At 39.5% G+C, this 72,089-nt stretch overlaps 1 protein-coding gene across 1 annotated transcript; it reads right to left on the bottom strand.

Moving 5' to 3' along the window:
• Positions 1–23,176: 23,176 nt before the first annotated feature.
• On the bottom strand, positions 23,177–45,505 carry LOC136205899 (regulatory-associated protein of TOR 1). The gene is made up of 23 exons (XM_065996747.1): positions 44,802–45,505; positions 37,547–37,649; positions 37,016–37,098; positions 36,565–36,723; positions 36,355–36,471; positions 36,070–36,227; positions 34,219–34,373; positions 33,971–34,115; positions 33,803–33,881; positions 31,760–31,861; positions 31,374–31,457; positions 31,149–31,259; positions 30,154–30,507; positions 29,879–30,068; positions 28,814–29,431; positions 28,313–28,645; positions 28,096–28,219; positions 25,233–25,357; positions 24,984–25,129; positions 24,782–24,883; positions 24,465–24,550; positions 24,181–24,262; positions 23,177–24,092 (listed from the first exon to the last, which is right to left on the bottom strand). The coding sequence occupies exons 1-23, from the start codon at positions 45,099–45,101 to the stop codon at positions 23,754–23,756; spliced, it is 4,095 nt and encodes a 1,364-aa protein (XP_065852819.1). The 5' UTR covers positions 45,102–45,505; the 3' UTR covers positions 23,177–23,753.
• Positions 45,506–72,089: the final 26,584 nt, after the last annotated feature.

Genomic DNA, 72,089 nt, shown 5'->3' on the forward strand with positions numbered 1-72,089 from the left:
AATCGATGTAAAATCTATTACGAAAATATTTCACAAATAGGAATTGAGTTCGTAACAAGATTATCTGACATATGAATTACTCAGTTTATTTTACACAGTTTATTTTATTTTATTGTTTTTATGATTTTGTTTATTTTATTTTATTTTATTTTATTTTATTTTATTTCAAAATGCTATTTTTATGATTAGATGACTTTATGTTGTGATTTAAATACATAAAATATTTATATTTCATGATTTTAGATTTAATTTTTAGGAAATTAGGATGATTTTGTAGTTTAAGGCAATTCTCTGCCGAGAATTGGAAATTCCCTGCCGAGAATACTCTTTTTCAGAATTGTCTAAGTAGATTCGGATTTCTCTGTTCATGCCGAGAATTTTTAAATTCTCTACCGTGAATCAGAAGGTTGCTCTAATGCCTGATTTTCGCAAGAAAATCAGCGTGTCGCGACCGCGGCTTTGCCATTCGCGGTCGCGACACGCGTATTTCCTGCACTATCAGGCCTGAAACACTCTCACCCTTTCGACGAACCTCTTGGCAATTGAAACATTAAGTTTCTTCATTACCCGAAAGGTACAATTTATACCTTTTCATAATTAAAACAACACCTCTTTCAATCCTAAACTCTTATAAATTAACCCTAAAGGTCTCAGGTTCTGGTACAATTCTTTTTCATCTTTGTCAGAACTCTGATTTTTCTTCACAAAACACCGTTCTTTGCTAAAGTTACACTAACTTTGCACCATGCCTATCAAATACAAATCACATAGGCACAATGCTGCCTCAATCAACAAACGCCCAGACTTATCCAAGCGATATGGGGCGCCTTTTCCTATCTTCAACCACGATGAAGGTAGGCGTTATTGGAGTCTCCGTTACACATTCTTCACCGGAATGTTGTATATGGATGAATTCCTTAACAACCAATTAGGCATTACTGATGACATGAGTCGCTATATGGAGCGCCTAGGGTGGACAAAATTCTCCCAAATGCGATTTCCAATAATAGGCGACTGGATACTCGAATTCTTCTGTACCGTGCATTTTACTAATAAACGACGAGTACGTCTCAGTTTTCGTCGAGAAGGCGAAATCTTCACTTTCGGCTATCTCGAGTTACATGCTTGGTTTGGTTTTCCCCCGAGGGATACAATCAAACGTCATCCTGGACGAGACATGACATCCTCGGACATTTGGAGAATGCTTATAGGATTCTGGCGATTCAATCCAAAACTCGCCTATAATCACTCTTTTCGCTCCAACTCCATGCTGTATTTACATAAATTTCTGTGTCATAGTTTATTCGGGCGCACATTCAGTAGTGTGGTCCGTGACACAGATTTGTATGTTTTGGGAGATATATTTCAGGGCATGTAGTGGATTCTTCCAAAATTCTGATGGAAGGTCTTGTCGCCGCTTCTCGATCCAAAGATAAGAAGATTGGGTTCGGCAATATAATCTGTGGAATAATTCTCGGTTCAAAGGGTACTATTGATGTTCCCTGGAGTGATGATGAATTCTTCCCGACAATTGACTATGAATTTCTCGAGCGCGAAGGACTTGTGAAACGTGTCTTTCGAGCAGGGCCTCAATTTTTGTCTGCACCGGAATGTGAAACTTTCGTGCAGTTTCAAGTTGATCGTATTAAGGCCAGAAATATCCCGTTAGATAGGGATGAATATGTAGAATAGTTTCTGTTTTTTTTGTATATATTTTGTTTTGTTTTGATTATTGGTTTGTTTTCATTATTTTGTACATATGTTTATATAATAAAAATCTTATTTAGTTTAATTCTTGATTTTTATCCATTTGATCCATTATCTATACTTAGCATATTTCATATGGGTACTTTCTAATTTTTCTTACTCAAATTAAGATAAAAAAAGATTCACTTGAACTAAATATGTTTTTTCTATTTTTCCACACATTTATCCACGTTTAATTTTATTTTGTAACTCAATTTATTTTTAATGAATTAAGTTTACATTTACTAAATTCAATTCATGTGTTACATATGTATTAACATGCACTTATTATGCATTTAATATGGTTCTCTTAACTTATATGCATAAATGAACATTTAAGTTTCATTAATTACTCATAAATCAATTTATTATACTTTAATTCAATTTATTAAGGTAAAAACTTTGGTTTTCCTTGCAATTAATGTCATTTATTTAAAGTTTTTAGTACAGGAACAATTAATATTAAGTTCAGGAACCATTTCAACAAAAACAATGCACAAACCAAGTCAAAAGGAACCAAAATTGGCCTTTCAACCAATTCTCTACCGAGAATTAAGAAATTCTCGGTATGAGCAGCAAGTTTGGACCGATTTCAGGGCAAAAAATTGCCTGAAAGTCGCGTGCCGCGGCTATGCCATTCGCGGTCGCGACACGCGTAAAAATTGCCCTATTCAATCCGATTTTGCCACCACTTTTGCCTATTCCTATTCCTATTCTACCTATTCACCTACCTATACAACCCTATATAAACATACCTCTTACACAAACCTCACATCACCTCTATTTTTACCCAATCCCTTACTCTAAACTCTTCCCCAAAATCTATTTTTTATCTTCCCAATTTATTCACTCCAATTTCTATCCTATTTCCTATTTCCAATCAATCCCATATTCCAAACCCCAAACTCATCTTCAAGTTTTGCTTTTTCTCTCAATTTCTTCTTCTTCTTCTTCTTTTTCTCATACCATAAGCCCCTAAACACCATCACCATGGTTCGGACAAAGCGTGTTGGTAACAAACCCGCCGTTACGGAAGCTAATCGCCTCCGGGTTCAATGCGGATCTTATTTTGACATCTATTCGGAGGAAGAAGCCGCTCGTTTCAAACATTTTTCACAAGCTGACCGCCAATTTGTAGATATGCACTTCTTAGACTTCCATTCGGTAAGAGTATTAAATTTCTCTACTCGAATTGATGCCTTTATTGAAGCTTTGGGTTGGCAAGAGTTCGTTAATATGCGTTTCCCGCGTATTAATGAGTATGTTGTGGAATTTTTGGTCACTTTGTCCATGAACAAGAAGAAAACTTCAATTTCTTTTAGGAATAATGGTATACCTTATACCATTGATTATGAAGCAATGGGAAACATGTTTGGCTTCCCTACTTCTGATTTTTACGATAAGCCTAAGGATTTTGATAATGATGATGTTTGGCAAACTATCTCGGATCAAGATTATTTTAATTCCAAAAACACTTCAAGCAAGTTGATTAAGGACAATTGTGTGTTCTTCTTTCATAAGTATTTGAGTTTCTCCTTGTTTGGTCGTGTTGAGAGTTCAAAGGTCCAAGTTCGGGATTTGTATGTTTTGGATAGTTTGCTTAAAGGTTTGAGGATTGATAGTATTGGTATCATGTTTGACAATTTGTTCCGTGCTTCGAGGGCTAGTACAATTCAAATCCCTCTTTGTAATTTTATCACCGGTGTTGTGTTGGGAGCACGGGGTGAATTGGCCGACTATGACATGTCCACCTACCATGGGTATGTTCCGCTTTTGGACATCTCGGCTCTTGAGCGAGCTCATTTATTGCTTCCCCAAGGACCTCCCGTCTTTATTTCCTATGCTACCCGTATTGCCCATCTTCGTGGCACTATGGGTGGTGGCGCTTCAAGTTCTCAATTTGTAGGTACCGAAGGCGGTGGAGATGCGGAAGGAGAGGAGGATGCACCACCGGCTCAGGCACAACCCCAAGCACCTCAAGCGGAGGATAATCCGGTAGATTTGAGGAGGATTTTGGACCAAATTAATTCCAACAATCGCTCCATGAATCTACGCATTGATGATTTGGTTGAAAACAATATGGTGATGAATGACAACCTCAACCTTTTGAGGCATGAACATCGATCGACTCGGCATCGGATGCTTTCCTTTTTCCGACGCCGCAATGTGGAGACGTCACCTACACCTCCCGATTCACCACCTCATGCTTAGGTTGTTTTCCTTTCATTTTATTTTTATCTTGTTATATGTTTGATACATTTTCCTTTTATTATGTTTGGTACAATTTTTACTTTTATGTTGAATGTTTCATTTGCTTAATTTAACTCTTTGTTTCGTATGCCTTATTTCGTATTCTATATTTTCTCCATTCTTTTTGCACCAATGAGGACATGGTCCAATTTAAGTGTGGGAGGAGACATACATATATCAATTTCTACATAAATACGAAATACGAATAAATTCAACAAAGATATTATTTTGCACAACAAATAATAAATGCAACGAATGATATTCATGCAAATGCAACACATATATATTGCAAAACATTTTTCACAATAACTTAACATTTTCATATATTTTTAGAAAATTAATCATAAGTTTTTATGATTATTTTTAGGTTATCATTATCGTTAGAAACAATATTTCTATACGGGTAATATTTTTTCAAATTTTTCACAAATCTCCGATACGATTTTAAGTAAAATTGTCTCGAGTGAATGATTTTAAGTAAAAATTCTTTATTCAATCTCTATTTTATATCATGCAATTCATGATACAATAAATCTTATTTTAAATTTTCAATTAGGTTTATAGGCATTAAATTGAACTAACAATTTTAGCTCGGTTTGATTTCGTCTTACATTAACACCAATTGAAGTTTTTAAGGAAACTTTAGCCATAATACATGTTGAAGTTTAAGTCAATATAGGATGAATGTGCTATTTTTCTTTTTCCCAAGTTATAATTTTATAATTCATGTTAATTAATCGATTAGTTGAATTCTTAACTTTTGGCCACGATTGAGACCAACCTTATCACAATCGAGGTATGAAAGGGAAGAAAATTAAGTACCGTTTACTTTTGGCCACGGTTGCGACTACCCTTATCACAATCGAGGTATGGAAGGAACGTTAGCAAAAAAAAAACAAGCGTGTATAAGTTTAAAGTAACGATTGCGTCCACCCATGGCATGGTCGGTACCTCTTAAGCAAACACAAAGCAATAAAATACGTATAAGGTTACGGTTGAAACCACCCTTATTTCGGGCGTAACCAAGCAAATAAAATCAAGTACTTATTCATTTTAATATATCTTATATATTAGTTTAGGTTTGGGAAAGGAAATTTTAGTGCTTTGAAATGCCTTGAGATGAAAAACTCAATAACATGCGTGCTTATTTCGTCCCGAATGCTTCAATTCAAAATTGGAAATACAAGACGAATGATATATCGTATTTATACTAAGTTAGTTTGATATTTTTCGTATAAATTTGCCATGCGAAGCTAGTCTTTTCGGCTTAACTAATTTAAAAGGTAATACAGAGATATATGTTTTATTTTCATAAAGAGATTAGTTAGAGAATAAATTCAGTGAAATTTTGCTCGGGACTAGCAAAAGATTAAGTGTGGAGATTTGTTAAGCCCAAAATACACCTAAAATATCATCAATAATTACATCAATATTGCTACGAATTTATGCTACTTATACCTATTTAGAAAGCTTTTACTTTTGAATATGTTTCTTTCATGCAAGGTACATAAATATTTGGTAAAATCCAAATAGGAGTAAAAAGAGCTCGAAAATAGAAGAAAAACCCTACAAAAGGAGTCGAAGACGACGAAAATTAATAACGCCAAGTCGAGGACACGAACGAGGGCTGAAAAACGAAAAATGCTCCGTGCCGCGACCGCGGCTTTCCCTTTTCACAGTCGCGACACGCGTCGTCAGTCACTTTTCCCCTTCGTCTGAAGTGCATTTGATGCTCCCCCATTCTCGGTAGTGAATTTGATAAATCTCGGTACGAGTAGGAGATTTTAGAAGCATGTTACACACTTTCATTTTCGACGAAACGCGTTCGTTTGCGTGGATAAATACGTCCTTTCACAACGGATACGTCCTTTCACAATGGATACGTCTCTTCACAATGGATACGTCTCTTCACAACGGACACGACACTTCGATCAAGACTCTTCAACATCTATAAATAAAGAGTTGATGGAGAGTTGAAGAAAGGATATAATGTTATATGTGTAGAAGAAAGAGATTAGTGTAGAATTTATGCAGAAATTCCGAATCAAGTGATTCAGAAGTTAGATTTAGATTCTGTTCAAAAGCAATATGATGTACACACATTGTTTACAAAATAATAACAAATTCAGTAGCGTTTAGACATTGTTCCAGTTTAGTTTTCATTTTGGTAGTAGACCGACCCAGTCTCTATTACGAAGATTCAGCGAGAAGATTGAGTAGAGGATTCGCCCCTGAGCCTGACAAACTCGAACGAAACCCAAGGAAAGGATTGACAACCCGTTCACTTGCACGCCGTCGAAGAATTCAATGCTCCATGTTCTCTGTAAACTTGTATCAATTTATATTTCATCTAATAAAGTCTGTTCTATTCGATAGATTTTTATGCAGCACTTTGGTAAATGAGCCGAAGTGGATTGATGCTGGTGTTTTCATTAAAACGTATTTAATTCAAATCTTTACAAGGAAACTTTGTTGAACACTTAGGCAAATTATTATCTCGGTAGAGTTTTAATTTGGTTAAGGGCAATTATCCCGGATAAGGGTTTTGTCGCGTTTAAAGCCTATTAATTAGAGGTTCCGTCATTTATTTCATCTTTATAATTCGTACAAAGTTTAAAGTTGTTTCTTTGCTTAATGCAAACAAATATACCTGTTTACTTTTCTAAAGTACTAAAACGTTCCTGTTTTGCAAATTCATTTTTAATCAGATATTTTCTAACATCTTCATATTCTAATCTAATTCTCATTCTAGCTATTTCAAAACCAAAACCGATTAAACGATTTTTCCATATCATAAACCTTAAAGTAAATTTAACCGATTATAAATAAGTTTTGTTTAAAAAAACGTTCCCTGTGGGATCGATATCTTTTATTACTACAAGCGTATACCGTGCACTTGCGGAAATCGCTCAACAGTAACTAAGCATAAAGAAACTTAACGTAACTTAGTGTAACGTAACATAACGCAACGTAACGTAAATTAGCGCAACTTAACGTAATATAACCTAAATTAGCGCAACTTATCATAATGTAACTTAACACAACGTAACATAATGTAACTTAACCAAACTTAACATAATACAACTTAGCCTAACTTAACATAACGTAACTAAGTTGTAAAGTAACTTAATGTAAGCTTAATTTATAAATCCTTAGGTTTTTTTATTTCTTTATAAACAATCGTTGAGTTTACAATCTCTGACGTAATGTAACGTAACATAACGTAATAAATATAAGCTTAATTTATAAATCCTTAGGATTGTAAGCTCAATTTATAAATCCTTAGGATTGAAAGTTCAATTTGTAAATTCATAGGTTTTTTTACTTCTTTAAGCTTTCATTTATTTATAAACAATCATTGAGCATACAATCCCTAAACATAACATAACGTAAGGTTACGTAACTTAACATTACATAACTTAACATAACGTAACGTAACGTGACGTGACGTAATGTAATAAATACAAAATCAATTTATAAATCCTTAGCATTGTAAGCTCAATCTATAAATCCTTAGGATTATAAGCTCAATTTAAAAATCCTTAGGATTTTTTTTCTTTAAGCTTTCATTTATCTATAAACAATAATTGAGCTTACAATCCATAACATAACGTAACTAACATAATGTAACATTACTTAAACAATCATTGAGCATACAATCCCTAACGTAACGTAACGTAACGTAACTTAACTTAACGTAACGTAACTAACCATAAAGTAACTTAACGTAACTTAGTGTAACGTAACATAACGTAACGTAACGTAAATTAGCGCAACTTAACATAACATAACCTAAATTACCGCAACTTATCATATCGAGATGTAACGTAACGTAAAGTAACGCAACGTAACGTAACGTAAGGTAACGCAACGTAACGTAATGTAATGTAACATAAAGTAAGGTAAGGTAACGTAACGTAACATAATGTAACGTAACGTAACGTAACGCAACGCAACGCAATGTAACATACCGTAACGCAACGTAACGCAACGCAACGTAACGCAACGCAACGTAACATAACGTAACATAACACAACGTAACGTAACGTAACACAAAATAACGTAACGCAATGTAACGTAACGCAACGTAACATAACGCAACGCAACGGAACTTAACATAACGTAATACAATGTAACATAAATTAACACAACTTAACGTAACATAACCTAAATTAACACAAGTTATCGTAACGTAACTTAACATAATCTAACGTAACATAATATAATTTATCATAACTTAACGTAATACAACTTAACATAACTTAACTTAATGTAACTAAGCGTAAAGTAACTTAGCGTAACTTAGTGTAACGTAACTTAACGTAAATTTGCACAACTTAACGTGACGTAACCTAAATTAGTGCAACTTATCATAACGTAACTTAAATTAGGGCAACTTATCTTAACGTAACTTAACACAACGTAATGTAACATAATGTAACTTAACCAAATTTAACATATTAGCGTAACTTAACATAACGTAACTAAGTTGTAAAGTAACTTAATGTAAGATCAATTTATAAATCTTTAAGATTCTAAGCTCAATTTGCAAATTCTTAGGTTTTTTCATTTTTTAAGCTTTCATTTATTTACAAACAATCATTTAGCTTACAAACCCTAACGTAACGTAACGTAATAAATATAAGCACAATTTATAAATCTTTAGGATTGTAAGCTCAATTTAAAAATTTGTTAATGTTAGGGGTGAAATTACTCGTCACTGCCAAGGTTAAGGGTAAAATTGCACTATTTTAGACGTTAGAGAAAAAATTGCTTCTAGCAATAAATTTTAGGTGTATTTAAGAAAATAAATTTTATTTGTATTATAATCTTTATTTTTTTTAGTTATTTTAATCTCTAGTGATTAGTCACAATCAATACTATTCAATGATCTCACACATTATCTAATATTTTATTTCCTTTACTATTAATCCATTAACGAATAAACATAATGCCTTATAATATACATAATTGAAAGAGTAATATTTGTCAATGATCAATCAATAAAATCGGTGGTTCCGAAACATTACTATATGGAAACAATATTTATTAAATGTAGCAAAAAAAAAGTTGGTTGTTTTTTTTGGGGTAAAGGAAGGCGTTTAAGCCCAGCAGAGAAAGAAAAAGCAAAAAGAGAAGACAGTTAAAACTAAGTTTATCCTAATGTTCAACCATTCAAATCGAAGTCCGGCCTTGCCGGTCTTCAAGGAGAATGTTCTGGAGACCTGCAGGAGGTGCACCACACTCGTGATGACCCAAGGCATAGGAGCCTGCGAAATTTACCATCAAGTCAGCAACTTTGTTACCTTCTCGATACACATGGGTGAATTGTACCTCCCAATCTTTTTTCGTTAGTCGTTTGCACTCGCGGATTAGCCAGCCCAGCGAGTGGTGCACTGTATCCTGACTCTATATTAGCTCTATAACTAATTCTGAATCCATCTCCAATAACTCGTCTAAATCCATTATCCCATCCCAAACTTAGTCTAAAATAAAGACCCCATAACTCTACCAGTAATGCCGAAAATATCCCCAAATTAACAAGGAAACCACCCTGCTAATTTCCCGTACAGTCACGAATCAGGCCGCCTATCGAAGTAGCACCTGGATTTCCTTTGCTCGCACCGTCCGTGTTGATTTTTTTCCAACCTGCTATAGGCGAATTCCAATGCACCAGTCTCACACTTTTCTGCCTCGGCTGCATCGAATTGGATTTATTATATGTGGCTGCACATTCACGGGCTCGGTACAAGATAACATCAGGCAATACTTCCGGTATCCTTTCTTCCGCAAACAACCGACCATTTTGCATCCTCCAAATCCATTATATCCCAACTGAAAATTTTTATCAGACCACTCCAAGAATGGCAAGGGGGGAAACACCATTTGCATTGACATATAGAGTTCAAGCAGTGATATCGGTTAAGATCGGATCCCCTAGTGATAAGCCCAAAATATACCTAAATTAACATGCATAAATGTATTCAATTTCATGTAAAATATATATTAATTATATCATTTTGGAAAGATTTTACGTTGGTATTTGTTACTTGTGTGCAAGGTGTTGATTATTTGGAAAAATCCAAATAGAAGCTAAAATGGAGTAAAAATGAGCAAGAAATCAAGTTTTCAGTGAAAGACGCGTACGAGAATCAAAAGCCGCGTCAGAGATTTTCAGCACACAAACAAGGAAGTGAAGAAAAGTCTCTGTCGCGACCGAGATTATGAAAATCTCGATCGCGACACGCTAAAGGGCAGCCATGCACGCGAAATTCCCTCCTTCCTTCCTCTTCCCCAAATCTCTGTTGAGATTCTTGAAATCTCTACGGGGACAGCAAGATGATAAGGCACATTTTACATGTTTTATTTTCCAAATGACGCGTCCTTTCATCCGGACAGAGGCAACTCTTCACCAACGGACATGACTCTTCAAGCACGCCTCTTAGGATATTATAAATAGAGGAAGAAATTCAGAATTCATGTTGGTTGTAGTTACACAAACTTGTTATAAAGTTACAAGTTGTGCAAATAGTTAGAGATACAATATGTAGATTTTATTATTTTCGCTAGAGTTTTCTTCGAAGACAAATTTATGCTCTATAGTGACCTAACAAGTGCTATTTCGAGGATTCAGCGAGAGAAACCAGTGTAGGAGGTGCCCCAGGGTCTGACAAACCTACGAAGTTGAGTAATGGATTGACAATCCGGAACTCAATTAGTTAAAATGCCATCCAAGCTCCTTCTTCTCTGTTAACTTGTGACGTTTCAATTCAAACTAATGAAATATCTTTTCAATACAATTCTATCTTTACGGTTGTTCATTTTGAATTTGATCTAAGTGATATTCTTAAGTAATCTAATTGGTGTTTTCATGCAAAAATATTCATAAACAAATTTAATATTTTCCATGCAAATTTTGTTGAACACTTAAGTAAATTCGGATTTGTACTCGGTCATTGCGGTAAGACCGAATAATCGGGTTTAGATTCCAAATTTGATTAAGGTTTTCAGTCTTAGACCGAATAGGAAAGATTGATTATAGTTCAATGTCTATTAAATTGAATTAATTGATAATTTGTTACATCATTCTAAACAAATCAAAGTTATAAGTTGTGTTCTTGCTTAGTATAAATAAGTCTTGGAAATTAACTTTAATCTAAACATAACTTCTATAAATTGTAATTAGGATACGCGGAACAGTGATCCGAGGTCTCTTCGGGAAAGGTGCTCGTGTTCTCCTAGGGTCGTCTCTGTGCTGGGAGTGGTCCCTTGGGTACACTCCGACGATCAAGACAGTTAGTCGCTCAAGAGAATTATATATTAGTTAGAAATGAGTTAGGAAATATGTTACCCGATCCCCATTGTCTTGGTAGTCTCCTTCCTATTTATAGCAAGTCCCCTTGGGCCATTGAGGTCTCGTGCCCCTTTAGTCCTAGGCCCTGTTGGGCCTATGGGCCAGCTGGGCCCAAGGCTGATATTCCGAATCAGGTAGTCCCCCCCAGTCATGGATACCGAGTATTGGATGCGAGGTTTAGTCGGGGAGCTAGTAGCCTTTTGCTTGCTTAGCGAGCATGAGGAAATTGTGAAAACGCTGCTCGCGTTGTAAGAGAAAAAGACCCTTCCAATTGCCGCATGCGCTTCTAGTTATTAATGCAAAATTAATTGCCTCTTCATTAATGCTTCTACATGCGCCGTAAAGTACCTTTGGATACCATGCTCTGACGGCGCCTCCGTTTGAGATATAAATAGGGGAAAGAAGCTTGTATTTCTTTTTGCAAAGTCTTACTTGGTGTGTATTCTTCGTTTAGAGCGTTCCTTGGGTTCCTTGTTCCTTTGCCGGTATTGCGATCTGTGTTTCGCTCTCTGTCGGAATTTGCTGAGCGTCGGGTTTCTCTGCTCGTGGCGGTCGTCTGAGAGTGGTTTCCCCTTGTTGTCAAGACGCCGTTTGAGGTCAGTCGTGCCTCTTTCTCATCTTTTCTCTTTCGTTGTTATTTTGTTAGTTTATCTTGGGAGGGAGAGTATGTCAGAGGGTTCTTCACGGGGAGCCTTAAAACGACTGCCGCTAGTGACACTGGGTGACTTTACGCTTCGTGACGCCTCTCGGATGCGATCTGCGAAACGAAAGAGACGAGTAGGGACGGCGGAGGAGGGTGGTGTCGCTGTTAGAAAGAAGAGAAAATATGTCGTGGTACGTGCGCCACCCAGTGTTGAGCGGCCGTTAGGAGGAGTTGCCGTCGGCGTTCTTGAAGTGACCGTGGTTGTACCGGAGGGCGTGATTACCGAAAACCGACCCTTAGCTTTGATTTACGAAGAGATGCATGAGAAAGTGTGGACGCGGTCGCCGGGTGTGACTAGTGTTGATGGTAAGCGTTATGAGGGGAGGCAACGTCCGAAGAGGCCAGGGTCCTTCTCGGTGGATGATGCGTATAGCATCATAGTGTCCATGGACTTGGCCGCCATCTCTGCAGTGTATCGATTGGGGAAGCCCTATGAGTTGGTTGCGCTTGAGGAAGATGATCGAGCTCATCATACGGGTGGAGCAAACGAGCTAGTTGTGTACGAAGAGCAGTTGGAGTCAGGGATGCGGCTACCTCTTCTCCCTTTCTTCGTGGAGGTACTGAAGGAGTATGACTTGTGTCCCGGGTAGATCCATCCAAATGGGTGGAGGATGATGGTGGCGTTCTACTCACTATGTCGATCGGCTGGATATCGAGCTACTGGGCTGGTTTTTCGCGAATTCTTTCGTCCAAACAAAGGACCCCGATCTCAGCATGTGACCTTTCCGGGTGACATGGAATGGGGACCCCATGGATTCTAGTCGGTGGCTAAAAACGCGACCTATGTGGCCATCGGAGGAGCACCTCGTAAAGTACCTAAAGGATCTTCCAACGGATAAGGAGCGCAAGAAAGATGTGGATGAGCTTGTTGGTCATTTCCTTGCCACAGGGTATTATATCTAGAACCAGTGGCGAATGGCTCAGCTGAAAGGCTGGTCGTCGGTGGATTTTGAGAAGTGGAAACGTGGGTATAACTTTTCAGCCGGAGAGCTAGCGGAGTTGGAGGCAATATCTGTAAATGTTGCTGTCGTAGGTGAGGGGTCTGGGTTGTGGGTTTTGTTTCTGCATGTGTTGCGTATGTTTGCTTGAAATATATTGATTGTGTTGTTACTAATGCAGGTCTAGGTGATCCTCGCGTGAGTATGGATTTCGACCCGAATGAGTTTGGTGTTGGCTTGGAGACTGCGGAGGAAGCATTTGCCGGTGCATCAGGTTCCTTGGCCTCCTTCTCTTCGCTTGAGGATGCGAATCAGGTGGTTCAGAGCATGGGCGGGGTGCTTGCTATGCACGAGGATACTGATGTGACTGACAACATACCGCAAGGTATGCCCGTGCTAGAAGGTGAGCCGAAGGAAGCTGCGGAGGTGATAGCTGCTGAACCGGAATAGGTCGAGACCCAGATTCAAGGAGTGCTTACCCGGAAGCGTAAGAAAGATAAAGCTAAGTCAGTTGCCGGAACTGAAGCCGAGAAAGTATGTGCGGGCGATGATACTGCTGGGGCAAGCGACGGCTCTAAGCGAGCGTGTACTGATGGCGGGGCCGAGCTTTCAGCGGAGATGATGGATCGGGTAGGTGATCACCCAGAGATGATGAAAAGAATGGATATCAAGATTGCCAAGTTTCGGGAATATGTGATGGGGTTGTCGGTGCACTCAGACATGGCGACGTCGGACCTTGCGCGGGCGATGGCTCGTGTTGCTAAGGTGCCCAAAGAAGTTCACCGAATGGATGGTGTATCCAAAATGAACCTCGGTGTGGAGACTTTATCGGCGCTTGGTGTGGTAAGTTCTCTTGACATGTTCGTTCAGGTTTGCTTCTAATGATCGTGTCCTGATTCGTGTATCTTGATGTAGGCCATTCAAAATGCTAACACGGTATTTGACATGTGTGTCAATGACGAGAACTTGTTTTGGGACATGGAGCAAGGTTTGCGGAATGCTGTGAAGGAGCTGGAAGCGGTGAATGGAAAGTTAGCTACCGTTGGAGAGTTGTTGGAGCGCCGTGAGGGCGAGATCGCAGTGCTGACCGAGAAGCTGAAAGTGGAGACAGGAGGCTGAGTGGAGCTGTCGAAGAAGTTGGCACATGATGCTGAGGAGCTCCGTTCTTATAAGGTTCTGCTTAAGTTGGCCACCTTATGGACCCGCCGAGTGAAAGAGAAGTTCGACGAGAGAGCCAGGCAAGCAGTCGCGTTGTCTGATGAGAACGAGAGACTCAAGCGAGAACTTGAGGTGGCTCGGAAAGAGGCTAGCGAGTTGCGTGCCTTTGCGGGACAACGCGAGGAGAACCTGATCAAAATGGATCGAATGATGCTTATTGCTGCTGCTCACTCTGCTGGGTATGAGGTTCCTCCGTAGGTCATATTCTCTCTGAACGTGTACGATAAAGCTGCCCAGGCAAAAGCCGTAGAGTTTTACGGCCGTTTTAAAAAGAAATAGTTCTAAATGAAGATAGCATGCTCTGTTGTTTCTTTTGATTTCAAAGATGTAATAATGTTTTGTACGGTTGGAATCTTTGAGGATCTTTTGGCAGCTAAATTTGAACATCACTTTGCATGTTGATTTGATTTGAGGTTCTTTGATGTGTTTGTCAAGTCTTGTCTATTCTTTCTATAAATAGGTGTTGGTTCTTGTTTGTGTTCGTCGTTCATGGGCCGTTCTTGCTTCATATGTATTCTTGTGCGTTTATTTATTCATGTCTTTGTGCGATGTCGCTTCGGGATGTTGTGGATTCCGCTAAGGTGCTTGAGGTGCAGAAAGCTATCTCGGCAATGCCTCATCCTTATGTATATTGTCCGCCAAGGGATGATCCTGATCTGGACAGAAAGGTGCGATATGCCTCTCCGGTGTGGATGAATCGGGGTGTTTCGCGGAGAAGCCGAAATGGGGAGAGTGAAAATTCCGCTCCCTATACTGGATCTGTGACGGATTCGTGCGACGTGGTCATCAGCGCCTTGTCTTCTACTAAGAAGAAAGCTTGGTCGCAGGATGGGATTGGTTTTCTGAATCCCGACGAGTCGGTTGTGCCCGTGACCAATCCTCACCCTGCCTGGGTAAGGAGGCTTCTTACCGATGAGCTTGACAGAGTCATGAATCTTCCTCCCGAAATGGAAAACCGTCGTGCTAGACGCCATGCTTTGCCGACTCGTCCCCCTGGACCGACGTTTGTCGATCCTTTGAAACCTCGTAGTGTGGTTTTTCTTGAATTCTCTAGACAGGGCTTTTTGGGGCCTATTCCGGTCGATCCGGTGCATCGAGTGACGCATGTTGGGAAAGCATATCTGTATCATAGGCAGAATGGGCACAATACTGATTAGTATACTGATTGGCGGGCAGTGTAACAGGCTTTAATGGATGCTGAGGCCATTCCTAATCCTGACTGTGCCAATGTATCGGTGTAGGAGATTGGATTATTCTGTGTTTTGGCGTTGTATTTGTTATTTCCTTTCAATCTTCTCAATCTTATGTAGTCTTGTTATTTTCAATGAAAAAGCTGTAAACTCGGATTTCCTTTGTTATTACTGCGAACAAAGTCGATTGGTGACCGAATTTGAGAGATGCGATCGCTGAGGCTTTCAAGATGCTCGAGAAGCCCTAGCATAATTTTTGCGCGATTTAAGAGGCGTTTCGAGCTGATCGAGAAGCCTGGGAATAACTTTTTTTGAGTTATTCAGTGCGAGGACCGTATTAGGTAGCTCGCTATCTTGACTAATCGGTAACAACATGGGGTTGTTTGTGAATATGGATTCTTATTCATGATTCAGATTACAAGAGCTTATTGATAGTACTTCTTCAGTGTTTGGACGTTCCAGCTATTGTCGAAGATCGCTCCGTCTAAGGAGGCGATTTTGTAGGCTCCATTGTGGAGGACAGTATTGATCTTGTATGGCCCTTCCCATGATTTTCTGAGCTTGTCCTAAGCTAGCGGCAGCGGCGTCTCAGAGCACAAGGTCCCCGACTTGGAAAGTGCGGGGCCGGACCCGTCTATTGTGGTATCGAGTTATGCTTTGCTTATGGGCCGTGATATGAAGCAAGGCCTCAAGGCGCTCTTCCTCTAATCGCTCACCTGCTTCGGCGAGTTCCACGTTCTTGTCGGCTTCTTCGAAGGTGATCTGTCGAGGAGAGCGCAGGATGACCTCGGATGGTGCCATGGCTTCTGCCCCATATGTGAGGAAGAAAGGAGTGCGCCCGGTGCCGGAGTGAGGGGTTGTGCGGTATGACCATAATATTGCTGGGATATGGTCAGGCCATGCTCGACCCTGGTCGGACAGGCGCGCTTTTATTCCTCGCAGGATTGTTCAGTTGCTTACTTCAGTGAGCCCGTTGCTCTGAGGGTGCGCTACTGAGGTGTAACACCCTTTGATACCCCATTCCGTGCAGAAATCACGGAATTGGCTGCAGTCGAATTGCCTCCCGTTATCTGTGATGAAAGAGTGAGGGACTCTGAATCGGTATATGACTGTTCGCTTAAGGAAACCGATTACGTTGTCGGCGGTTATTTTGGCGATTGCTTCTGCCTCGATCCATTTGGTAAAGTGGTCGACCGCTACTACTACAAAACGCTTCTGTGCTAAGGCCATGGGAAACGGGCCGAGCAGATCAATGCCCCATACTGCAAACGGCCAAGGTGTGACAATGCCTTTGAGCGGAGCCACCGGCGCGTGATGAGTATTGGCGTGTAGTTGACACGCCTGACAACTACGAACCAAACGCATTGTGTCAGAGTCCATGGTCTGCCAATAAAGTCCCTGTAGACGGGCTTTCTTCGCAATTGTCTGAGCGCCCTGATGCGAGCTGCATATGCCCTGGTGTATTTCCTTTAGACAGTGATCCCCTTCTTCCTCGGATATAGTAAGCCATCGTGCATGGCATATCGCCAGGAACGCCGAACCACGAGGGATGCATGCGTCCGATCCTCCGGCAGTGTCCCATCCTGTAGGTACCTGACTATCGGACTCCTCCACCCGCTTGCTGCTGCGTCCGCTGTGTCGATCTGTAATGAGCACTCTGTGCGAATGGCTGGGGCAACAGCAGTTTCTATAAAGGTATGCGGATCACTGGAATGCTCGCCTACTGCGAGAGCGGCAATGGCATCAGCCTCTTCATTCTCTTCTCGTGGTACAAGCGTGAGATCAAAGGTTACTCCTTTATCCTTGAGATCCTGGAGCAGGGATTTGGCGAGGGCCAAATATTGACACATCGTCGGGTCTTTTGCTTTGTAAGTACCGCTGATGTGGCTAACGACGAGCTTGGAGTCCGAGTACACTATCAGATGTCCGCTTACCATTGTTCTGGACAATCGAAGAGCTGCGATCAGGGCCTCATATTCAGCTTGATTGTTCGTGGTTGGGAAGTCGATCCGTATGGCGTACCGTAGCTGGAGATTATTAGGTCCCTGAATGGCAATGCCTGCGCCTGCCCGCCCTGGGCCGCAGGACCCGTCCACACTCATGGTCCACATGTCGCTGTTGCAAGCTTTTGTCGGCGTGAGGTTGCTGGTTGAGGATCGAGTAAATTCTACAATGAAATCGGACAGCACTTGAGCTTTGATCGCTGTGCGAGGTTCAAAATGTATGTCGAACTGGGATAGTCAAACCGACCAGTTGGTGATCCGACCGGAGACTTCTGGTTTCTGGACTGCCTTCTTGAGAGGGTAATTGGTCCTAACCACAACCATATGTGCTTGGAAATATGGTCTGAGACGCTCGGATACCTGTGTTATGGCGAACAGAGCCTTTTCAACTTCAGAGTACCGGATTTCAGCACCTTTCAGGACCTTGCTCAAAAAGTAAATTGGGTAGAGTTCCGTCTCCTCCTCTTGAGTTAAGACGACTGCCACCGCTTCATCGGCGATGGTGAAGTATAGTTGAATGTCCCGTCCTGGCTTTGGTACCGACAGTAGCGGGGGCGTGGCGAGGAAAGTTTTAATGGCTTGGAATGCCGCCTGGCAGTCCGTAGACCATTTGAAGGGATGCTCCTTCTTGATCGCTCTGTAAAAAGGTAAGCACCGCTGTGCCGAGCAGGAAATGAATCGGCCCAAGGCGATAATCCTTCCGTTGAGCCTCTGAACGCCCTGTAAATTACGCGGTGCATCCATCCCTAAGATTGCCTCAATCTTCGCGGGATTAGGCTCAATACCTTTCTCTGAAACTACGCAACCGAGGAACTTGCCACTGCGAATACCGAAGAAACATTTCTCCGGGTTCAGCTTGAGGTTGTAATCCCTGAAAATTTTTAACAACTCTGCCAAGTCACGCGGGTGGTCATGTTCGACAGTGCTTAGGACGACCATGTCGTCGATGTATACTTGTACCGTTTTGCCGATGAGGTGAGCAAACATCTTATCTATCAGTTGCTGGTATGTAGCTCCCGCATTCTTCAAACCGAAGGGCATTACGTTGTAGCAATAAGTGCCTTCATGCGTAATGAAGGAGGTTTTCTCGGCATCAGCTGGGTCCAGAGCGATTTGCTGAAAACTAGCAATGACATCAAACTGGGATAAGATTTTGTGACCAGCTGTCTGGTCGAGAAGCTGATCTATGTTAGGCAGCGGGTAGGAATCCTTGGGGCACGCTTTATTAACATTCGTAAAATCTACACATATGCGGTACTTTTCGCTGGCTTTCTTTACAAGTACAACGTTAGAAAGCCAATCCGGATAGTGGACCTCGCGAATAAATTTTACAGCTAGTAGCTTCTCGATCTCTGCCTTGACTGCAGCTTGCTTGTCCTTCGCTTGCACCCTCTTCTTCTGCTTCAGCGGTTCGATGGAGGGGTCGATGTTCAATCTGTGAGTTGCCTGTTCAGGTGAGACTCCTGTAATGTCTTCGGTGCACCAGGCGAATACGTCTGAATGCTCTGTTAGTACATCCTTTATCTCGCTGGCCAGAGGAGGCGGGAGCTTGGTCCCAATCTTCAGTGTCTTATTCTCCCCGATGGTACAGTCGCTGACCGGCTCAATTGGTGTGGGATTGTACCCCCTCATATCCATCAGACCGTCCTCCAGGTAAAGCGTTGTCCGAGGCTGAGTCGCCTCCCATTGCAATTTTTTGGCCAGGATGCGATCTCCTTGGATGGTGATCTCGTCGTGTTGAAGCGGCAAAGTCAATCATAAGTCGGCGATATCAATTGTAGCTTTTAGGCTAGCCAGTAGAGGCCTCCTGATAATGGCGTTGTAGGCCAAGGGGATATCGACCACCACCCACTCTGCGGTGTCTTCTACTTCTTTGTTGCTTTCGGCAAAGATTGTTGACAGAGAGATGACTCCCTTTACGGGGACTTCAATTTCTGAAAGGCCAACTAGGGGAAAAGTTCCGGCTCGGAGGGCCGTGTGAGTGTTTTTCATTGCGCGGAGCGCTCTCCAGGTGAGCAAGTTCACCGAGCTTCCTGTGTCCACCAACACTCGATGCGTTTTAAAGCCGGCGATGTTGATGGTGACAACGAGGGCCTCCGAATGGCTGGTCTGGAGTGGTGGCTGCAACGTCAGGGTCTGATCAATTGCTTTTCTTTTTCGGGAGCTCTCCGGACGTGGGCAGAGTGTCGGTGCTCCCTCCCTTATGATGTGGATTTCCCCGTGGTACCTTGGTCGCTTCGGTTCGTCTGCTCGGCCGGTGTCCCGTTGCTTCGGGCTCTGATCCCTCTGTCTAACTGCCTTCGGTGGCGCACCTTGCTCCGTGATCCGCTCGATTTCTTTCTGCAGCTGGTAGCAGTTCTCCGTGGAGTTCCCGGAGGATTTGTGATACTTGTAGTACTCCTTCTCGACACGTGTTTTTCCTTTGTCTGCCGACGGATTCAGGTGTGTGAATCAGCGAGGCTGGCTTTGAGCAGCATAATGCACTTCCTTTCCGCGGTTTCGGTCCCCCCTGCGCTCAAGGTTTGCTCGCTCAGCCCGAGCTGGAAAAGGCATCGGGGCCTCCTTGCGTGCCCGGCCCTCGTCTCGTGCCTCTGCGATTGGCTTGCTCTTTTCCTGTTTGTGTGAGTCTCCTCTAGCCTTGTCCCTTTCCGATTCCTCGTAACCTGCTGGCCGGTCGCAGTCATCATACCGGACGAAGGTCTGTGCCATGGTCATTAGCTCTTCGAAGGATCGCGGCATCTTTCTGAAGCACTTCTGCTTCAGGGGCTCACACGAGGTCCCTTTTGCTAGGGCATCATGAGCCACTTCGAGGTTGAGGCCTTTGACTTGAGAAGCCATATGGTGGAACCTAGAAAGAAAGTTGTGCAGTGGCTCGGTTACTCACTGCTTGAGCCCATTGAGGTCCGAGCTGATCTTCCTTACTTTTGCTGCCGCGGCGAAACGGGAGAGGAAAATGTCTTTTAGGAGATCGAATGAGTCAATCGACTCAGGAGCCAGTCCTCGATACCACTCTTGGGCACTAGATGAGAGAGTGGTGGGAAAGACTTTGCACATGATGTCCTCGTCTTTTGAATATAAGTTGATGGTGCTCATGAAAGATGCCACGTGGTCGTTTGGGTCTTCGGTTCCCGAATATGGTGATAGGCGAGGAGCCTTCCAGTCTCGTGGGAACCTTGTCTCAATGATCCTTTGCACCAGCGGTGTCTTACTGGATGTGATGCTTCCTCCCATGACGCCTCTGAGGGCTCTCTTGTCTAGAAAGCGCTGGATCTTTAGTTCCAACATGTCTTCGCTATTTGCGGCCGCCGTCTCCTCGCGTCGCGCTCCTCCTTCTCCGGCCGTGGCTGCACCGGCTCCTCTCCTTGCGGGTACCCCGGGTCCCAAGGACTCCCCCGGGGGCGCGCCTTCTCTTTGTATTTCCGCTGCTTCTTTGAGGTACTGCCAGATTTTGGCGTTTTCCTCCTGCAAGCTTCTCTGTTGGTCTATGATCTTCATCTGAGCCGCCGTATGAATAGCTTGAGTGGTCTGAAAGCCTTATATCGCACTGAGGAGCTGCGTGGTATTGTAAGTCTCTTCTTCTTCCGGGCTCACCTCTTCCATCAATGGTCCCAGGTTTCTAGGGGAAATTGGAATGGTCGGTCCGGAACGCTCGATGTTGTCATGGAGCTAGTTGCTCCCACTTACGGCGCTTGTGTTGGAGCGGACTCAGTTGGCGTTTGCATCTTGCTGGAGGCTCCGAAGTCACTTGTACTCCACGCTCACCGCACCAAATAATTAGGATACGCGGAACAGTGATCCGAGATCTCTTCGGGAAAGGTGCTCGTGTTCTCCTAGGGTCGTCTCTGTGTTGGGAGTGGTCCACTGGGTACACTCCGACGATCAAGACAGTTAGTCGCTCAAGAGAATTATATATTTGTTGGAAATGAGTTAGGAAATATGTTACCTGATCCCCCTTATCTTGGTAGTCTCCTTCCTATTTATAGCAAGTCCCCTTGGTCCATTGAGGTCTCTTGCCCCTTTAGTCCTGGGCCTGTGGGCCAGCTGGGCCCAAGGCTGATATTCCGAATCAAATTGTAATCTTAACTATAACCAAAATTAGAATTAGAAACCTTTTAAACCATTAATGATTTCTTATAAAGCTCGAGAAAACGAATTTAATCAAAACAATAATTTTTCATCAAATTATCAAACGTTCTCTGTGGGATCGATATCTGTTTATTACTACAAGCGAAATCGTACACTTGTGGAATTCGCCCAACACCTAGCGATAGAGTCATTTACTACTACGAATGGTAAAATGAAATGAATCTACGAAAATCCCTCAATAATCGAGAGGAAAAAAGGTAAAAGGCATATATTCAAATGGAAGCCTACAACCAGCGGATGCCCGCATATCACGACAAGCGGGTCAAGCAGGTTGCCTTAAATGACAAAGATATAAATCCTAGGGAGAGCTGAGAAAATGCAATCAACTAATGGAAAAGGAAAGTTGGACGTCACTTAATTGAGTCCTTATCAGATCTCCAAAAAGATTAGACCCACAACATTCAAAATAGCGGATAAAAAATGGAAAAAATTACCCCGAATCTAGAATACTTATAATCTCTGCAAATATTACCAAAAGAAATTTGTACACAACGAATATTGTGTACTCTTTTTCCTTACTCAAATTGGCACAATATGCAGACAATAATCATTTAAATATACTTCGATTACAACATTAATACAAGTTCAATTTTTTTATTCCAAGTTTGATTCGAAGTTCAGATAAATTTGGAAATAAAACATAAATATTTTCCACCCTTTCTAAAGGGGTGATACATATAAGCCTATAGTGGCGAATGGAATATAAAGTTTTTTTCAAAATAAACAAAGTAAAGATACTTTGAATCATTTGCTTAAACATATAAGGCGTATGCAAAGAGCAACGAATGTGGATATAGGATTGAACGCACAAGAGGATTCGAGAGGATTTGGAAATATCAACTTGAGAGGATTCGAGACATAGTACAGTTGAATCCAATCGAGAAGACTCAAGCTAGACAACTGTTTCTCCTTCAAGAAAAGCCACTTCATCCTCGGACTAGGCATCTTCCTTTGATGATCTAGTTTCACTTCTCCTAATCTTTTTGTTTGACACATTACACGTAACAATCCAATCAATCAGATCATAAAGGATCAAAGTGAAAAGGCTAAGGAATTGAAGTGTAGGTTTGGTGACAACATATTAGTACAACAATGTAGGCAAAATCCAATATTCTTACTTTAATATTAAATCTTATTAACTCATATTAGGGTTTTAATATCCACATCATGTAAAACATCCGCATTAGTATTGATACTCCCTCCGGTCCACAATAGAAGTCTTTCTAGAGATTTTTTTTGTTCCACAATACATGACATTTTGCTTAAATCAATGCACATTAATTTACTTTTACCAAATATACCCCTATTTAAGTTGACTTTTTTATCTTGGGAATAGATAAAGTTACTAGTAGATACAATTATTACAAGAGTAACAAAGTCTTTTACATATAATTAATTGTATTTCTTAATTAGTGTGCATTAACCTTAAAAGACTTCTATTGTGGACCGGAGGGAGTAGTTATTATAATTATCAATACCAATATTAATATTCTATAGATAATTGTCACTTGCATTAACACATCAAAATATTTGAACATCACTTGCTCGATAATCAACTGAAGATAAGAAACAAAACTAGGTCACGCATAAAAGCTGCTAGCTAGCGTTGTGGGTGTGTTAGAATGATATTAAAACACAAGAGGAGAGATGATAAACAAAACACTTTTAACATTTTGGATTTCCATTCCCGTTCCCCCTTCCTTTCCTTTCCTTTCAAGGGGATGGTAATGGTATCCTCCACATCATATCAACTAACTCTCTCTGCATCGCTTACATTACATTATAAGATGACATGACAAACTGTTGCTTTTACAATGAGCAAAGGGATGGATGGATGGATAGATGGATTAAAAGGATCAATTAACACACAAGATGAATAATAATAATTAAAAAAAAAAAAAAACTATTTACACACATTTACCCATAATAACAATAACAATTATTTCCCAAAGCCCCCACCCACGCATATGCACCACTTCCTTCCCATCTTGTATGGCTGCCCCGAATACACTACACTTGTCACTGGAGGCTAATGAATATGTAACATACAAATGCTGGACTCCATTCCCAACCCAAGCATGCATCTCGTCACCAAAACAACATCAATTACCTTAACAAGGGTGTTCTTCCATTTCCCTTTTACTGCCACCCGACAATACAGGACGATTCGCAACATGGGCATGGCAGTAAAGAATCTGATTGCATTCACCTGGCTTGTGAGTTGTCATCAGTATATATTGAAACACATGCATCTGCAGCACCAGCAGCAAGCAGTACTTGGTACGGATGGAAGGTTAGACAGCTAACCGGGCCAATCTTCTGGGCCATAAAGGTTGAGTAATACCTAATCGTTCCAAGTACTTCTCCCTCGAGACTGAACACTTTAATGATTTGTTTTGCGGAGCCACTCGCAATTATAGGGGCGTGCCTATGAACAGCTAATGCAGTAAGTGAGCCCCTATGAGCATTAATTGTTATGTAAGTGTCCCTAGGATTCCTTACATCTAGGAACTCAATGTCACCAGCCTGAGAAGCACTCACAAACTGAAATACAATTCAACAACACAAACAAACTTAATACATAAACATAAAATTAGACCCCATCTAAACATGATAATTTTGCTCTCCTTACCTTTCCAGGATCAAGACCAGGTTGAAATCCAATACCAACAACTCTTTCTACCTTTGTATGTGGCCGTTTAGCACAAACAAGCCTAAGAAAGATGCAGAATATCACAGAAATTAGAAAGGAAAAGATCAATTTAGTCATGAAAGATTCTCAATATTCAACCTCACTTATCATACAAACCCCAGTAAACAGATAGCACTTAAAAATTTTAGAGCACAAAGAAGTATTAATAGCACATAACATTAACTCATGCATCATGCCAGAAGGACCTCCAGTAAAATGCTTACATTTCAGGTGTCCGGACATCATACAGTCTGACAGAACCGTCCACAAAACCAGCAGCAAATTGACCCCCGTGAACTTGAGAAGCAGCCTGCACATGAAGATGCAATAAAAGTTCTATCAACAAGATGCTCGGAATTAAGGTCTAATGTCAAGACATTATTACAATGTTGAGCAACAGATTGATAGAAGTTCTTTGTTGAGGTCTAAAGCTATACATGATAAAATCACATATTATGATGAGGTTGGTTGAGAAGGAGAAGAATGAAAGGCTAATATTTTACGCACGGATTGATACACATCCCTAAAAAAATTCACTCACCAAAGCTGAGATGCTGCAATCAGATGATGATGGAATAGAATTGACAAGTTGCTCTTTATCCAGGTCCCAAAGCATGATGGAGGATAGCTCGCCCGAAGCATACTGGAGAGGAACAGCCCAAAAAACAAATGTTAAGCCATAATTCTCAAATGTCAGGATGAGAGTTTGGAAACAATTAGAAAATCTTGAAGTAAGCAATTACCAGATACCCAGATTGTTGTTGCCAATCCACAACAGCATTCAAACTGCGAACACCAGGCTTATGACCCTGGACTGAAGAAAATGCAGTAACAAGCTTTTGTTTACCCTTCATAGTATAGTCCTTCCAAATCCGAATATTTCCATCACCTACATCAAATTAAACAGGGAAAAGATTTTTATGGTTACAATATAATCAGTCAAATTAATATCACGAGCTAGAAACAATCCTCACAAAAGAAATTAATATTACCTGAAGCTACAAGAAGCAAACTTTCATCAAGCTCATTTACAAGACACAGCTTAGAAATCCCTTTGTCGGGAAAATCATGATTGTCAAATCCATTAAGAAGAGTTGCATCCTCATAATTCCAAACCCTGAGAAGAATGAAGTAAAAAATAAGCACAAATCAACAGCGGAAATGACATGACAAAAGGGAACAGGGTCTAATATAACCAGATCATCTGCAATGTAAGATATGAGCAGAAAAGTGTCATTCCTTCATCATACATACTAATTCAACAATTAAAAGTAGTAAACTGTAATTCAACAATTACAAGCATTAAAAAGTTAAAAACCATCTATTCAAATAGAAATCTCTCATCTTACTTAATTGTGCAGACAATCTCCATTATTAATCAACTCCTTAGCATCACAAACATTTATAAAAATGGCTTGTGTGTATTTTATTTCAATTACCCGTATAATTTGAACAAAAATGATAGGGTTGAAAAGTTCATAGATGCCAGGAAACACATAGAACATATGATCATCCTTTTTATCTTCATATCTGAAATTCACTCAGAAGTCCAAGCTGAAGAAACTATTTGCATAAAGCAAAATAAGCACCAAGCATTCAGCTATGACCTCTGAAGGATAGAGGAAAAAAAGATTGGAACAGATGTGCACAAAATTTTAACAAAGGAATGCAAGAAACAAATATACTACAGAGGTATCCAAGTTGAAGAAACTATTTGCATGCAGCAAAATAAGCACCATCCATTCAGCTATGAAACTCCAAAGGAAGGAACAAACAAGATATGAGCCAATGTGCAAACAATTCAGAAGTCGTCAATGAAGGAATGCAAGAAACAAGTATACTACCCGGAAGTGTCCAAGTTGAAGAAACTACTTGCATGCAGCAAAATAAACAACAATCATTCAGTTAAAACAACCAGAAGAAACAAACAAGATTTGAACCAATGTGCACAAAATTTGCTGCTGCTTGGAAACAGATAATTTTACAAAATATAAAACAGGATCAAGAACCAAATCAATGTATGATTGCCATAGTTACTAAAGGCACATGGCGCACTTAGGCGCTAGGGGTCTTGGAGCCTTGGCGCATGGCCATGGAACGTGCCATAGCGACACAAGGCGCACTTACAAAAATAAAAATTATAAAACTATAAAGCTAAAATAAAAATCCAATGAATACTAAACCATGACATTCTTAATTATAAATAAATTCTAACATGCTATAAACCTCATATTATAAAGCTAAAGTTCAATTGTTCAACTAATAGTAAATCCTAAGTTGACTAATAGCTGCTCCTCATCAAAACTCTCCAAATCCATCACTCCTCATCTAAAGCATCATCAAACTCTTGTTCATGAAACTGATCCTCTTCATCCTCATCAACAAAATCAGTTTCTTCTTCCTCCTCATCTCGAACAACTGCAGGAGCTTTTCCACAAACACTAGAAGATGATACTTTACCCCTTTTTCCTACTCTAGTGTTATATGCACTTTCTTCAACAGTTTATTTGTTTCTGAGAGGTCACGGGTTCGAGTCTTAGGAGCGACCTCTTGCCAAAATATTGGCAGGGGAAGGCTTGCGCTTAAGCGGGAACGCGTAATGCACCGGCCCCTCCGCCCCTTTTTGGGACCCTCAGATCACATCTAATCCAAGGGTGAATTTAAACCTACAGTAAAAAGTTTAAGAAACCCTAAGCACCTATATCACCGAGGCACGCCTTTGGCAACTGCATCTTTGCACACAATGGCGCCCCTGGCGAGCCAGGGCGACTGCGCCCACCATTCAGTATGTTAAGGCACTAAGCACTGCGCCTGGTGCACCTTAGGCACGCCATTAATAGCTATGGTGATTACATAAAAGTAATGCACTTCTAAAGCTAGCATGTCAATCTATCAGCAATCATTTGAGACACAAAAACAAAAGATAAGACTAAATAACATCTTTAAATTGAATATCCAAAGTTATGAACTCCATTTAAAGAATCTCCTAAACATTATGAAACACAATTCAACAACCAGCAAATTTATTCAAATGTAAGGGGGTTAAAATTAGAGGGCGAGCCTTGGCGCAACGGTAAACGTTGTTGTCGTGTGACCAATAGGTCACGGGTTCGAGTCTTAGGAGCGGCCTCTTGCCAAATAAATTGGCAGGGGAAGGCTTGCCCCCAGTACAGCCTTGTGGTGGGACCCCTCCCCGGACCCTCGCTCAGCGGGGACGCGTAGTGCGACCGAGCCGCCCTTTTTTTTGTAAGGGGGTTAAAATTGGCTCACTTCTAATTATTTAATAACACCAGCAAAGCTGACAATTTGAAATAGATGATGTTTTTCTATCATGAGATTCAGAGCTTGTAACAACAGCCAAAATTGTAATTAGCTCTCTAGAAAAATTGTCTGATTTTGAAACTATTAAAAGGAATGTATAAACCAATGCTTCCATAATATCGCGGTTGGTTTCGCTATTCCTTTCTATTGAAAAGGAATCAGGACCCAATTCAGAATTCTTAAATTGCCAGACTCCTCCAAGCAATTACAAGCCAAAGTATCATAGGCAAATAACAAAATCTGAAGAGAAACTTTTCGTGTTATCGTGTTTCAATCCCACTTTTCTTTTATGTTTACCCCTATAAAATTGCACATGAAATGACAAATCCCATTATTTTACAATAAGCATAGGCCAACCTGTAGAAAGCAAATGCTAGACATGAAACATATGGAAATTCAAGCTAGCAAGCACCAGTATCATTAATAGTTAAATGTCACCCATCCATGTGATAATTTTTCCAAAAGTCAATTCAAAATAGGCCACCAAATAAAGAGATGGGGATGAAAAAAAAAGCCTGGTTATAGTTAGCATACCTTATCCGTTCATTTTCATCCGCGGCAATTACTATAGGAGAAAAAGGCTGAAACAAGGCCGCCTTTGTGCCTGTTTCAAACTTTGTATCCCAGCCAGCTATTTGATTATTTAACTTGCTAACAGCTAGGACCAAAGAAAAACAGAAAAGAGAACTCATGAAATTAGAACAAATTTCAACCAACAATCATTAAAAGAAATTTTAAAAAATATATTTACATGAGTGCTGACACTTGGCAATGTGATCCAGGGAAAATTTTTCTCTCTCTTCTCTTTTTGCCAGCATTTCTTCAGTATCATCTGCTGCAGTAAGAAGTGGCTTTGAGAAGTGACCACAGCTCCAATTATAAATTGTTGATTGAGGAAGTAAACTGCGCTCCGAACTTCCAGAAGATCCAGCAGAACCTATAAGAGGATCAGCTAGTCCTGAATCTGGAGAATTCATAAGGTGAGGCCTGAATTCTAAAGAATAAACTCTACGCATTCCTGCTGTTAAGTAACTTGGTCGAGGAGGGCTGACAGGAGGGGTTCTGAATGTTAATGGTAGATGACCTGGCAAAAACAGCTCTGAAGTTAATTGACATGAAAGTAACAGGCTTGGAAGGCAAAGAAAAGATGGGGGAAATCATGGGAAGTCAGAAGTAATATAAACATTATCTGAACACTTCAAATCTTATTGAAATTATAGGGGACAGAAATAAAAAATAAAAAAATAAGTACCTGCATTCATGTCAAACCATGAAGATGAGCGAGCTAGTCCTGCAAGGCTAGGAGTTGGAGAAGTTGTAAGTTCACCAGACCGACCACTACTAGCAGTGGAGTTCACAGGTTTTGCCACCACTTGTTCAATTCCAATAATGGAAAGTACTCGCCGACCAAGGCTTGCAATACGTGGAGAAGGATCCTTAGCCAAAGTACACATAGCCAGTACACATTGTGAATACATTGCATTATCCAATGGTTTTGGCCTCGAATGATGTACAACCCCATTGCTGACAACATCATTCAACATTCCAGAATCAGAATGTTGAGATGAATCGTCCGACAAAGGCGACCCATGCATAAGTCCAGAAGCAGCTAGTGGACTACTAGTGGATACTCTTCCATCTCGAACCAGCGATTGGTTGTCATTGCCAACTCTCGTCAAAGGACCAATTTGAGATGAAAGGATACTTGCATGTGGCATATACTGATTTGCATTAGCATATCCAGTACCCGTGCTTTTTACATTGGCCAATGAAGGTAACGAATTCAGCAGAGAATTTGACTGAGGTTTCCAGTATGCAGCTGCAATTGACTTGAGGTGCTGCTTGTGGCCAAACGCAAAGCGCGCTAGAGCTGTCATGGCACAATGAAAAATTGAAGTCAAATGAGATCTGAGTTATAATCATCATAACATTGCTTCAGACCACCGGGAAAATATCGACTTTCTTCACCAACAAATCGCCCTCTCTGTGTCCTCATGGTGATGGAATAGAAAAACCCTCAAAGAAGAAATGGAGTCCAGGTTCAAAGATTCAGCACCTCCATTTTACCTTATTTTGTATTACTACAACATATGAACTTCAATTTTGTTTCAGTAGTTCACTAGTGCTTGCTATCTTAATCTTATTAGTACAATTCAACCAGATTCTAATCTAGTTCTGCAAATTGTTATATGGATTTTAAAAACAATTAAAATGATGCTAACCAGTTAACAACTTACCAACTGAAGTATATAAATCATTACAGCACTCATGAACAGGAAACCCAACCACAGGAATTTTTTTGATAATGATTGCATACCTACAGCAACTTCTGCTCTGACCAGTGGGCTTCCATCTGAAACAGCACTTAGTAGGCTTTTAATAATGCTTATTTCAGCTCTACATTTTTCATCATCATCACATTCATCTTCACCAGGAACGCCATCTCTGCATGCATCACCCCCAATGTCAAGCAAGGTACCCAATGCGAAAACAGCAGAAGCCCTGACCTGGTATAGAATGGACTATATAAGTGATACAAAATGTGAATATGAATTGATATCAGAATAGCAAAACAACTGGGAAAATGTAAACCTCAGGTTGGGGCTCAGACAGTAATGGCGCATATATAGCAGGTGCATCTGCCTGCAAACCTATTACTTGAGCCTCTGTGAAATCCTCCCACAACTTTCCCAGGCACAGGCAAAGCCACTGAAGAAATAGGGGTTCAGTTTGACCTTCATTCGGCATGGAACTCCGAAGGTGCCTCAAGCACACATGAACTAAGTTCGCTTCAATACATGCTTCCTGGCCCCTTCTATGTCCATCAACTATAACAGCCAACACAAATGCAGCCATTGCTCGCTGTTCTGGATAAGCTTCCATGCTATCAAGAAACCTGATAAAATATGTATGCCCCCCGTCCTTAACAAGATCAACTTGGCACGACTGGGAAACACAAAATCAATAAGCAAATTACAATGAGGCCATGTGAAAAATAATCAAATATATAAACAAGAGCAATTACTCCAATAAAAAAAACAGGATCAACGTACACCAAAAAAGAGAGAAGAACTCTCTCCACCCCTCAAGGAAAGAACAATAATTTTGAAAAAGAAGGCAATCCTTAAATCTTTAACAGGATAAAGGATAGAGTTGGCAAGACTGTAAACCACACAGTGGAGCTGCAGAACTACCACTGCATAATGGGTCATGCAACACATGATGTTTAAAAAAATTATAACATTGTCAGCACACACACAGCTCAACCCAACAGATAACTATGCTAAAGTTGATGGCTGATGACCCTGTTCATCACCTCCCACACACTCTCCCCCCTCCCCCAACAGCGCATTAATATTGTTAGTAGCAACACAAATTCACATATACATGGCCACATTTTTCTGTAGGTAATATGAACAATATAACATTTTTTCCCTAACATTACAAATCAAGAAGAGTTTATCTAAGCAGAGAATTTTACATTTCAAAAACTAGATAGCAGTAGCACATGTACACAGACAAAGGTGAATGGATTGAACAAATTATAGAAGAATGAAAGCTTAGTTGAAATGACTTCTAAAAATCACCTTATCAAGTGCAAGAATTTTTGTCCATATGAATACAAGAATCTGCCTCAGCTCTGGAGTGGTGGTTTGCAGCAGCTTCAGAACATATGGAAATATTCCAACGGATAGTGCCTATGATTCCAATGCCAGAGAACATTAAAAATCATGACATCACAAACCATAACCAAAAAGGTCATAGTTCAGTAAGGAAAAGGTAACAGCCAAAGTGAAAAAACAAATGCATACCAGATCTACCGCCCAGGATCCCATATCAAGGAATCTTCCTAGAAGTACCAGCGCTTTAAACCGATGGCATTGACTAAGTAGAACCTTTAAACATTAATACTTGGCATAATTAATGAAATAGAAGTGAACGGATGTAAAATGATTGGGGTTATAGGTAATAATACAGATAATGTTGTAAATATTTAAATAATAACAATACTTAATTTTTGTCTGATCATGTAGAGCAAAAACACCAGTTCACTTAGATATACAATTTATATGCACTTTTACAAAATTCCCATAGGAAACCAAAGATATTATACAGAAGTCTCCAGAAAACTTAAAATCAAAGACGACATTAAAGGTGAGGTAGGCCAGACACAATGCACAGACAAAATGTGACACACCTGAAGAACAATGGGCAATTGCTCTGGTGGCTTCTTGTCTTCAGATCCATGATCCAACCAGACCTCAAAAGCCATCAGTTGCTCAGTGAAAAAAGGACTTGACTGAACAAAACAAACTGTCAGTTAATGGATACAACTAACAGCAGCAATATCATTGTTGCAGAACTCAGTTACTAGTGAATAGTGATAATCATGTCAAAAACCACTTCTATATAATGAAATCACAAACAGTTACAGAAATGCGAACACTAACAAAAAAATCAGATGAAATTCATTGCTACTATTTTGAACTTTTTATGACAACACAGATATGTAAAAATTCAAAGATCCAATAAATGCCTAAAAGAACATTTCACTATTTAGCAGACTTAACAGACAAGGAAATCTTATTGGCAAGATAATTCTTCATAAATAACCAAATTGCAGCCAAAAATTAATGGAGAATAATTCATTTCAAGCAAGTATTCCAACAATGTATTGGGCATATTTATACAAGGTGCGCATTCCCAGTGGGGCACAGGTCCTATCATGCGAACAGTTCTATAACATACATATCGAGGGGAATATACAAGACTCAATAGAATATCAACAATAGGATTAAGGCTGGATGGATGAAATGGAGAAGTACTATAAGGGCGTTACATGACAGAAATAAACCCATAAAGCAGAAAGGAAAGCTATATAAAAAAGCTATGCGACCTGCTAAGACCTATCAAAATAAATTTCTGGCAGTAAGTATACAAATATCAACAAAATGAGAGTATAGAAGACGATGATGCTGATATGTGCACACAAAAATGATGGAAAAGATCAGAATGATTGTCAAAATAGTTCGGCACAGCACCTATCGAGGATAAAATAAAACACTTAAGGTGCCTTGGACATGTGCAATACTGGCACATGGATGGTCTTGTAAGAAAATGCAAGAGACTAGAACTACAGTCAAGAAAGGGAGAGGAAAGTTCAAATGACTTTGATGACAGTTATTACAAGCTCCGAGTGCTATATCTCTCTATAAAAATCGTTTTTTCTTACGAGTTTGCTATGAAAAGACAGATCCATATAGCTAAATACCAAATTTAGACAAAAGGAGTATATCTAATTATTTCTAGTTCTCCAAAAATAATAAAGGGGGCGGCCCGGTCGCATTACGCGTCCCCGCTGAGCGAGGGTCCGGGGAGGGGTCCCACCACAAGGGTGTATTGGGGGCAAGCCTTCCCTTGCCAATTTAATTGGCAAGAGGCCGCTCCTAAGACTCGAACCCGTGACCTCTGGTCACACGGCAACAACGTTTTACCGTTGCGCCAAGGCTCGCCCTCCAAAAATAATAATGAACAAAAAAAGAGAAAACCTATATGCTATCAGTTTGAAGTTCAACGTTCAAAGAGTACTAAAAATAAAGTGATATCAAGAAACTTAAGGAGATAATACCAGTAATTTATAGTAAATTACTACAGAAACGTAAAGAAAAAGAACTGGTATTGCTGTTACCCATGTAATGTCTATGCAGGGTCAATACAGGCAATGAGACCTATGGAAGCATAATGTTGTAAACTGTACATCTACAATTTTGTTTGTGAATTAAAAGACCACTAAATTATTTATTCCAGCAAATATCTCAGAGAATGACTAGGAATATTTATACAAAAACTGAATTCAGCTAGGGGGAAAAAGGAGAGAGAAAAATCAGATCTAATTATTTCTAGTTTGTATACACAAAGAAGCATAAATAAATGAATATCTGAAACTAAAAAAAAATGTTATATGCTATTGGTTCGAGTCAGCTTCCATAGAGTAAAATCAATATGAGATATTTTAGGAGAGTACTTATAGCAGATTAGGGCACAACATAAACATATAAAGGAAGAACCACTACAGCTGTTACATATGTCCCCTTTCTAAGCAATAACAATCAGTTTATAGATGCTTGTGAATTGGAAACCCAGACATGACACCATAAATAATGCATCAGTGGGATGATTTTCAGTTTCTAAATGGCAATTTGTTAGGTATCAGCCACTATGTAAAATCCTGATTACAGACCTGGAACTCAGCACTAGGGTCCTCAACCAAAGATGGAAGCTGAGAGAGGCAAATTTCAGCAGCCATATCCCATGCATCCCTGCAGGAAAAAAAAAATTGAATTTGTAAGTTCAAAAACACAGTTGCATAAATGATCCCAAATTCGCTAAGTAAAGACTATCCTAATACCACATATGATGCTGATGAGTTGGAGGCAGCATTGGGTAAGAAATTGGGGAACAATTTGCAGAACGCATGATTCTCTCAGCCAATAAAAAATTCCTGAACAGACTGGCCACTAGCAAATCCTGTCTAAAAAGCCTCTGAAAAATATCTGTGTAACAAAATCAAGCACTAAGGAAGTGAATTCACAGAGTGATAACAGCCAAGAGCCAACTAAAGAAAGCAAATGTAAGACTATTGTTTCTAGAGCTTACCATGAGGGAGGACATTCCAGGCGATCGTGTCTGTTACTGCTGTAAAGATCCAATTCAATTCTCCCAGCAGTGTTTTACGGTCATTCTGCCGACCAGGAATTTTATCTATCAGTGAATAGTCAAGTGACTCATGAAGTAACGAACGCTTGCAGAACCTGGGGAACACCGAAAAAAATACCAAAAGGTTAAAAAGCATCATACACGCATTGAACATCAATTAAAATACCTCAAAACATATAAACCATAACAGAAAAGCTCACATCACATCAATATAGTAAATCTCAGTAAAGCAGGTAAAAGTTCAAAGTTTACACGAACATACATAAGCAGAACATAGACATGGAATGCATTCATCATGTAAGACCAGAAAACTAGCATGAATTATTCTTAAAAAATTGAAAATGTATGAAATATTATCATTAGAGGTATGATTTACAATCAATCAATTCCATTCAAACTGCGGAAGTAATAGCAAGAGACAGCGTATCATGTAATACAAATCAGTAATTCCAACCAAGTGGCACAACCTCTGGAAGAGCATCTCATGATACAAAAGTAACAATCCTATCACATGTAAACTTCTATTTGCAAGGTTCAGCAACAGATGACAACCAACTCAGCAACTCCAAGAAACTCAGTAGCAAAAACAATTTAAGGGTTTAAATCTCCCATAAGATGCACTTGCGACATTTTAATTACCAAGTGTCAAACGATAGAGACTTGCAATACATTAATGTCATAAATAGGTATACGACAAGCAAACTTATCAATAACGAAAAAGAGCACTGGCTTAACCTTCTTATCCGAAACAAATACCAAATAAGGCCATTAATATCTAAGTTTGAAGAAAACATTTCCTCCTACAAATTTTAAGTTGACCTCATAAACAGGATCTGAAATACAGTTATCGCTTAAAGCTGAATAATGTCAGATCAGATTTTCAGCATGCCAATATGGGATACCCTGAGGGGTAGTAGCACTATTAATTTTGAACTCCATAGAGACGGCAATGAATTGAGCATACAAAAGATACTTTATATTTCCACACAAATTGACATTATAGAGTACAGTTATTTAATACTTTTCCTATTCATTTGAGTGCAGTCAATGAATTATACAGATAACGAATATTTTGATGTACTAAACAGCATAAAGGCTAAATAAATAATTAGTTTTTGAATTCTGAGAGTCAAAATGCCATGAATCATTCATCAGAAGTACCATTGGACAAAGTCAAGATGGAGATGCAGGTACATGTACAGGCATCATTCGAACAAAATTCCTACTGAAACACATAATTCTAAGCTCAACCAGCTATTAATTTGGTGTATAATTTCCAAGAACCATCACTACAAGAATCTAAAGATATCCCATGAAGGTTCAACAAAAATAATATTAAAACAAGACTTTTTGTTACAAGATTTGGACATAACATGATTGAATGAAGAGGACTTATAACCAGCCCAAACTAAGATAGATTCAGAACTTTAGGCTACAAAATGAGTAAAAGTTGAACTTATATTTATGTCAAATTGCATCTCACTATTTGCCTGGTAGAGCTGCCAGATATAAACATTGTTCTCCCACATATTGGTCAATTAGTTAGCAAGACACGAATGCTTAAAGAAAGCTCGAAAAACCAATCCTCACTGGCATCACACATTAAGGCCTGCCACATATGTGGAACTGAGATCTATCCAGTTCTAGATAATTATGGTCTCAGTTCCATGGAATTATTTAAGAATTTAAAAAATAAATAATATATAAACAACCAAGGAATAAGTTTTAAGGCCAAAAAAAAAAGTTGAAATATATATAAAAATGAAGATCAGCTACAGAGGGAAGTTTCACCATCTCAATGCCATCTTGATAGGTGTTGTTAGGCAAGAAGTAAACACATCAGCAGGAAACTCTGCACTCTGAGGAAGAGTCTCATGTGCTTCACAAGCTGCTAGCAGAATACAGTCCTTCACAGATCCAGGAGTGCTAGGGGAATTCCAGTCATGAAGCTGGATGAAGAATAACACAACAACGCATTAAAAGTCCGACCAGTAGGATAGTAGCATCCAAACAAAGCATCACAGTAAAAAATGCCTAAAATTTTTTGTTTAAGTGAGCGTAAAAATTGGCCACTACCTCTAAGAAGGCATTTACAATCATCCCAGCAGCAGAGCAATCAAAGACATAGATAGATGGCGTCTTCAACCACGAATCAAGATCACTAATTGGCAAAGGAATGTACTGAGTATAGCTCTGGTACAATCACATGTGGAACCAAACCAAAATCTTTAATATGAGAATAATATAAATGAACATAAAGCAAATTAAAGAAACAAGTCAATAGACCTTATTGAACAGCCAGATTTCTCCATTTGCAGTTGGCTTCGGAACACCATGTCCATTGTAGTGAAAAAGAACTCTCTCAGTCTTGGCATATCTTCGACATGTATTACAAAGTTTCTTAACTTCATCCACAGTAGGATCAAGTTGAACTTTATAACGAGCCTGCTCAAAAATCAACACTGAGCTTGAAAAAGGAAAGCCAGTATCTTATAAAGGGCGGCCCGGTCGCACTACGCGTCCCCGTTGAGCGAGGGTCCGGGGAGGGGTCCCACCACAAGAGTGTATTGGGGGCAAGCCTGCCAATTTATTTAGCAAGAGGCTGCTCCTAAGACTCGAACCCGTGACCTCTTGGTCACACGACAACAACGTTTACCGTTGCGCCAAGGCTCGCCCTCAATACATTATATAAAAAAAAAAAAAAAAATTTAAAAAAAACCATGAAAAATTCTGTCACCTTAGGTTGCCATCTTTCATATTGCACACTCAATGTTTTCCCAATTGTTTCAAGAGCTTTTTGAGGTGCCATGGAAAATGGATCTGCAACGAGTAAGAAGTTAAAACCTCCAACTGAGGTTGACCATACCTATAAAAAGTATTCTTCTTCAAAAGCAAACATATTTTTATCATGCTTTACTGGCTTCACTTGGTCTCTGAGAAGATAAAAAGATGGTAGTAAATGCTATTTGTAATTTGTTGGAGGGTGTTAAAATTCAATCAACATTCGCAACTTCTCATACTCTCACCCCCTTTGAAAAGTTTCAGAAATAAACAGCATACTAGAGACTAAGTTAAACAGCACACTGGTATCTCCTACAGTCCCACAGAAAATTTTAATTACAGTTTGTTTAGATTTAATTTGAATTAAAACCTTAACTACATGTGTGTGAGTGAGTGTGTGTGTGTGTGTGTGTAGAGATAGAGAGAAAGAAAGAGAATGGCAGTATATAAACAGTAGAAGTATCAAATCAGCAGTTCAAAGAAGCACCTATCCAGCACTCCATTCTGGCACAAGGTGATATCTTTATCACATCGGGTGGATCGACACTAATATTTAAGCATAAAACTAGAGCTACATATCCCGTCTTCATCTGCACAAAGATTTCAGAGTTAAACCAAAACATCCATGAACTCAACAAACTTGGAAGTATATTGAGTAAACCTTAAGGAAAAACACCAAGCATTGATTGATGCTGTCTCAAGACCAAAATAAACATCACCAAAAGGAAAGGACAGAACGAAGCTTTAAACATCATGATAAACTATATTTCCTGTCCGAACCCCTGTCAACAAATAAATATATTTCCATGAACAAAATGAGGTAATCTCGATCATATGAGATAACTCATGAGTTGAGGTATTTTCATGTGACAACACTGCCCGTGATTAATGGCTTAAATCCTATTTCCCCCTCCTTCAAGATGAATGGCATTTCCTTCATTAAGAGATTTTGCAAAAAGACATACATCCCAAGATAACAGTAATAAACAATCTGATTAATACCAAAAAAATGTAAGACATGACAAAAGACTTGCCCACATACCTTGCATCAAGAGAACAAAAGAGATGAATAGACAAAGCCTCATTGCAACAATTGTGAAACTATACATAGGGAACAAGAAATCGACAATAAAACCATAGGAATAAGTTTGATCCATATAACATGAATAAGAAGAAATAAAAGAGGTCATTATAAGGGAACTCAAGTACAAAGGGTTCAAATTCAGAAATATGCTACGTGATCGTGTCCTTATAATGATGAAGGAGTAAATTAATGGAAAACAAGATTAGACTTGGCCAAATGCATGTTAATTAAAGCTGAATAACTTAAGAAAATGTTAAAATGGAAGATAAACAACCAAAAGATAACCCAGTACCCCAAAAAAAACAAAATCATTGGAATGTAAAATGTGATGCAGTCAAAGTTGTGATTAGTTGCTGCAATTACTTAAGAAAATAGCATTCCAGTGTTTGATGTCTGTGATATTCTTTGAAAGCTGAATGTCAAAAGCTGCCTGTCCTACTACTTCCAACTTTCTCATGCTTAATTGAGGAAAACTTACTTCTTTTTTTGATGAAGAGGAAAACTTATTTTACAATGTATATAAACATAGTAGAAAAACAAACACCTAGCTACTAACACTTTGTAATAAGCTTGTTCATTTACAGACTTTGCGAGTTGCGACACTACTAATTTAGAACAACTCAACAAGTATTTATCTTTATTTGCATTCTTGATATTCTTTACGAATATTTTCATTTTTATTCATTTATTTTGGATTCATGACCATTTTATGATAAAACAATAAAGATAAAAGAAAGTTCAAACATGAACCGACATTATGAAGTTCAAAATGCATGACTTTGAATAATTTAATTGGATATTTAGTTTAATTTAAACACATGCACTTCCAATCATAATATTGAAATCGTGATTGTATAAGAAAATCTAAAGAAATTTTTCAATATAGCATCCATCGTAATTTAATTTATGTATTTGCACATTTCTATAATTTAACAAATAGAATACTTAAACCATAAATGAAGAAGTATTAGATTCAACCAAACATAATAAAGTTAAATTCCTGTAACTACTTGCCTCAAAAATCTATTTCAAGGAAATTGTTTCCAAGTTAGGATGGTTAAATTCTAACAAACAAACACCACATGAGTAATATGGGAGAGCTTGAATGAGGAGATTTAGTTATTAGAAAACACACTTCAATTGTCTAAGTTAAAAGGAGGATGAGAGGGGCCACATAACTACATATACTTTAATCTACCACTAAGCGAGGGTCCGGGGAGGGGCCCCACCACAAGGGTGTACTGGGGCAAGCCTTCCCCTGCCAATTTTTTTGGCAAGAGGCCGCTCCTAAGACTCGAACCCGTGACCTCTTGGTCACACGACAACAACGTTTACCATTGCGCCGAGGCTCGCCCTCTTAATCTACCAATGATTCATTACAAAAAAAAAAAAATATGTGAAGAGCCTTCATATTCTTTCGTAAGTTGGGAATATTTTAACTTCATACTTGATTATCATATATCCAATTAATACACTGATAATGAAATTTTATGATAATTTTAATTTTTTTTTAAAAGCGACCATTATTTCCTATTAAGTATCATTGGATGGTTGAGACAAAAATGATTATTGCAGGCACGACTAAGTAAAAGGGAAGCACATAGTTGTTATAGGAGCGCCTAAAATAAAGGGTTGATTAATCTTAACCACTTATCCTAATCAGTAAACTTAAATCTAAACCATTGATCTAAGTAAAGAGGATAAAACGTAAAAGTAGAAGGGAGGGAAGAAGAGTAAGAGACTTAAAGAAGAGGAGCTCCTTCTTCAGTGCGACCCAATAAACCACCAGAAGCCTGTTGCAATTCTAGTATATAGTCTCTGTTGTCAACACTTGACGTTTTTGACGTTTAATATTATGTTTTTATGTGGTTGTCTTATTTGTCTGGTTATAAATGTGTTTTTTAGTTCATAATAACTTGTGCCTTAACTACTAATAGACTAATAGAGTATCAGCGACATTAGTATCAAATATTAATAATTAGATTTTGTAACTATTTTTTTTCTTCTGTACCTTCTGTTCCCCCGAATCATTTCGGGACTAAGGCTTTGTTGTTGTTGTTGTTGCTGTTGTACCTTCTGTTCACCAGGAGCACGCTTGAGCCTTGCGCCTAGGCTCCAGGCCCCTAGCGCCTTAGTGTGCCTTGCGCCTTTAACAACTACGGCAAAGTAAACCATAGTTATTAATGGCGCGCCAAAGGCGCATGGCGCACAAGGCTCCATGCCTAGCGCCTCACCACCCTCCATGGTGGGCGCAGCCACCTTGGCGTGCGCTAGGCGTGCCTTTGTGTGCCAAGGCACAGAGATCAGAGGCCCGCCTTGGTGGCACATGTATTTAGGGGTTTTTTAGGTGTTTTATTGTAGGTTTATGTTCACCATTGGATTAGAGACACATCTAAGGGTCGAAAATAAACAAAGAAACAAAGAAACAAAACAAAAGATACATGTTTGAATTGGAAGAGTAAGAGTCAGAGCCGCACAACTGACAACACAATGATCTAATAAACTTCCGCTTCTGTTTACTGCTTAGTTCTAGTGCTATGTGCTCTGATTCTAAATTGATATTTGATTTATTCCACCGTGTTTGTACTTTGTACTATGTTTGTACAAACAGAACTGTGTTTGCATTCAATTATTATGCACGTGTACGAACAGAATTGAAAATTGATATTTTGATTGATTCCACAATGTATGTACTTCATACTATCACTACTAGGTTTGTAATATGTTTGTACTAAGTTTGTACAAGCAGAATTGTATTCGCCTACGTATACAATTATTATGCTAATGCACGTGTACAAACAGTGACAAACACTTAAACAAACATTATTATTGTAGGTTTATGTTCACCATTGGATTAGACACATCTAAGAGTCGAAAATACACAAAAAACAAAGAAAGAAAACAAAAGATACACGTTTGAATTGGAAGAGTAAGAGTCAGAGCTCCACAATTGACAACACAATGATCTAATAAACTTCCCCTTCAGTTTAATGTTTAGTTCCAGTGCTCTGTGTGCTGATTCTAAATTGATATTTGATTTAATCCACTGTGTTTGTACTTTGTACTATGTTTGTACAAATAGAATTGTGTTTGCATTCAATTATTATGCACGTGTACAAACAGAATTGAAATTTGATATTTGATTGGTTCCACCATGTCTTTGCTTCGTACTATCACTACTAGGTTTGTAATATGTTTGTACTAAGTTTGTACAAGCAGAATTGTGTTTGCCTACGTACGTGTACAATCAGTAACAAACATTAATAATTTAATAGCTATGTTATGCTTATGCATGTGTAGAAACAGAATGTTGTCATGGTTTAGTATTTATAACATTTTGATTTAGAATTTAGAATTTCTTATATTTTAAATATTATCATTTATAAAAAAAAAAAAAGGGCGGCCCGGTCGCACTACGCGTCCCCCGCTGAGCGAGGGTCCGGGGAGGGGTCCCACCACAAGGGTGTACTGGGGGCAAGCCTTCCCCTGCCAAAATATTATCATTTATATTTTTATAAATTTTATTTTTGTTAATGCGCCTTGTGTCTGCTTTGGCACGCACCATGGCTCCAGGACCCCCTTGCGCCTTAGTGCGCCATGTGCCTTTAATAACTATGAAGTGGACAAATCACAATAGGAACACCTATATCCACATAACAGAGTATAGTTTCAAGGTTTCTTTGCAGCAGAATATGTTTTAATATCTATTGTCTGATATTAAAACATAGTATCATTTGTAGTAAGATGAAGAGCACCGGTTAGAAGGATTGAAGAGTGGCAAAGGGATGCAATGGTGAGGGGTAGGGGAAGGCCTACGCAAACTTGGAAGATGGTGATTAAGAGTGATATGAGTTTATTGGGGATTGAGGAAAATATGATAGTGGATAGGACGGAGTGGAGGGAGAGAATTTATATCGCTGACACGACTTGATTTCACGGTTTCGTATGACGGCTCATGTTAGCCAACCCCGAATCATTTTGGGACTAAGGCTTTGTTGTTGTTGCTGTTGTTGTTATCTATCGTCTGATAGAAAATCATGGTAAAATATTTACAGCATTGTTTTCAAACTTGAATTTTGATTCATAAATTTAATGTATGGAGACATAGTTTTAAAAGGCGTTCACGGGAAGGCGGCCTGCCAAAGGCAACCGCCTCAGCTCTTCAGGTGAGAGGCGGCCTGGGCAAGAGGCAGTGGCCTCTAGCACCTGAGGTGTTTTAATCTAGATTAAAAAAAATGTAAATCCTTTTGGGTCAAAATATCTCCGGCAACAACAGGTATGATGATTTCTCTTTTCATTTCTCCTTTTCTTCATCCTCTGGCAGTATCTTTCTTTTTTTAAGCTATATAATTCTTCTCTTCATCTTCTTTTTATCTCTTCTTTTCTCCATAATCCATATCTATGATGTTATGCTGCCCAATTTTTTTCAACTCTTCTTTGCTTTGCTGCCCATTGTTTTTTTTATACGTATGGATGCTTCTATTGGAAAGAATTATCAAAGAAGGAAGAAATCAACCAGATTTACTCCAGCATTCCTATTTCAGAATTTCTAATTGTTTCCTTCATAATTATATCCTTATTTACCAACCTTCCTATCTAAGAATTACAAACTGTTTCCTTTATTAAATAAAAGAAACAATTATTTACCAGCCTTCCTATTTAAGAAGTTCTAATTGTTTCCTTTATAAAAAAAAATATAAAGGAAACAATTAGGAGGCGTTTGGTAGGCAAAGGGGCAATGGAAAGGAATCCAGAAAGGAAATGAGGAGAAAAGAAAGGAATAACCCTGAATTCCCCTATCTGTTGATGTATGCTCCAGAAAGGGAATGACATGCCCCTGATTCCCTTTGTGACTGTTTGGTTCAAAGGAGAAAATTAACCATGAGTTGTGGATTTTTTTAACAATAATTTTTTATACCTACATATTCTACATTCTTAAATTAATCACTTGTATTCTTATCCCTGTCCCAATCTTTTATCCTTATCTCTATCATAACCTTTATCCCTATCCCATCAAATACCGAATGCCCTGTTGAGGTGTGGATAATCAAGTTAGAAGAGTTCGGGATTTGCCCAAAAAGAAAAGAGGGTAATTAGAATCACTAAATTGATTAAACAAACAACAACAAAAGGAATCATGTCTCCTCTTTCCCTTACCCTTTCTTGAAACCCATAAAACAAACGTCCCCTCAGAAATTCTTAAATAGGAAGGCTGGAAGTAAATCAGGCTGATTTCTTCCATCTTTGATAATTTTGTCCAATAAAAGCATCCTTACCAGTAATTCAAAAATATCTTAATAATAAGAAGAGCATGAAATTTGGTCAACCATTTTGTTATATAATAGTGCAAACTAGTGCAACTAAATACTAAGGACAAAAAAAGACTTTGTCATGGTGGCCAAATCAAACTAATAGAGCAAACTACAAATTAAATTTGTCAATATCTAAATCATGATCATACAAATAATTTATGTTAATGAACAAGTGTAAAGTCTTTTTTTATTAGTTCTATTTTGGTTTAGAACTTTAGAACTAGTAACCTAGTAATAGTAAGTTTTATTTTGCTTTAGAACTAGCAAAACATATATAATATGGGTTAAATGCATTGTTGGTCTCTGAACTTCGATGGTTGTCTCAAAATGGTCATTTAACTTTAATTTGTCTCAGTAAAATCATTCAATTTTGAATTTTGACTCAATACATTGTTAATGCGCATAATACATATGAAAAGAAGTGTATCAAACCACCAATTTTCAAGTTCTAAAACATTAAAATACACAACCCTTTCCCTTTCTCTCTCATCTGCCAATGTATACTATGAATGAGTCTGTGTAAATTAATGATTCAAGTAAATCTAAACATATATATAAATCTAAACCAGAAGTGAGACCTCCGTTCAAAATAATAACAATGTACAACTCCTCAAATCTTTGGGAACTGAAGAGCAAAAGATACATATAGTAACTCTGATTTTTTTGGACCAAAAGTGAAAAGGCGAGCATCTATGATGCAAAAACTGAAGAAGTATATACTTTTACTAACACCAAATGCCTTAAAAGGAATTGGCAGAGGTCCTAGAATTGGCATCACTAAGCTCTAATCCGAACATCCTAGATATGACAAGCAAAAAAGACTATTTCATGGAAATAAGCAGAACAAATGCCAAAAGTTAGCATTTGAAACAGTTACAAATGAGTTAATCAAGACCCAAACTAAATCACATTGTCAGGTGGTTGATCACATCTTGATCTGTGACAAGTAAGACAACAATTCCTTTCACACATCAGCATAAATATACTGGCCTCAATAACCATTACAGCCTGCCTAGAACTTCATGTAGTTGGCTTTATGGTATTTTCTCGAACTTCACAAGTGCTATGACTTGCTTTAGAACTCTAATATCTATTGTCTAAAAAAATCAAAGATCAAAATCACTTAACTATAAGAATTCCATGATTCAGCTAAACAGCCATTATATTTTTGGGAGACTTGAAGGTTAGAAAATTGCAATACAACATCTTGATAAGATACATTTAGTCTGTCGGAGACAGCCATCAGAGGAGACCCGACTAAGAACGCCACAAGTTTATTCTAGTTCAACTAAGAAACAAATAGCAATTAAGAAGGGAAGAGATATGAAGTGAAAGTCAGTTCTTACTCGGTCCTTCGGTCGCCATTTGGATACAAGGCCACTATCAGAAGGGCCAGTCGGTACGGAAGCTTCGAATGAATCATGCCGGAGCTCACACAGAACAATAGTCTGGGGCAAATAATTCAAGCTAGTAGTGGTGACGGCAGCATTGCCATAACTACTGCTAGCAGTCTCTGCATCTCTCCTCTGCAAGGCCAAATCAACAGCATCCTCGCCATGACTCGAAGCATAGTCATCATAGTGATTGGATACAACGGCCACAGAAGATTGTGAAAACCGAGAAGCCATCAAATCCCCCAATGCCATCCAAATCCCAAAACCCTCAAAACGTAAAAATAAATAATATACAGAAGAATTAAACAAAAAGCAGCAATCAACTTTGCCCTAATTCAGAAACCATGCCAAATAAATTCGAGTTGTAACCCTAGGAATGACGTGTAATGCGTTTGGAGATCGAAAGAAATAGATCATATGCTGGGAAAGAGGTATCCCGATATGGTTTAGTTTTAATCAACAAAACCGCTGAACCAGCGGCGCATGGAGATTCGCCAGATAAAGCAGAGAGAATCCAGCTCAGAAGGTAAGAGGAAATCCTAAGCAAAGGTGAGGAAAGGGAGAAAGAGGTCGAGAAGGCGGAGGAGGATGGTGGTGGTGATGATGGAGGCGCATACAACAGTGGCGGCACACAAAAAAAAAAAAAAAAAAAAAAAGAGAAAAAGAGTGGGGCGATGAAAATAGGATTTTGTGGAGTGAAACATAGACACAGGATCAAGTGTGTGTCCGTGTGAGTTTTTTTTTTTTTTGGTTCAAGCTTTCCTTGTGACCCTGGATTTCAGTTTTTTGTTTTTATTTTTATTTTTTCTTAATTTCTTTTCATCCATTTTTGTCTCCGATTTTTCAATTCGATGGTCGTCGTACGCCTTTACGTGGATCCTCTTCTAATTATTGTTTTTTAAACTTATAGAAAATGATATCTTTTCACCGCAGTAGAATTTAACCACCAAGTTCGGGATAGATTGGTGCGGTTCCTAGTTTTCAAAAAAAAAAAATTACTTCTAAAAGTTTCCAACAAAATTTAGTTCTAAAATTTCCGAACAATATTATTTTATTCTACGTAATAGAAAATTTGAACGAACTGTTTTTGATTATTATTAATTATTACATTGGAGTTTCCAAACATTATTTATATCTAAAATATTTACTACAGTTAGAAACAAGCTATTAAATAACGATAATTAGCACTATGTTTATTTTGAAGGTTAATAATATCTCAGAGCCGGTCCTCAACGACCTTGATAAAATTAATCGGCGTTTTCTGTGGGGAGAGTCTGGGGATGGGAGGAAGATTCACCTGGTCCCTTGGAAGGAAGCCTGCCAGCCTAAGAGCAGGGGGGGTCTTGGTATAAGGCAAGCTAAGGACAATAATAAAGTCCTGTTAATGAAGCTTCTTTGGAGAATGTGGCAATCCCCCTCCTCCCTTTGGGTTCGTCTTCTGTGCGGCAAGTATAGGAAAGATAGAATCTTTGGTGGCCCGAAGGAGAGGGTTGTCAGCTGTTCCTTCCTCTGGAAAGGGCTTAGTGCTGTTTTTGCTGAGTTCTGTACGGGGATTGGCTTGGAGGTGGGTAATGGGAGATCCATTAGTTTCTGGTATGACACATGGATTGGTGACAAACCGTTGATTGAGGTGTGCATCGCCCCTCCGCCGAATGATCTCCTCTCTTGGAGAATTGCTGATGTGGTGGACTCGGAGGGAGACTGGATCTGGTCTAAGTTCGACTCCTTCCTTAGCCTGGAGACCCTCATTAATATTAGAGGTGTGAAGATTAGTAATCAGGAGGAGGATAAGGACAGACACTGCTGGGCCTTGACTAATAATGGTTCTTATTCTTGCAAATCGGCCTATGAAGCTTTTACCCCTAATAGGGCTGATCCTCCCTTGGAAATTTGGAAGTCCATTTGGGCCCTCAAAGTCCCCTGCCGCATTAGGAGTTTCCTATGGCTGGGAGTCAAAGACAGGCTCCTCACGAATGCAGATAGACACAGAAGGCACTTGGCTGTTTCTGGTGTCCGTAGCAGATGCAGCGGCCATGTGGAAACCTTGTGCCATGCTTTGAGGGATTGCCCGAATAGTAGAAAGGTTTGGGAAGGGGTCCTTCCTCACCACATCCTTCCTTCCTTTATGGGGTTCTCTGATATTGATTGGTTCTCTGAAGGCGTTAATGGGAATTTGTTGGCCAGTATGGAGCACGGGGCTATTCTCTTCGCTATTATTTGTCACCAAATGTGGAAATGGAGGAATGAAGAGTTATTTGCTGAGAAGACTGTCTTTATTCCTGACCTCCGGTTTTACTTCTCGAAAAAACTCTCTGTTATTACAAAGAGTTTTGAAGGAGAGCCCCCGGTTCGCCCCTCCCCGGTTAAAGAGGTCTAGTTAGTTGGTTGGAGGAAGCCCAGGGAAGGGGTTGTCAAGTTGAATACGGATGGCTCCTGCCTTAGTAATGGCAGAATTGCTGCTGGTGGAGTTCTTCGGGATGCTGGTGGCACCTGGCTGGCTGGGTTTACCCATAACTTGGGTATGGGCTCCTCCTTTACTGCGGAGCTCTGGGGGATCTTGTCTGGCATTAAACTCGCCATTCGCATGGGTGTTAAAAGACTTTCGGTGGAGTCTGACAATTTGGAGGCTATCAACAGGATTTCGGATAGACAGGCCGTTTGTCTTAAGAGTCAGAATCTCATTAAAGCCATCTTGAGGCTTCGTCCTGCCTTCGATTTTCTTACCTTCTCCCATATTTATAGGGAGTAAAACCGCGTGGCGGATCGCTTGGCAGCTGCTGGGCATGGGGGGATGTTAGGTGTTTCTACCCTTTCCGTTCCTCCTTCTTTTCTGTTACCTTTTCTTCTTGAGGATAGGATTGGGGTCAGTCTTCCTAGACTGATCCCGGGTTAGGTTTTTTTGTTTGTTTTTTTCTCTTCCCTTCTTACCAAAAAAAAAATATCCATATTTGTTCGGATTAAATTTAAGTATGGTTTTTAATTGTAAATCTATAGATTAAAACGATGTAATTCACGTTAAAGTAATTTTATCTTACGAAAATGTTCTCTTTGCTTAAACTAAAAGTAATTTTCCACTAATTATATATCTATTTAAAGACTTCAAAAATAAAGAGACCAAACAATAAAATTAGCAACTTTTGTCAAAAATTTCCAATCTAATCCCTTCTTTCTCTCATTTCCTTCAATTTTTGTTGTCCTTTTGTGTCTTTTCACCATGTTTTTTTAGGGCTATTCATGTAATTCGCTAGTCTCTTCAAATTCACTGAGGTTGATTACAACTGGTTCCAAAACGGCGCCACATAGCAAGGGTAGTTTAGAGTTTTCTCCATATCCTTTCTCATTTGCATTTTTTACGCAATAAAATTAGCAACTTTTGTCAAAAATTTCCAATCTAATCCCTTCTTTCTCTCATTTTCTTCAATTTTTGTTGTCCTTTTGTGTCTTTTCACCATGATTTTTAGGGCTATTCATGTAATTCGCTAGTCTCTTCAAATTCACTGAGGTTGATTACAACTAGTTCCAAAACGGCGCCATATAGCAAGGGTAGTTTAGAGTTTTCTCCATATCCTTTCTCATTTGCATCTTTTACGCAATATCTCTCCAGCTGCCCCATACTTTTCTCTCTCCTCATTTTCGCGCTCTCTCTCTAGATTTCCTTCTTTGGTTTCTAGATTTCTATCCTGCCTATCGCAAGCTTTCTTCACCGATTTCTTTCGGCTTAAGGGATGATGAATGAAAGAGAAAGAGAAAGTATGTAGATGATGGGTTGTGATACATTGACTGTCTCAGTCCAGGGTTCGGACGGATCTGTTTCCACTGCACATGTTATTTTGGTTGAAAAATTCTGGTTAGTCTGCTGATGTGGGTTTTCAAGGTTTATATTTTTCTTCAATTACTCATTACACTCTTCAAATCCTTCAAATGCTTATTCCTTCATCCTTTTATTTTCAGGTTGCTAACCCACTTGCAGTCCTTTTTTCCGCCCGATCGACGGTTCAGGTGTGTTTTTCTACAAATTTGATTTTTCGTTGCTTTTAGCTCTCTCTTTTCGGATTCAATTCTCATGCTGCTAACCCACTTGTTGTCCTTTTTCCCGCTGGAGGAATGCAGATCTACTGTTTGGGTATGGTTTTCTTCAGTTTTCGTTTTTCCATTGTTTTCTTTTTTTCTCCATATATGTTTATTTAACTCTTTCATTTATGTTATTTCACAGGTCTTTTCTCTACGAGTTGGTTGGTTCCTTTTTGGAAGGATCTGATCTCCCCATGTCTTATAGTATCGGTATTATTCAGATCTTCCTTTTTTTTCTTTGTGTTTTTTTATTCAGTATTTTCTACCTACTTTTCAATAAACCTAATTTTTTTAATTTACTTAATTCTCACTATGCCAAATAGCCTCTCAAACGGCGGTTAAAAATCATCGTCCCACGAGATATAAATTTGTCACGGGGCTCGCTGTCTTTTGTTGCACCTTTAGACGACAGTTAGGTTCTGTCATGTGAAGATACGACACATGATATTAGCTTATTTGCGTACTGTCATATTAATCTTGTTACGATGCAGCTTGTTTATTATTAACTTTAATGTCATCACATGGCATACTAATAATTAAAAATGTCAAGTAGATATATGGAAAATTTGCATATTGGTATTCGCGATGACAGTTTTTATAATAATTTATGTCGTTGTAGCTTGTTTTAAATGACATAGGTCTTAATCAATCATGTCAATGGATATATTTTCAGATGACAGATTCGTTTATTTTAATGTCTTTTTATTGTTGTTTAGATGATATTTTTTTAAACGTAAATGTCATTCTTTGCCTTCTTCTTTGAATGAATTTCTGGTAATGAAACATAATCAAATGAACAAAAATTTATGTATATCAATGATTTTAAATTTATCAGAGACTAATGCTCATAATCTGTTTACATTTGAACTAGATAAATTTCTGAATGTAATTAATATAAGGTAAAAACAATAAGTAATACATCTCTAATCTTTCAAAATTTCAAAATTCGGCGTGGTGTTGGAAGCAAAATCCAACTTGATTTGCATATCTAAGTCATTATTAGGCCTAGAATCCCCAAGTCTTGATATCTGCAAAACCATGCATTTCATTAATTACGTACCGTATACAGAGAGACCTAATAACTCATTTACCTTTTCCCCTTCCTAGACCTTTCACTTACCCACCCACAGTATAATATGAAGCTTTTACCAATTCTCAAGAGTCCTCTGTTGAAACACCTTTCCACATAATTTTGATTTGACAAAATTGTTTAAGTGTAATTAAAATATATTCTAAACACACTAAGTTTAAATGCTTTGATTTATTCTACTAATGTGTTTGTTCAATGTTGAGCTAAATTGTTTATAAGACACAAAGTTTAAAAGGCCCAAAGCCCAATACGGAAGTCAAAGCCCAAGTCAAACAGTTTAAGGCAACTCGGCCCGCGTATGTCAAAACGCTGTCGTTATGTACAAAACGCAGCTCAGCAGAAGAAGGATCTAGAAGACCTTCCTGGAACAACTTCGGGAGGAAGCTGCTGAGTTGATTCGACAAAGAGTACAAGACAATAGCTGGTTAAGAACAACTTCCAGACAAAGTGTTTCCACTTTGGGTAAAGTTCAGAAGACACAGAATGCTGTCCAGTTGACCTTACCACAAATGGAGAGACATTCTGCCGAGCTGACCAAAAGCTGACCGAGGACAGAAGATACTCAAATCTGATTGGCCGATAACTTTGAGCAAGACAGGATGACAACGACAGGAAGCCGTTTCCCTCCAACAGTTATTTCAAAATTCGAAATGACCGACACCTCAGACGTCTCTATAAATAGAGCCCTTCAGTTGCTTCATTCAACACAGAACTTGATCAAGCCATTACGCTGACCAAATTTCTACGAAAAGTTCTGCAAGAAAAAAGCAAAGCAATCTTACACTAAATTTCATATCTTTTGTGTAAAAGTCTAGAGTGATTATTCAATCATCTAAGGTGTCTTAGCAATCGTTGTTTAGGACAAACACTTATCATTTCTAGAATTAGAAAGGAGAAGCTGAGTACTCGGTTATAATACTCAGAGAGAGATTAGGATTGAGTAGAGGTATAGAGGAAGGTACTCTTATTATACTCAGTTGCTAAGATTGTAAAAGGTTTGATGCTCTACCGTTAAAGAGCTCAGTAAAGAATTCAAAATCTCAGAACGTGTTCCGGGGACAGGACGTAGGCTTGGAGGCCGAACCTGGATAAATCTGCTGAGTAACATATTTCTAACCTTTAACTCCTTTATATATTCATTGCTTGCTTAAACAAAAACTGACCAAGTAAAGAGGTCAAGCTGAGTTGTGCGCATTGAATATCTGAGCTCAGGAATAGACTCTAAGTGCTATCTCCTGACTCGAGTAAAGAAACTGACCTAGTCACTAGTTGACTAAGCCAGTATCTTGCTATTCACTCAGCGCCGCTGTCCAAACCTTTTTTCTCACGAAAAAGAAGTCTGCCCTAGCTTAAAATTTTTAAATAGTTCCTAACCCCCCCTTGGAACTATACTTGTAACGTTATAAGAGACCAACAAGTGGTATCAGAGCTTAAAAGCTCACTGTAAAAGGTTTAACCACCTTGAGCTGATCCCCACTATGGGCGAAAACAGCACTCGGTTTCTCCCAAGAAACCAAACAACTCAGATCTTACCTGAGGGGCTGTCCATTACTCGGCCTCCCCTATTCTTCGGGTCTAACTACACCTTCTGGAAGAATAGGATGAAAAATTTCATTCAGGCTGCAAATATGAGTGCCTGGCTATCCATAGTCCAAGGTCCATTTGTACCTGTCGAAGTTGTGGCTAGCCAAACAGTTGTTAAAGCTGAGGCCAAATGGACAGAGGATGGTCTCAAGAAGCTACAAAATCATGCTTCGGCTATAAACATGCTTCACTGTGCGCTCGATGCTGCAGAATATAATAAAATCTCAGGTTGTGAGTCGGCGCAAGAGATCTGGAAGAAGCTGGAGGTCACCTACGAAGGAACCAATAAAGTAAAGGAGTCCAAGGTGAACCAGCAGATGAGACTGTACGAGCTGTTCGAAATGAACAATGATGAGGGAATAACTGACATGAATGCAAGGTTTACCAACATCATCAATGAGCTCAAGAGACTTGGGAAGATCTTCACTGAGGAAGAACAAGTCAAGAAGATACTCAGGAGCCTTCCCAAAGACTGGCAAGCAAAGAAGACCGTTGTTGAGGAAGCTCAGGACTTAACCACCTACAAATATGATGAGCTCATCGGCTTGCTGCTGACCCATGAGATCTCAATGAAGAATTTTGAGGTGAAGGAAAAGTCTGAAGACAAGAAGCAAAAATCTCTTGTCATGAAAGCTGACTCCACTGATGGGAGCTCAACAGATGATGAGGAGATGGCTATGTTCACAAGGAAGATGAAAAGGCTGTTCAGAAAGAATGACAAATATTCTAAGAAGCCTTATAGAAAGTTTGATAAGTATAAAGCTGAGTCCAGCGACAGCAAATACAAGAAGGACAACTCAAAGCCCATTACATGCTTTGAATGTCATCAAACTGGCCATATCAAGTCAAGCTGCCCCACGCTGAGGAAAGAAAAGAAGAACGGCAAAAAGGCAATGGTGGCAACATGGAGCGACAGTGATGAGTCTTCATCAACAGAAGCTGAGGCCACCGAGTCAGCGAAGATATGCTTTATGGCTGACGAACTTGCTGAGCCGTGCGTCTCTGAGCATGCTGACCCCTCCATTGCATCTGATGATGAGGAGCAATCAAATGAGGTAATATCACTTTCCCAGCTCAGAAACAAAATGGGTAATGCCCTGAGTGACCTCTATACACTTGTCAAAAAGTGTAATAAGAAAATTAGAGCACTCAGCAGGCGCTGTGACGAGGTTGAAGAGGTCAAGCTAAGTGACCTCAGATTCCTTCTTCAGGACAACTCAACTTTGCATGATAATATGGAGATCATACATAAGTCTGTCTCTGAAGTCCAATCAGATTCAAAGAAACTGAGAAAGGACGTCACAAATATCCAGAACCAACTAAAGGTTCAAAACAAAAGAAATATTCCTCTGAACGCTCAGTACCGAAGTACTGGTCAGCAGAGATGGAATCCCCAGCGGAATGTCCAGTGTGACTTCTGTGGGAAGAAAGGACACACCACAAAGGTGTGCTGGCACGCTCAGCACTAGGGTGCTGACCAGTCAGTGAGAAATCCTAAACGGAAGGTCAGCTGTGACTTCTGTGGAAAGAATGGCCATACCATCCAAGTATGCCGCCATAAAATAAAATATGATGCTTTACCTGTTGAACCTAACAAGCAAGGACCCAAAAAGAATTGGGTACCTAAAAGTAACTAGTTACAATGCAGGTAAGCCTGAGGTGTGATGAGAAGTCAAAGATGTGGTATATTGACAGCGCATGCTCGAGGCACATGACTGGTGATGAAACTCAGTTCATCACGTTTGAGCGTAAACGAGGAGGAAGCGTAAGTTTTGGAGACAACAAAAAGGGTAAGATAGTAGGATCAGGAACCATCGGAGGTAATCCTACTATTGAGTCAGTCTTCCTAGTCAGCGGACTCAAATATAACTTACTCAGCGTAGCTCAGCTATGTGACAATGGGAGAAAAGTTATATTTGATGCTACTGGATGTAAAATATACGAGGGAAAAACAAATGAGTTAATTTTAACTGCCCCTCGGATTGATAATGTCTTTATGCTAGACTTAGAGAAAAAGTTTTCAAAAACTGTATGCTTAGTTTCAAAGGAAGAAAATTCCTGGCTATGGCACAAGAGACTTGGTCATGTAAGCATGGACCTCCTGGCCAAATTAGCAAGAAAGCAATTGGTTGAGGGACTGCCTGAACTTAGATTTGAAAAAGATCAATTATGCCACGCTTGCCAAGCTGGAAAACAAACCAAACAATCTTTTCGTAGCAAAAACATTGTCTCAACTAAGCGTCCGTTAGAATTACTACACTTGGATCTCTTCGATCCAGTCCAGCCGCTGAGTCTGGGTGGAAGAAGATTTTCCTTGGTCATTGTAGATGACTTTTCTCGGTACACTCGGGTCATCTTGCTGAGTAGTAAGGATGAGACCTTTGAGACATTTTCAAATTTGGTTAGAAAACTTGAAAATAATAAAGACCTAAAACTGGCTCACATCCGAAGTGATAATGGTGGAGAATTCAAAAACCAACAGTTTGTTGAATTCTGTGAAGCCAGCGGCATTGACCATAACTTTTCTGCTCCTAGAACGCCTCAACAAAATGGGGTTGTTGAAAGGAAGAACAAAACACTTGTTGAAATAGCCAGGACAATGCTGAGTGATCATAGGCTTCCAAAGTACTTTTGGGGAGAAGCTGTTAACACAACGTGCTATATTCTTAATAGGGCTCTTGTTAGACCTATACTAAAGAAAACCCCCTACGAACTTTGGAAAGGACGAAAGCCCAACATTGGATACTTTCGTGCCTTTGGCTGTAAATGTTTTATTTTAAACACTAAGGATAGCCTAGCTAAGTTTGACTCAAAAGCTGATGAAGCTATCTTTTTAGGCTACTCAACAAACAGCAAAGCATACAGAGTTTTTAATAAACGAACTCAAGTTTTAGAAGAGTCAGTCCATGTTGAGTTCGACGAAACTAACCCTGCAGGAAGATATCTGCCGCTGACCGAGGATGATCCACACTCAGCACCCGCTGATCAAGATACAGCCGCTGAGTCATTCCCTCAAGGGCTGACCAAAGGTAAAAGTGAACCAAACATTGTTTTCACAGACCAGTCTACACCTGCAGAGATTGTTGAAACACAGACAGCACAAGACATCAATCTACCTAAGGAGATAAGGATTCCAAGAGGGCACTCAGAGAGTGCAATCCTTGATGCCGCTGAGAATACCCTGATGACAAGAAACCAACTCAGGAGGTACCTCAGCAACGTAGCCTTCGTCTCAGTTCAGGAACCTAAGAACTTCGCTGATGCTGAGGAAGATGAATTCTGGATGAGCGCAATGCAAGAGGAACTTGACCAATTCAGAAGAAACGATGTATGGGAATTAGTGCCACATCCGAGGAGTCAGAAGACCATTGGAACAAGATGGGTCTTCCGCAACAAGCTGGATGAGCAAGGAAATGTAGTCAGGAACAAAGCAAGGCTTGTAGCTCAGGGCTACAGTCAGCAAGAAGGTATTGACTACGGTGAGACCTTTGCCCCAGTGGCAAGGCTAGAGGCTATTAGAATTTTATGTGCATATGCATCTTACATGAACTTTAAACTGTTTCAAATGGATGTTTAGAGTGCATTCCTTAATGGAGTTATAAACGAGGAAGTTTATGTTAATCAACCTCCAGGGTTTGAGGATCCTAAATTCCCAAACCACGTTTATAAACTCAAAAAGGCTCTGTACGGCCTCAAGCAAGCACCACGTGCTTGGTATGAGAGGCTGACCAGTTTCCTGCTGACTAGAAACTATGTCAGGGGAAAAGCCGATACAACCTTATTCATTAAGAGAAAGGGTAAAGATACCCTGCTGGCTCAAATATACGTTGATGATATTATTTTTGGTGCTACTAATGAGTCAATGTGCAAGGAATTTGGCAAGCAAATGCAGACTGAGTTTGAAATGTCGATGATGGGAGAACTCAACTTCTTCCTTGGACTTCAAATCAAACAAGGGAAAAATGGCATCTTCATCAGTCAAGCTAAATATGCCAATGAGATATTGAAGAAATATGATCTTGAAAATTGCAAGCCAATATCCACTCCTATGGGCACTGATACTGTCCTCTGCGATGACGAGAATGGTAAGTCGGTAGACAGCAAATTGTATCGAGGTATGATAGGCTCTCTACTTTACTTAACAGCAAGTAGACCGGACATTCAGTTCTCAGTATGCTACTGTGCTAGATATCAATCTAACCCTAAGGAATCACATTACATAGCTGTAAAAAGAATCCTTAGATATTTGCAAAGCTCAGTGAACGCAGGTTTATGGTATCCCAACACTCATGGTTTTACACTCGTTGGATACACTGACGCTGACTATGGTCGAGACAAGCTAGAACGAAAAAGCACCTCTAGAGGATGTCATTTCTTAGGAAGCTGTCTTGTATCCTGGTTCAGCAAAAAGCAGGCGTCAGTAGCCTTGTCTACCACTAAAGCTGAGTACATTGCTGCTGGTCACTGTGTTGCTCAAGTCCTATGGATTAAGCAACAGCTTGAAGACTATGGTGTTCAAACAAAGACAATTGAGGTCAAATGCGACAACAAAAGTGCAATTGATCTATCAAAGAACCCAATTCAACACAGCAGAATGAAGCATGTCAGCATAAGGCATCACTTCATTAGAGACCATGTACTCAAGGGTGAGATAAAGCTGACCTACGTCCCAACGGATGAGCAGCTTGCGGATATCTTCACAAAGCCACTGGCTCGTGAACAGTTCAGTATACTGAGAGAAGCCATTGGTATGTTTAATCCTCTTCAGTAAATTCATGTTCTAAATGTAAATTTATGCTGAGTGAATTACTACGCTGAATGATTTATGCAAATGCATTCTGAGTGATTATTATGCTGAGTACCTAACGCAATATATATCAATACTGAGTAAATGTGCACACCAAGTAGTAATCTCAAACTGAGAAATCATCCGTATGTATAAAACTGACTACTCAGAATTTAAAACGCCTAGTATTCTAAACGCTGAGTATAAGATCCGTTGTAATTAATGCAAAAGCACGCGAATAGCCACCTAGGATGACGTATGCGCCGAATGTGTCATAAAAGCCAGGATCTTTGTCGGTTGACAATCCCAAGGCAAAACTGACACATGGATTCGATAAGATCCACTCTTCACCGCTATAAATAATGGGTAAATCCCCATTTTTTATTTTCTCTACACTTACCGAATTTTTCTGGCAAAACATTCTCTCTCTCTCTAAGACTCTCAAAGCTTCCCAATTTCTTTTTCCGAAAACAATGACTAGAGTTTCCGTCAACATCTCCGGTGCCGGTCACCCTAAGACCAGTTCCGATGAACCCTCCAGGCAAACTACTTTGCCTGAAACCACAAAGGTCACTACGCCAAGCAAAGGGAAAGCTGGCCAAGCCACCTCCTCTAAGGGAAAGCTGACCAAGGTCAGAACCTATACCAAGGTATTCGAAGACGTTAGGGAATGGAAAGTAGACTTCTCTAGATGGGTTTCAGAAGACTTCATAAAATCCGAGCAACCCTTCTGCGAATGGATATCAAAGAATGGCTGGACCGAGTTGTTCTCCATTAGAGACCACACCTACCCTGACCTAGTAAAGGAATTCTACAACAACCTCTGAGTTGCCAATGATAACCAGGACTATCTGGTAACTGTGGTAAAGGAAAAGACCATCTTTATAAACCCTACCTATCTTGCTAACCTGCTGAAGTTAAAGAATGAGGGAACAAAACTGAGGAGATCTAGGGATCACGAAGGAACTGGGTACGATACCACCTTCTGTAAGCCCGCTGGCCACTCTAGAGAAGTCTCAAGCACCTCAATGGGTCAGCACCAAAATCTACTGACCTTCTTCATTTATCCCAAGATCAACTGCACTACCTCAGCAACGAATTTTGAGCAATGCTTCATATAGCATATGCTGACATACAAGCCGATCAACATGCCAGTATTCTTGATTGCTGGCTTCCAAAGGAGCACTAGAACTCTCAGGCTGGGATCGCTCATCACCAGAATCCTCCTAGATCATCAAATTGATCTATTTGAGGAAACTAAGGTTAGAGGATCTGAGATAACCGCTGCTTCGCTGAGGGCTTTGAAGTTCAATCAGCCAATAAAGAAAGGAAAAGCTGCTGCTGACCAACAAGCTGAGGAAACAGCTCCAAAGCAAGGCAAAAGGACAAAGGCTCCAACTGCCCGAAAGAGGAAAGCTGTCGGAACACCTTCGAAGAAAGCTGAGCCTATGACTAAGAAGCAGAAGTCAGCTACTCATCAAGGTCAGGAAAGACCTAAGTCAGCTGAAAAGAGGAGCAGGCAAGATGAGCCTGAAACAAAAGAGCATCCCCTGAAGAAGAATAAGTCTTCAGAGCCGACCCCTATTGATGCTATCCCCACTGACGTCGTTGTTCCTGGTGATTCTCACTACACACAGTGTCTAGGAACCGAAGTTGGGCATCAAGAAGATGATGTACATCTGGACGATCAGTTCATTGCACAAGTTGAGGAAGAGTTAGATGGCGATAGTGAAGAAGATGATGAACAAGAAGAAGAAGCAAGCGGTCAGGATGACGCTGAGAACGCTGAGGAGACAGCTAGTGAGGTTGAAGCTGAGCCAACCAATACTGAGTTGGCTGCTGGAGATGAACAAGAACCTGACCATCCCAATGCTGATCAAGAAGAAACTTCTCATTCTCACTCAGGAGAGTCTATCCAAGCTGACACTCCTCCTCCTAAAAGGAGATTAGTTAAGGCAAGTCAGAAGTCTGTCATTGACCCTCCTGTTCCAAAACCGACTGTCCCTGACTTTGCTATCTAGAAGCCGACCAAGGATCCTTCTACACTCAAGCTGAAATTTTTCAGAAAACAACCATCTTCTACTCCATCGGCTTCTCTTGAAAAGCAAGCCTCTGTTTCTTCACCAAAGGAACACGCCGACTTGAATGCTTCTGCTAACTCCACAAGCCAAATGGAGAAAATTCCCGTTAATGCTGTTACTACAAGCATTGTGCTGACTCAAAACATCCATGCTCCAGTTAGCACAGACAGCATTCGAATTACTTCTTCTCCAATCAACACTTCTGCCGATCAATCAGCTCTACCCGAGCCTCGAGTGCAGATTGAAAACACACTTCCAGTCACTGACCATATTATTCCACTGACTCCTCTTCCAACCGGTCATACTGAGGAAACAAGGCAAGTTACTGAAGGCTCTCTCAGCTACTTGCATGCCACCGAGTCTGGTAAAAGAATCATCGACTCGGTGCAAACATTAATTAAAGACCTTCATCAAACCACTCCACCTGTTGCTGGGTCTTCTACTGTTGAGACAACTCAGCTCTCCCATGTAACTCAGCTTCTAAATGAAGTTAAGGGATTCAAGGATTTGCTAAGTGTCATAGTCTCCATTCAAGCACAGCAACCTAAGCAGGATTCCATCACAAAGCTGGCTGAGCTCCAGCTGACAATTGTTCAACACCTCAACACTCTTCAAGGTCAAGTTCAGACCTTGTCAGCTGCGAACACAAGATATGCTACTTTTGATGAAGTCAAAATGCTCTTTGCTCAGCTTCACACAGAGCAAATTAAAACCAACGAGCAAATGGTCTCATATTCTCAATGCTCAGTGGAGCAAATTGGAGAGGCTATTCGATTGTTGAACTTGAACAAACAAGAGATGGACACTGACGCCATGAAGCAAAATGAGATATTGTCTGTCACCAGACAAACCTTCAACCATGTACGTCACAGCAACATTCAGCGTCAATACTACGACACATCCTTACTGAAGACATTTCATCAAGTCGTTGCTGGTCTGTCCGATGCACTTACCTGGATAGGTAAATCTCAAGCTTTCATAGTAAGCATGATCAGCGTTGCTGAACTTAATATACCCGCCGAGGTCTCAGATGATGGAGTTGCTATTTTTGATGGTGTCAATAAAAGCGCCGATAGACTTAAGGCGCTGTCCACAGAACTGACCAGAGCCGTCTTAACCGACGCCTTTAGGATTCCTCCTCCCGATGCTGACAAAACGGGGGAGAAAGAACAAGCTAGAACACAGCATGAGCATAGTCAGTCCAAACAAAAGAAAAAGAAATAGAAATTAGGCTAGCTCAGTTATGCTAAGTTTGTAGTCTCTATGTTTATGTCTATCTTTTATTGTATACGCTGACTACTTCTATCAATATCAATACTTGCATCTTTTTCTCCAAACCTGAGTTATGAGTTATTATATACGATGCTGAGTATTAAGTTATTATGTATCTTCAATTACATCAACTATGTTTAATGCTTATAAAACTTATTGATTGTACCCAATGCTGATAACATGTTTGACATTGACTTGTATGTTTATAAAATATTGTCTTATAAAACTCATTGAACAACAAATTACTCAGCGCCCTCTGAATGTTAAAACTTCCGCTTAAACACTGAGTAAAATAGAATATGTTTCATGAGCTGACCTATATCTGAAAACTGACCTTAGACTTACTCGATTAAACCTTCAAATGTTTAGAGTAAAACTAAGTCAGTAGCTCAACCCTGACGGGGGAGTTTGCTAAGTTATATTAGGTCAACTATCATGGGGGAGCTCAATACTGAGTTCTTCGCTGAATAGTTTTGCCAACATCAAAATGGGGGAGTTTGTTGAAACACCTTTCCACATAATTTTGATTTGACAAAATTGTTTAAGTGTAATTAAAATATATTCTAAACACACTAAGTTTAAATGCTTTGATTTATTCTACTAATGTGTTTGTTCAATGTTGAGCTAAATTGTTTATAAGACACAAAGTTTAAAAGGCCCAAAGCCCAATACGGAAGTCAAAGCCCAAGTCAAATAGTTTAAAGCAACTCGGCCCGCGTATGTCAAAACGCTGTCGTTATGTACAAAACGCAGCTCAGCGGAAGAAGGATCTAGAAGACCTTCCTGGAACAACTTCGGGAGGAAGCTGCTGAGTTGATTCGACAAAGAGTACAAGACAATAGCTGGTTAAGAACAACTTCCAGACAAAGTGTTTCCACTTTGGGTAAAGTTCAGAAGACACAGAATGCTGTCCAGTTGACCTTACCATAAATGGAGAGACATTCTGCCGAGCTGACCAAAAGCTGACCGAGGACAGAAGATACTCAAATCTGATTGGCCGATAGCTTTGAGCAAGACAGGATGACAACGACAGGAAGCCGTTTCCCTCCAACAGTTATTTCAAAATTCGAAATGACCGACACCTCAGACGTCTCTATAAATAGAGCCCTTCAGTTGCTTCATTCAACACAGAACTTGATCAAGCCATTACGCTGACCAAATTTCTACGAAAAGTTCTGCAAGAAAAAAGCAAAGCAATCTTACACTAAATTTCATATCTTTTGTGTAAAAGTCTAGAGTGATTATTCAATCATCTAAGGTGTCTTAGCAATCGTTGTTTAGGACAAACACTTATCATTTCTAGAATTAGAAAGGAGAAGCTGAGTACTCGGTTATAATACTCAGAGAGAGATTAGGATTGAGTAGAGGTATAGAGGAAGGTACTCTTGTTATACTCAGTTGCTAAGATTGTAAAAGGTTTGATGCTCTACCGTTAAAGAGCTCAGTAAAGAATTCAAAATCTCAGAACGTGTTCCGGGGACAGGACGTAGGCTTGGAGGCCGAACCTGGATAAATCTGCTGAGTAACATATTTCTAACCTTTAACTCCTTTATATATTCATTGCTTGCTTAAACAAAAACTGACCAAGTAAAGAGGTCAAGCTGAGTTGTGCGCATTGAATATCTGAGCTCAGGAATAGACTCTAAGTGCTATCTCCTGACTCGAGTAAAGAAACTGACCTAGTCACTAGTTGACTAAGCCAGTATCTTGCTATTCACTCAGCGCCGCTGTCCAAACCTTTTTTCTCACGAAAAAGAAGTCTGCCCTAGCTTAAATTTTTTAAATAGTTCCTAACCCCCCCTTGGAACTATACTTGTAACGTTATAAGGGACCAACATCCACAACCCAATAGTATACTTACTCTAGTTATATCGATCATGGATAATCGTACGAGGGACCTCCATTTTCGTGTTAAGGCGCAGATTTCCCTACTCCGACAGGAGTCACCCTGGTGGCTTCTCAATATTACAGGTATATGTATCTTACTCACCCAGTTGTGCATTGTTCTTCCTTCTCTATTTCTATTAACTCATGTATGCTTGCTACTATATATGCAGGTCCTCACCAGCGGCAATAGTCTGTCATGATGAAGGGCCCTCCAAACACCCCTTATAAAGGAGGTGTATTCATAATCAATATTGACTTCTCTGTCGATTTCCCCTCCACACCTCTAGTTGTAAGAATATGAAATTATTAACACATAGTAATCAGTTCATATATATGCATATACACTCATGACATTACTATTATTCTCAGCTCATATTCAGGACCAAAATTTATCATTCTAATTTCAGTCCTTTGGGGCGTGTATCTATGCCCCAGCTACTTGATCACCCTTCCTATAGTGTTTCCACGGTAAGATGATCCTATAATCTATGCATTTGCCTATGTTTGGGGTCTAATTTATGTATGCATGTTTGGGGTCTAATTTAACTATGTATTTTCTAGCTGTTGTGGCATATTTATGGAATGCTGATAGAGCCCTTCATTGAAGGGCCATTTCTTGGCCGAGAGCGAATTGATGAGCAATACATCGTCAACAGGGCAGGTTATGTAGCAACTGTCAGGAGATGGACTCAAGAACATGTAGGGGGGCATGATGATGTGCGTGTGAATAGCATGCAAAGGGGGCATGATGTGCGAATAGCAACAAATGAGGTGTGGATGCTGAACAAACATTGAGCTGGATGGTGTGGACTGCTAGAGGCATAGAGCCAAACTTGAAGAACAAAATGATTACTGATTACAAATCTACTTGGTATTCAATCTGATCTTCAATGTTGGCTCCATGCCTCTCTAGTACTCCACTCCATCCAGCTCTAGTGTTTGTTTAGCATCCAAATCTCCCTTGTATGCTATTCGCACATCACGCCTCCTTTGCATGTTATTCGCACGTCACATCATCATGCCCCCCTTGCACGCTATCCTTTTTTTTGTAATACAAAGTAGATAACTTATTCAAGTAGACATATGTATATTCAAGTGACACATAACATGCTATATAACAAAGTACACAACTTATTCGTGTATACATGTCTATTCCTAAATTGATATAAAACTTGTGCTGATAGCATCATAAATCCATCACTATAATTCACTGACACGGAACATGCTATATGTATATTCAAGTGACACAGAACATGTTATATATATATTCAAGTGACACAAAACATGCAATTCCTATACACAACCCTTTATAAACATACTCATGTCTAACTAAGGCATACAACAACATCATACATGCAACCAATATAACAATATATGTACTCAACAAGTTAAAGAAATCTTCCCATATGTTGTAGGCATGAAACCATCTCTTCCATATACTTCAGCACTCTTACTATCCTTGCAAATAAAAAAAAGCAATATCTTCCCATATGTTGTAGGCATGAAACCATCTCTTTCATACACATACCCATTTCAGTCCTTGCATCATTATTTCACTTGAAAGCTCCTTTACTATGTACCTGCCACTTGGATTGTACAGTTCATGATGAAGTGAGCACGGTGATGAAGTGTATGATACTATCACCACAAGCTTAGTCATAAACTTGTGTTGTTAGAATCATATAACTTCATCACCATGTTAAATACTTTTCCATAAGCATAACAAGCCAAGTGACACGATACATAGTGATGGAGATTTAGTTGACCATATGACTATGCTTCACTGTGGTGACTATGTTTCATACATGCAAGCTTCATAGTAATACACATACACAACCATTGTTTATCACATACTCATGTCTGACTATTGTATACAAACGAATTCAGTACATGACAATTCCTATACACAACCCATATGTTGTAGGCATGAACATTATTTCACTCAATGAACATACATAGTATAAGAGTATGGCCAATCACAATACTCAACCAAACCGCAACATGCTTCAAACAATTCCAGTTTCCTAAACAGAACATCAACATAAACTCGAATCTCTTTTACTATGTACCTGCCACTTGGATTGTACATTTCATGAAAAGTGAGCACAGTGATGAAGTGTATGGTTCTAACACCACAAGCTTAGTCATAAACTTGTGGTGTTAGAACCATGTAACTTCATCACCATGTTGAATGCTTTTCCATAAGCATGCCAAGCCAAGTGACACGATACATAGTGATGGAGATTTAGATGACTATATGACTATGTTTCACTGTACTCAAGTGACACAGAACATACTATATACGTATATTCAAGTGACACAGATGGCAACAGTTGACTATATCACTATACTTCATTGATTAAGTTATATACAAGTAGCGCTAAGCATGTTCATAAACATACTCATAGTCAGTTCTAGCTCCATAAACAGCACATGAACCATAAGCTTCATAACAATACACATACACAACACCATGTTGAATTCTTTTCTAAGCATACCAAGCCAAGTGACACGATACATAGTGATGGAGATTTAGTTGACCATATGACTATGCCAAGCACAATACTCAAGTGACACAGAACATGTTATATGTATATTCAAGTGACACAAATAGCAACAGTTGACTATATCACCATACTTCACTGATTAAGTTATATACAAGTAGCACTAAGCATGTTCATAAACATACTCATAGTCAGTTCTAGCTCCCTAAACAGAACATCAACCATAAGCTTCATAGCAATACACATACACAACCATTGTTTATCACATACTCATGTCTGACTATTGTATACAAACGAATTCAGTTCATGGAAATTCCTATATATAACCCTTTATAAAAAATACTCATGTCTGACTAAGGCATACAACAACATCATGCATGCAACCAACATAATGTTAGGCACGAAAATGACTATAATTAAACATACCATTTGTGATAAATTGGGGATGATATAGGCGTAATATTGCTTAAAAGAAGGACTAATTAGTGTTTTATGAAGATTTGAATTGTTAAAGTCAAAAAGGTTGTTATACAGCCTGTTTTGCAACAACCAAGAGGAGAAGAGCACACTTTGATCCAACGGCTAACTCTGCGTACTGATGACGGACATCGACGTTACAAGCGGGCAGGAATGGGCAGAAATGGGCGACGAAGAGCAACATGATGACAAGACCAAACGTCTCTTGAGTGTTCAAGAGTCAAAACATATTACCACCACTTTTAGAAATCTCCTATCTTTTGAACAGTCTTTCTGTTTTTGTAATATTTTAGTTTATTTTGTGTACTCTCTATCTTTTTCCCTCATATTTATATCGGTAGTAGAGGGAAAGAAAGATATACTTTTGGAGGGAGATAATTTTGGCACTGAACAATTCTAGAGAGAGAAGCTCTCTACGAAAGATATTATGACTCCTTCCATGGAGTTCTGTAGATACAACTCGGGCTGTTCACTCTTTAGCATGAGTGAGTAGTCATTTTGAACTGGTTAGGCCAGCAAGGGCTGGTTATGTAAGTCTTCTATTTTCCTTTTTATGAATGAATGATGATATATGATGTTGTGTTTGATAAAGCTTTTATTCCCATGTTATATGCATGTATCTTAGTGTAAGATGAATGATAGGGAACTGCTTTCATCTTCATGGAACTTTTTATCAAACGTCCGATACCCGAAACAGGAATGTTAGGGGATTGTATCAAGGGTTTTCTAAACTGAAATGTTGTTTCGCTCGTAATGCAAGAAAGAACCAACATTAAGGACACTTAAGGTTGTAGTACATCTTAGAATCTTAAGAACACACGGAAGTTGACTTAAGTGAGCTTTAAAGCAGAGACCTTGACTTCACTTTATGTCATTCATGAATAAATAGGATGTTTAGAGGCTGAACGTAACCTATTCCGCTATGGCTTAACCTGTTCTATCATTTTATCATAACAAAACACATTTTCTAAGACTGAATCTTTATCATTAGTATTTCTAATCACTATATCAAATCATTTCTCAACTAAAGCAAATCACACACCATGAACACCCTATTCTGCAAAGTTTTTCTAGTAAAATTTGGTCATCAATCCCTGAGGAGATGATACTCTACTTATCATTTTATTACTTGTATCTAGTGCACTTGCTAGAGTCTGTTTTGAGGACAACACATAACAATACATGTACTCATGACAAGTTAAAGAAATCTTCTCATATGTTGTAGGCATGAAACCATCTCTTCCATCAGTCGTCCTATATACTTCAGCACTCTTACTATCCCTGTAAATAAAATGAGCAATATCTACCTATGTCAGCATCACCCACAATAGCATCACGAAGTATATATTGCCCTAGGTTAAAAAAGATAAAGACCAGAGATCTAACCTTTTCAACGATATAATAGATATCATTTCTAGCTGCTGAAATCAATATACACAAGAGTAAATCGGATGAGGAAAAGGAATAGTAAGGAACAATTAAACTTTAATACATCCAGGAACGAAGTAAATATGGCTTACCATTACCTTATTCTGACCCAGTGAGAAAGCAACCAGTCGGAGATAGCCAAAGAGAGGGGTGAGAGAGATAAAGACGAGCTGCGCGAAACCTAGTTAGGGATTTGGAATGAGAGAGGGGTTTATATGTGAGCTGAAATTTCAGTCAAACCTATTGAGCGCGATAAATTTTGCATCAGTTTTCGTTGGTCGGGTAAGTGAAAATTTCATTGCCGCTTTTTTGTTTTCCGCAAACAATGACAGTTATTTATAACTAATGTCATCTAATGATTAAGTAAATTTTGACTTAAACGCGTGCTTTTTATAGATGATAGAGTTGTGTCATCGGAAGGCCACATTTGAATTAAGCTGATTTAAACTTACGCTTTCAGATGACAGAATTTTAATATACTGCCACGAAAAATAATCAGACGACACGAAAACAAACATGTGATACTTCCTTGCATGAGCTTCAGGATTATCCTTGCCGGAGTAGGCTAGTATGTTCGGAATCTTAAAATGCCTATCGGTTTCCTCGGCTTCAATCCATGCAGTAAAGGGCGATTCTCGATTGGCGAACGGATTGTGCCTAGCATTCTCCTCGTTCTGTCTGCATATCTCTGCCCTGATCTGATCCGCTATAGAACCTTGATCCCTTCTTGGACGTCTCCTACTATGAGACCTGCTTTGTTGTGAGGAAGAGGAGCTGGATCCTGATGAAGGCTCCGATGGTGACCTTCTTCCACCGCCGCCATGCCCCCTTGGTGGAGATCGTCCACCGTCACCTCGATTTGGTGGCGGGTGTTGCATGACCTGGTGAGGTGACCCAACTCGGCGTTCGTTCTCCCTTCGCTCGGGAGGTGGGGGCGATCTTCCACGCCAGGAGGATCTAGTTCGGCGTCTGTGGTGAGAACTGGATTTGGATCATCCCTTCTTATATGTCCTGGTTGGTCTCTTATGTCTGTGACCATCGCGTCCGCCTTCTAGTTGATCCAATACCGTGTTATTTTGATCCGCCAACGTTCCGATTTGTACTGGAGGAGCTCGGGATCCGCCAATAGTGATCCCTGGGTTTGTTGTGTTCCTCGGGGGAGGTTGATTGTGTTGGTCCCTTATAACGTGACAAGTTAGTTCCAAGGGGGGGATAGAAACTATTTAAAAATTTGTCCGTTGAGGCTGACTTCTTTTCTTATGAAAAGGTTTACACAGCGTCACTAAGTAGATTCAAGACACAAGCTTAGTCAACTTGTGACTAAGTCTGCTTCTTTACTTGAGTCAGGAAATAACACTTAGAGTCTATTCCTGAACTCAGCTTCTTAGTAAACTTAACTCAGCGTGAGTTCTTTACTTAGTCAGTTTTATAGCAAGCAATATATATTAAAGGAGTTTAAGGGTTAGAAAGATGTTACTCAGCAGACTTATCCTGGTTCGGCCTCTCCGTCTACGTCCAGTCCCCGGAACTCGTTCCGAGCTTTTTGAATTCTCTACTGAGCTCTTTAAAGGTAGAGCACGAAACCTTTTACAGATAGAAGCTGAGTATAACAAGAGTACCTTCCTCTATACCTCTACTCACTCCTATATCTACGCTGAGTACTATAACCGAGTACTCAGCCTCTCCTTTCTATTCTTCTAGAAATGATAAAGTGTTTGTCCTAAACAACGATTGCTAAGACACTTTAGATGATTGAAACTCACTCTAGACTTTTACACAAAGATTAAGAATTTGTGTAAGGTATTTGCTTTGCTTTTCTCACAGAAACTTCAAGTATGAATTTGGTCAGCGTTTCGACTAATTGAAGATCTGCATCGATTGAAGCAAATGGATGGCCTTTATATAGTGACACTTGAGGCACCTGGTTATTTCGAATTTCGAAATAACCGTTGGAGGGAAACGGCTTCCTGTCGTTGTCACTCTAGGCGTGCTCAGCGTCGTTGGCTAATAGGATTCTTGTATCTTCTGTCTTTATCAGTCTTCGGCAGAATGTTTCGACATTTAAGGAAAAGTCCATGAGACAGCTTCCTGCGCCTTCTGAACTTTTCCCAAAGTAGAAATACTTTGTCTAGAAGTTAAACATTGTCTGCCGCTGTCCAGACTGCTTTGTCGTCCAACTCAGCAGCTTCCACTTGAAGCTTTTGCCTCGAAGGCTTCTCGATCCTTCTCTTGCTGAGTCGTCGTTTTACTTGATACAGCTTCGTTTTGAACTCTTGAGCCGAATGGTCTTGATGTGTTGATTTGGGCTTGACTTCCACTTTATGGGCCTTTGGGCTTTTTAATCTTAATGTCTTATAAACAATTAAACTCAACATTGAACAAACACATTAGTGTAATAAATCAAAGAATTTAAATTTAATGTGTTAGAATATTTTTTATCATCACTTAAATAATTTTGTCAAATCAAAATCATGCGGAAAGGTGTTTCAACAGATTGTTCCTACGACTTCCCTCTGGTATATTGGAAAATAACCTTCGGTTTATTGGCAGGTTACTAGCGAGCTTTGGATTAACGATTGTCGAATCCACAGGTTGAGAGAGAAAAAATGACGAATCACGGTAAGCATTGGGTCCAACATAGGCGTTTTGCCATTGTGATAGGGTCGGTCTTAGCGGTTGACGACGATTCAGTGAGGGAATAGTTCCTGTCGTGGGTCCACCTACATCCTGGTTCTCTAGATAGGCCCTCAATCGACCTTCCATAACGGGTCCATGTTCTCTCCCTACGGTACCTGCGCAAATCTCCCAAAAGGATTCTAGCGACATGTCCCTTTCATCATGGACGGTTGGTGCATTGGGATCAACATGACCAGCGTTTGTAGTGGGATTAATTGATGGTGGTACAGGTGGTATTGTAGCTCCGGTTGAGGGGTTAGACCCCCCACTTGCCATATTTGGGTTGTGAACTGAGTCCTTTTTGGATTAGAACTTCCACGCTCACCGCACCAATTGATAATTGGTGCTGAACTCTTATTCGGAATCCTTCCCTGCGGGGGGCATCGTTGGGTTCGACGGGGGGAAGCTCCGATGCCAAAGTCAGTATATGAGAAGAGAATAAACTGTATTGACAAAGTAGGGTTTAGGAGAGCGAGAATGTGTGTACCTCAATAGCTTGTGATGCAAGCTATTTATAGTCATGTAGTCTTAACTCCTAGTAACTAGAAAGTCTCCATTAATGCCTCATTAATGGAAATTACTGATCTCATTCAAGTATGACTGTTAGCTCATTAATGGGTTATTAGTTGCCTTTATTGGGAATCGGCTCAACCGCTCGACGGGCGGATCGAGGCATGATGGCGAGTCTCCCGTAGGTTTGACTGCGGATAGCGTGTGGTGGAATCTATGTGATCCGCCACTCGGATGGCTTGCTTGATACGCCATTGCTTTCCGGATCGTCCGAATACGCAGTCGTTTTGGTAAATATCCCCTTTGATCCCGTAAATTGAAGGGAAATAGGCTATTGTTTGGGAGCGGAAATATAAAAATTTTAACCTTTTTCCATAACCCAAGATCCGTTAATCGTTATTTCATATAAAGAGGGATAGAAGGAAATACCTTTCGAGGAACTATCTACCGCTGCAATCGTAGTGCCCACAACTCTTACTCCGAGTTCCCGAGCACAAGACAAAAACACAATTCAAAATATGATTAGAACTCAACCGTATGAAAGCAACCAAAATAGATTGCCTCTAATAAATCAACACAAGATCAAGGAACAAGCGAAAGAGATTAATAATCAATTGAAACGGAAGGAAGCGGTAGATGATCTCATCCTCAACAAGGGGGTCGAAATTCTCTCTCTCCAGTTGGCTAGGGTTGGCCAAAATTCTACTATAAGGGGGGTATATATAGTCTCTTGTATCTAAACCCTAGTTAGATAGAATTAGGTTACTGAAATAAGAATTTAATTCGGAATAAAATTCTTATTAGTTATTATCTATAATTATATCTAAATATAAAGATAATAATAATAATAACTTATTGATAGGATAATAATGGAAGCAATTTAATCTCATTAAACCTCCTAACTTATTTATCCTTTAATTAATTTAATTCACAATCATAATCTAATTAGAATTGTTTAAAATCAAATTAATTTATTTATGTATTTTACATACATAAATCGCCCCCCCTAAGTACTGGGCCTTAGTGGACTCAGTTGGGCTTCCATCAATTTATTAACATCTGTTTCTCTTTTGGGCTCCAAGTCTTATGTGTGACCCATTAGGTTCTTATTGCTTCTAGCCGTATGCAACTATTAAATTAATTTTCTCAGAATTATATTTAATCTTTGAGTTAACGGAATGAGTACGCGAAATGTGATTGGCAGATCCGAAACATTCCCCCAGAGCTATAAGAAGACAGGTTGATTTTATCGTTGACCTTTCCGTATTAGTTACAGTATAATTCGATCATTCATCAACTACATCCTTGAACTGAATCTTATGACTACGGATATGTCAAGTCACATATAGCGAGACGTTCGTTTTACTTGTATAGACCGAGTTAACTCCAATTAGATAGGTTAAGTGAAATCTGCATTTCAAGTCTTAAGCTATCACCTTGCAAGGATTTAGAGTCAAGTCTTCCACAAGCGATCCTTGGACGTATCTCCCATTTATCGGGAGTGACAAATGCTCAATCCAATGTATAACTATCCTGCAATTACTTCATGTGATACCCAACGTCTGCCGTTCACACCCCAGAGTCATCTCTGTTATGGATCGTGTTACAACAGGATCAAAGCATCACATTCCATAATCCAGAATCACTAATTAACATTCCTTTGAGTCTTAGGATTACTTATACCTATTAATACCAATGAGATGAACATGTGACAAGGATAAATCTACCCATCCTGTTATCTCAAGTTGGGTCCCCAATCCTAATGAACTCCCTTTCATCGGATCCATGCAACTGTCCAGATAACTGCATATCTAAAGCTTGTGAGATCAGCTCTCTATCTTGACAGAAGACATTGTTACATGCAAGTCTCAACAGTGATATGTCAATCCTATTTCTAAACATATTACTTGACTTAGGGTGGTTTTAAGTTTATTAGTTTATTATAAAGTTTCGTCTCACTTCATGCTTGTATGAACACTTTATAATCACTTTAAACAAACTTAGGAATTTCCTTTTATTAGACTTATTTAGTTCTTAAAAGAGGTTGCCTTTATATAGTTATGAAACCATATCTTATGAAAACAAATGATATAAAGAACACTTCATTTACATTTAGTTCATATCCTAGAACAATTGTCTATAGGACACTAAACCCCAACATACTCCCACTTGGACTAAAGCCAATTGTTTCTACAACTTATCCTAGTAGAACTTAGATGATGATCATGTACTTTCTGGGCTAAGGGCTTTGTCAACGATTTGCAATGTTGTCCTCAGTAGGTACTCTTTCTATTCTCACATCTCCTCTTGCCACAATCTCTCTTACAATGTGGTATCGCTTTAGGTAATGCTTGGATGCATTATGAGACCGTGGTTCCTTTGCTTGTGTAATGGCTCCATTGTTATCACAGTACAGAGTAATGGGATTTACAATGTCAGGCACCACACCAAGTTCTGTAATGAACTTCTTAATCCAAACCACTTCCTTTGCTGCTTCCGCAGCAACGATGTACTCTGACTCGGTCGTAGAGAAAGCTACGCTTCCCTACTTGGAACTCTTCCAACTGACTGCGCCCCCATTCAAGATAAACATGTATCCTGATTGGGATCTAAAATCGTTCTCATCTGTGAGATGACTGGCATCTGAAAATCCTTCTATTTTCAGATCCACTTCTCCATACACTAGGAACGTGTCTTTAGTCCTTCTCAAGTACTTAAGAATGTTCTTGACGGAATTCCAATGCTCGTCTCCCGGATTACCTTGATAACGACTCGTTATGCTTAACGCGAACGCTACGTCAGGTCTAGTGCAAAGCATAGCATACATAATCGAACCGATTGCGCTGGCGTACGGGATTACAGCCATGTGTTTCT

This window comes from Euphorbia lathyris, chromosome 9 (assembly GCF_963576675.1).
Source record: "Euphorbia lathyris chromosome 9, ddEupLath1.1, whole genome shotgun sequence".
Classification (NCBI taxonomy): Eukaryota; Viridiplantae; Streptophyta; class Magnoliopsida; order Malpighiales; family Euphorbiaceae; genus Euphorbia; species Euphorbia lathyris.

Excerpts from the sequence above, each read along its gene's own strand:
- LOC136205899 (XM_065996747.1), bottom strand. The coding sequence starts at position 45,101 with ATGGCATTGGGGGATTTGATGGCTTCTCGGTTTTCACAATCTTCTGTG. Across the intron at positions 31,260-31,373 it reads GATCCTGGGCGGTAGATCTG|GCACTATCCGTTGGAATATT; the intron begins GTATGCATTTGT and ends TTGGAATCATAG. Across the intron at positions 30,508-31,148 it reads AAATTCTTGCACTTGATAAG|TCGTGCCAAGTTGATCTTGT; the intron begins GTGATTTTTAGA and ends TGTGTTTCCCAG.